Source organism: Lissotriton helveticus, chromosome 1_1, assembly GCF_964261635.1.
Source record: "Lissotriton helveticus chromosome 1_1, aLisHel1.1, whole genome shotgun sequence".
In the NCBI taxonomy this organism is placed as follows: Eukaryota; Metazoa; Chordata; class Amphibia; order Caudata; family Salamandridae; genus Lissotriton; species Lissotriton helveticus.
In genome coordinates this window covers 946,672,302-946,744,390 of record NC_136057.1, presented here as the reverse complement: position 1 = coordinate 946,744,390, position 72,089 = coordinate 946,672,302, and positions in this window count along the sequence as shown.

Genomic DNA, 72,089 nt, shown 5'->3' with positions numbered 1-72,089 from the left:
TTTTAACCATTTTCTATGCTACGCTAAAAATGTTATATATGTTTATTTAATAATATGTTTTTATATATATATATATATATATATGTATTATTTTTGGTGATATAATTTTTTTAATTATATAAATTATTTATTAAAATTACATGTTTTAATAATTATTTCTACGTTTATATTAAATATATTTATTACTATATTAGTTTTAACTTAATTTTAAGACATTTAAAAAAATCGATATTTTGACAGTCTATATTTTTGTAAGTCGATATTTTGGAGTCGATATTTTGGTACTTACCTGTTTGAAGATAGGGAGTCGATATTTTGTCAATCGATATTTTTGACTCGATATTTTTGTATCTCGATATTTGTGAGGTCGATATTATGTCAGTGATCCCTTTTGGGTACTAAGGCCTAATTAGGGGTGACCTATTAATATTCAAATGAAAGGTTTAGGCCTGTCAAATGAGGTATTTCGACAAGCCAGATTTGCAGTTAAACTTGCAACAGGAAGTCTACAAATAGTAAGCATCCAGTCCTGTTTGAATTATCAGTGTACTGGATGGCACAATGGGTGCTGGAGTCCACTAGTGACATTTAACTTATAGTCCCTGGGTATACTCTCTACCATATACAAGGTACATATCTGTATATTAAATATGACAATTAGAGGTATACCAGTATCACCATGCTTAAAGGACACGCAAGTGCACTTGATTCCTGGTTATCAGGGATAAGATGCACAAAGTTTTAGAGCCAAACATTGAATAGGACAAAAACACCTACCCAATTCATTTAACTTATCCATGGAAGGTTGCTCTCAAGTTTACATTAGTAATGGAGGGTGTACCTTCAGTCTGAATCTCAAGCAAGGCAGAGCTTACTCAACTTTATGCATGTATGACGTTACTTACTCTCAGACTCCGTTTCGGTAGCCACAGTTCACAGGGTTGCTACCAGTCCATAACTATGGTGTTTGGGATCATTTGCTTCTGTTGTCCTTTGGTCTTTACTATTAAGGCTCTGCAAATTGGTCCAAGTATATTGTTTTCCACTTGGCTATGAGGGTAACAAGTGCAAGCAGTCAAAGGCTTCTCAGGAAGGTAGTGTGGGTAGCAGAGACTCAGAACTCAAACAATTAAACAGACACTCTACATCAATGTTCAGCCCAGTGCTTGTCTTAGAAAATTAAAATACTTTAATGCCACAGGAGATTCAAATGCTACACACATAAATTGTGGCTCAGATAAATGGTTCTATGATCCCGCCTACAGTTTTTAGACAAGCTTCATACCAACAAAATTGACTAATTGCAATTCCCTGGAAGCCCAGAATATCGTTAGTGACATAGCAGAGATAAAGGTTATAACTGTATTGGGTAATCCATATGTTAGCTTATTTAGTTGAGTTAAAGACATCATGCTGGCAAACCATACATACTTAATAGCTGGCATACCATTGCGCAATGAAGAGCCCGTCTCTTTGTATTTTAATGTGTGGCCCAGTGTTATTTTGATCACTGGACATGTGACTTGGTGTGGCATATGATGGTGTCAAGTTTGCACCTACAGCTTTTTTGCCAGTGGAATAGGACTGCAGCTTCTCCTATCACTCTGGCCACTAGAAAGGCACAGATGGCAGATGTTTGTCTTAGAAAGTTGTCATCTCTAAGATATGGGGAAAGTCATTTGCAATGGCTGAAATTTAAATCTTGGCAGTGGATAAGCACATTTAAAGGCAGCAGTAGTACAAGTCACTGTGAGCCATGGGGCTGGTCCTCCAATATGGCTGCAACATTGATCCTGGCCGTGGTGCACCTCGTTTCAAGGTAGTGGTGATACCAATCTCTTCAGGCATGCTACAGAGCTGCTGGACAGTGAACTGTTGTTTGGACTTGTGTTTACTTCATGCAGTTCACCACATGCACCATGCAGGGAGACTGGGTGACCCCTCATAATATGAGTTGGGCTGGTTGCACTCATGATATCATTTAACTCTTTTGGGTGCTCCAAATGTTGGGAACAGGACTAGACCACTCCTCTCTCAGGACCACACACTCTCCGTCCGTCTCTGAACACTTAGGTGGGCCTCTAGACTCTAGGCAGTCTTACAGCTTCTCCAGCAAAGTACACATAATTCAAATGCTGTTTACTCACCGCTGGGAGACTAGCTATCATGCGGACACCTGCTCTTGTGTAAAAGTAGCTCTTCAATTATTCTGTGGAGCATTTGACAAGAATATTAAAAAAACACTTTTGGGTGGTTTGGGTGCACTTTTATATACATTTTCCACACAGGAGATGTTGATTCATTCCCTAGGGTCACTGGAGACACATCTGATCATTTTCCTTTTGTCTAGGTTGACGCTACATCTTCCTGGTCTTATTTAAGCCCAATCAGCAGAGAGGTGATGGTTTCTCTGCTCAAGTTCATGATGTCAGGCTAGCCTGTAGATCATTGCCCTGCCAATATAGCCAAGGCAGTTGTCCCCTCACTTGCCCCTTTCCTCACAGCACTCTTCAACTCTTCCCTCAGTGCTTTATAGTCCTGGGAATTTTGAAAAAAGACCCTCATAGTCCCTCTTCTGGAAAATCCTAAGGCTGAATGGTCAGCTATGTCATACTATTGCTCCATTTCCTCTCTGCCCTCGGCTGGCACAATCATGGAAAAATGTGTCATTCAACTGTCTGCCTACATTGAAGAACACAGTTTCCTAAACTCTTTTCAGTCTGGCTTCGGTCTCAGTTTAATCACTAAAATTATTTCATTTTACAATGACCTCGCATGACCCTCGGTTCTGGAAGAGTGGCTGCTCTGATCCTGCAAAACCTCTGTGCTGCCTTTGATATGGTATTCGTAGCCTTTGATATGGTATGTCAAAGGTACACTTAATGCATGGTTTATGTCTTTCATTAACCCGTTTGCCGCGGCCGCGATTTCGCAACAGTGCGGCACTTCCGCAAAACAGCGGGGCCGTGTCGGCTGTTGGACGTGCGCAGCACTACGAAGGTAGTGCTCACGACTTCCAACGGCCGCGACAGCACTTAAGGGGTTAAGGATCATATAAAGGTTGTATCTTTCCACCCATCCTGTTTGGTTTTCAAAGAGAACCCATTTGGAATTCCGCAGGACGTCTCCCTCCTCAGTGACCAAAATATTGGATTAAAAATATTTTGTGACATGAATGTTGTGTCAAAAATATTGTGGCTACCAAAATATCATGGAACATAATATTCTAGGTAAGAATATTATTTGTTTTGGTAGATAATATTTGTAAACATATTGTTTACTTTAATATTGTTGCAATAAATATTAATTTAATTAAATGTATATATTAGTTAGAATATTATTTTTAACTGCTAGTATTATTAGTATAATTGTTAGTTATTTTTAAAACTATAGTTTGTAATTTTAAATGTGCTTTTGTAAATTTGATCATAAATTCATAATGTAATATCAGTCCCTTCCTAATACCGGATCACGTCGGTTTGCATGAATGTTTTGTGACCGAAATGCGGTTGCAAAACATTCACATTTTACCACTCACTTCAAGTAGGTGTTAACCAATTAGTAATGGGAAAAGGTCCCCAAGGGAAGCCTTCCCCTTTGTGAATGTCTGTAACTGCATTTTCTAAGAGCAGGCAGTGGTCCCACTGACCACTGCCTGTTCTTCGAAAATGAAAGGAAAAGTTTTCATTTTCTCTTTTGTAAAACATACCGTATTCCTTTAAGGAAAACGGGCTGCTTTACAAAAAAAAAAAGATTGCTTTATTAAAAAGCAATCACGGACATCGTGGACATGCGACCCCAGCAGGCCACCATCCCCGTGATTTTTGCGATTCCTAGGGGGGGTCGCAAGTTGTAACCTACCTCCTTAATATTTAGGAGGTAGGTCGTTTGTGATCCCCTCGGAATCCTAGAAAGTTTTAAACACACTTACATGCATTCCGTTTTGAGATTTTCCAAGTGCGAATCACAAGGATTCGCAATTAGGAAATTGCAAATTGGTTTGTTAGTGCATCTGGCCCTATGTTTTTTATAAACTAATTATGTGTTGAAATGGTGTATAATTCCTACCAAGTTCAACTCTTTCTGTACTATTCCATACATTGGAGAAGGAATACGAAATGCAACTCCTCCAAATTCCAACACTTTCCCTACTGTTGCTTTGACTGCAAGTGAAATTGCCTTCCATGGGGAGGTGGGATGAAAGAGTGTGAGCTTCCAACCTTGGGAGGTAGACAAACATTTATTGATTTATATAATTATCAGAAGGGTATCTGGGAGACACCTTTACATTAGGGGGTCGATTCCGATCCGGTAAAATCCCCGTCCGTACGATTCGTATCCGGAGCCGTTTCCGTACGACTATTACGGACGCCGTACGACCGGACGATTCCGATCCCGATCGTCCGACCCGGGCGCGATTCGTACGGTACACGTCGATTCGTACGGAAAAGCACACGATCACCTACACACCGTACGGCGCGTACCCCCCATGATCGCAGGGGTACGCGCCGTACCCCTGTGATCATGCGGGGTACGTGCCGTACACCCAGCGTACATGGGGTACGTGCCGTACACCCACCGTACATGGGGTACGGTGCGTACCCCATGTACGCTGGGTGTAGGGCACGTACCCCGCATGATCACAGGGGTACGGCGCGTACCCCTGCGATCATGGGGGGTACGTGCCGTACCCGGGGGGGGCGTTCCGTACCTGTTTCGGCGCGAACTATGCGTTTACGACTGTTTTCGGCTCCCGTAGGAAAAGGGTCGTACGGTGCGTACCCGACACGAATTGTACTTGCTGGGTCGTAAAAACCAGCCGCGAACAGTAGTGATGTCGTGTACAGCGGGTTCCGAGTGAGACTCGTACGGAGATTTGAGTCGTACGGAGTCCTGTACGACTCGTACGGAGTTCGGCTCCTGGTACGGATCGTACTTCGTCGTATGTACGGGACGTTTACGGGTACGATTCGTACGGGGAAAAAACGCTCCGTACGACGATTCGGAGCGCATTTTACCGGATCGGAATCGACCCCTAAGTATGTTAAGGTCACTAGGGCCCTGAAAACGTTAGGCTGAAAAGATAGGTGTTGAGAAATCCAGTAATGGTGCAAAAAAATGTTGCCATTGCAGTTTAATTGTATATATTTTAAACTGTGTTACATTATATCTTTGGAAGATAGGGCTTGATTATGATGGTGGTCAGACGAGCATCCGATCGCCATCCTGTCAGGAATGGGACCGGCTGACAGGGAGTCAGTGGTCCCACCAGACAGATTATGATCTGACTGCCGTGGAGACGCTCACGTTGCCACTGGATTCAAGCTAGCCTGGCTGATGAAGGGTGTCACCCAGAAACCGGTCCCAGGATGCTTGTTTCCGGTTCAGGGACTGTTCCAATGAGGCACAAGGCCCAGACTGATTTGCATATAGCGGGGTCCGAACTGAGGTGGCAAAGTGTGCTAAAGAATGATGATGGATTCAACCCAGATCTGTGACTCGGGGCGAGTGTCTGAATGGTTTCAGCACTCCATCCATCATCTCCTTGTGTTTGCTTTGTTCGCCTTTTGTTGGCTGGGTATGCCCAGACATGGGTCCCTTGCTTACTTTGCCACTGGATTCAAGCTAGTCTGGCTGATGAAGGGTGTTACCCAGGAACTGGTCCCGGGATGCTTGTTTCCGGTTCAGTAAAGACCTGGATTGGCAGTTAGGACTGGACTGTTCCCATGAGGCTCAGGGCCAAGATTGATTTGCATATAGCTGGGTATGAACTGAGGTGGTAAAGTGAGCTAGGGAATGATGATGGGTTCAACCCAGATCTGTGACTGGGGGTGAGAGTCTGAAAAGTTCCAGCTCTCCATCCATCATCTCCTTGTGTTTGCGACAGTCAGAAAAATGCCTCTTCGCATACAGGCTTGTTCTGCTTGTTTTAATCTTAAGAACTTAGTAGTAGTCTTATTTATTTGAAGCTGGACACAAAATATTCCTTGTTGAGGGACGGAGAGGGTAAGAGTAGCAGGCAGTAATTGCCATGGTGATATCCCACATTGACTACTCCAATTCTTTATACTTTGGCATCCTGGCTTACCTCAACCACCTTCTCCAACTGGTACAAAATCAGGCGGCCAGATTGATTCTCCAGAAAACAGACGCCAAAACGTCACTCCTCTCCTGAAGAAGCTACAATGGTTACCTATATGTCAGAGATGCACCTTCAAGGTGGGATGCATTATCTTTAAATCTCTGAATGGCAGAAACCCCAAATTCATCAATAGCTTGATCAACAGGTACACTCCGACCCGCAACCTGAGATCCTCCCATATGCACCTCCTGATAACACCGCCCTTTAAACAGAAACGCTTTGGTGGAACAAGGTTTTCCACACTAGGTCCCAGCTATTGGAACTCAATGCCTCTAGAGATCAGATCCTGCCCAGACCTCATGACCTTCCTCAAACTTTTAAAACCATGGCTATTTAGACAGGGCTACGAGTAATGTATCACTCTAACACCTCCGAGAGCAGTGCCAAGCAACCAATCTGGTGTACGTGCACTATATAAATTACGTATAACATAACATAACATAACAGCATTCTTCCCATTCCCACAAGGCCCTTTGAAAAAGGAGAAGCAAGCCTTCTGGGGATAAACCTTGGTGTTAGGTATATAATTTTTCTGAGGTGTCTCTAGGTTTTTGATCTCTTTTTTGTGCAATATTATGACATTCTTTAGATTAAATTGCACTTAGCAAATACACGCATGTGAGGGTACTGTCCTGCATACTACTATGCAGTGGACTGAGTGGAATTTGTTTGCAATGGATGGAATTGAACCATCACAATTGTATTTCTTTGTAGACGCCTTGGTTTAAATTTCAGAAGGTGCCTGGTTCCTACCCGAGTGTCATATTGTAAGGTTGATGTCCCTTTCATTTTACATTTATGATTTTACCTTTCTTATATTTTTATTTAGATCACACTTTTATGTCCACGGTATTCCTGGCAAAGAGGAGCCTGTCGGAGGAGCAGGAGTCGCAGGACTCCAGTTTGTGACTTTATTTTGCCCACCTGTTTTCTTTCCATGCTGAATCGCATTCAGATTTTAATCACACGCCCCAGCCACGCCCCTTAAACGTTAGCATTTATAAACAACTGCAGAGTGCATATGTTTACAGCGGGTGTGCCGCTGATGTGCCGAAGGAATACCAAAGGCAAGCCTGTCTGGGTCCATCCAGGCACAGACAGCACGTAGCGCCGAATCCCCTGGTCAAAATTCTCAGCCTTACCCAACATTCAAGTGCTCGAGGTAGGAGCTCCCTTCCATTAATAACCCAGGCTAGGAAACACTCTGCACCACTTTGAATTTAATTCTGCCATTAATGTATAGCCTAAATCTGCAACGACTGCATTTACTCATTAGATAATAATAAAAGATCAGAAGAGTGCTCATTAGGCACACTAAAGGAGAATGCAGTCAGTCACATAAGGTTAGGAACAAGAGGGAACATATTGTGTGCTTATTAATGCACGTTCTTTCATAAAAAACAAACACAAATTTGCTGGAGTGAATGAAGTATGAATGAGCAAGTTTGTTTGTGTGAAATTGTAATATTTGTTGAGTCTTAGATTGTTCTTCTGCATGGATTGGTTATGTCTTTTATTGTGTTAAATTAATTACTACATGTTTACAAAATGAATTATGAAAATGTATGTTACAAAAAATAAATTGATGAATGATATTTTGTACTTATAAAAAAAACAATAAAAAATACAAATGAAAAAAAGCTAATGTCGCCACTCTGTGTTAAACAATAGTTTCTAAAGTATAGAGGTTGTCATTTCCAAATATGTTTAGGTCATAGGGGAATATTGTTATTTGTTATGTCTTTGTTGTTCCCCTCTTTTCCCTGACCTGTAAAGTAAATATAGAGGGGGTCCCATATTCATATCACTATGTGAGGGAAACATCCTTTACGATGCAACTTTTACCACGCAGTGCCTTTACAACGCAGATTTTTCAACGCAAGTCATTACAATGAATTGCGCTGGGGGGCGCTCTAGGATAGGTAATAGTTTAATTTACTCTCCACCACCTTCCCTACTGTCCACGGGGACTGGAGTTGGAATAGTAAATTAAACTATTCACTATCCAGCACCCCCAACGCAAGTCGTTGTAACGACTTGCGTTGAAAAACCTGCGTTGTAAAAGCATGCACGGTAAAAGCATGTGTTGTAACAACATACATTCCCTATGTGATGCGCTATCTGGCCAAGTTGCATGTGGAATATCAGGGCAGAACAAAAATCGTCGCAACGCCACAATGGGCACTGGAATAAGTCAATAATCTACTGGTTAATTTAAAAATCCCCTCAAGACCACGTCACTGCTACGGAGGAAGACTGAATATAATGTACCGGGGATGCGTCTTCACACTTGACAGTGCTCAGATGGAGATAATGAGGCATGTGCCCTCACAGCTGTTGAGGAAGCTGTATGTCACATCCTATCAGTATGACTAATCCGGCTGAGAGATGGGAGCGAGACCCAACAGGAATGCCACCATGAACGTTTTCGGTCACATAACTGACAAATCAGGATGCAGCTGACCTTTGGCTTAGCTGGAGTCGAGTACAGCACACCAGAATCCACAGACTGTTACAGCCTCGCTCTGGAAAACGGAGGGAAACCGAGTCCTTGTCGATCCCCACTAGGGTGCACCCCTTAGGGCAGTTCAAGGCCAACATGTTGCTGTCTCCACTAAACAGGTGTCACAGGCTGAAGTTTCTCTTAGCATGGTTTGCTATGCATGGGTTATCCTTTTGCATGATTGGGATGCTGAAGTGAAGGGGGGAGAAATGTTATTGATTGTTAGCACCTTCACTGTTCACACTGAATGATGCCTGGCAAGGGCAGAACTACAATACAGACACATAGGACCCGGAACCACACACGGGGAAGACGGGGCAGAACCAGAGAGGCTGAATATAACATCTTGCATGACTTGGAACGTGCGTGGACTTAACACTCCCTGTAAGACATGGCAAGTGATGGCCTACCTAGACAGGCACAACATACACATTGCGATGCTTCAGAAAACACACCTTACCAAACGCTCCGAGTCTACAGTGGGAGCTTGATGAGCTGAGAGCCACTTGACCTCATCATACTGCTTCTACTCTGGGGGGATGCTCAACCTGGTTAATAAAGGGGTGCCGTTTGAGGTAATCAGGTCCATCATAGATGAACAGGGTAGATAAAAGCGATTTTACAGGGTGTGCTGTTGGGCACCCTGGTAACACTAGTCAATACATGAGGGCCTAATAAAGAGGACCCTAGTTTTTGTAGCCCCATGTCCAATGAGCTACAGCTCCTTGCTCCAGAAATGGTAATTTGGGGGGGGATTTTAACACTGTCTTAAATCCACTGGAGGATAGATCTTCACATGCACTGCCACAAGATAAGAATGCAGCAAAGTTGTTGACTGAGGGCATGGAGGAATTTGATATAGTGGATGTGTGGCGACTAAGAAATCCGAGGGCTAAGGAGGGCACCCATACATCTTCAGAACATGCCTCATGGTCCCGAATTGAGTATTGATTGACGTCCGCCCAACTGAGCACGTGGTCACCGAGAGTTCATCATCTTACCAAAACATTGTAGGACCATAGTCCTGTTAAACTTGCCATGGTAAAACCAACACAGAAACCAGTGCAATAACTCTTGAGGTTCAATGCTAATACCTTAATTGATCCCATATACAAAGACACTATTAGACAGGTCATTATGGTATACTTTGACCTTAATGTGGGCTCGGTCGGCAGAGCAGACGCTTTAGCGGAAGGCGTTAAAACTTAAATATGTTGTGTTTGGATTGATACACAGGCCGGAATACTCAGAGTTATACGTGGACAACTAAGAAAAATAGAGAAAAAGTTACAGGTGCTAGAAAGGGAGCTAGAGGCAGAATGGAGAGCAGACATGCTCGCAGAGATCAGGGAACACATCACACACTACAATGACATGGCACTGAGGAAAACAGGTTTTATATCCCGACGCCACGTATCCAGGACATACAGGATGGTGGGAGGTCTGGTCATGCCCTGGCAGCTAAGGTGCACCCGGCTGGCATGCACAAACACATAACAAAAATAATGGATGATGTAGGGATGTAGTAATATGACACACCAGGGATCCTTGGGACATGTTCAACATATTATGATAAGCTATATGAATCCACTATGTCCACCTCTGAAACAAACATCAGCGCCTATCTAGTGGACAAAGGTCTAGCGTTGCTGTCCGACGGTCAAATGGGAATGCGCCGGGCCCTGATGGTTTAAGTGGTGAATTCTATAAAGAGTTTGCAGACATGCAGGCATCACATTTATTGGGGCTATAGATGGAAGCGTATTAGAGACAGACCTTGCCCCTCACACAGAGAGAGGTCCTTCTGATAGTTTTACTAAAATCTGACTAACAACTTGGCAAATGCAAATCATTCTGCCCCCTGTCCCTTATAAATATAGACACTAAAATACTGGCGCACAAATTAGCCACCAGACTTAGATCACTGATGCCCAACATTGTCCACCGGGACCAGTCCAGGTTCATTACAGAAAGGTCAACGTCGCAAAATCTAAGCACCATATTTGCGTTACTACACCAACTGAACCCTGAGCTTGAGGTGGCAGCGGTACTCTGAGATGCCGCCAAAGCCTGTGACTCTATTGAATGGACCTATATGTTTAGGTTCTTGGGACACATGCGTATACTAGAGACTTTCCTCAGAGGGGTATGGCTCCTATAATGCACCGGTTAAATGAGTAGGAATCAATGGGCACACCTCCAACCAAATATGCATACGATGAGGCACGCACCAAGGCCGTCACCAATCCTGTTCACCCTGGTTCTGGAACCCCTGGCTTGCAAAATCCATCCATATTATAAAGAAGCATCTTTGAGGTTTCAGCAGAGGCCTATAGGTATCTCAGTATATGCGGACGACAGGGTCCTATATGTTCAGAACCCACGCAGCAACTAGCAGCACTACTCAGCGAATATATTAAATTTGAGGGATTTTCTGGTTTGTGTATTAACTGGGCCAAATTGATAATAATACCACTAACCCAGATCACAGTGCTGTATATGCTGGACTATCCACTGAAATGGAGTACGGACCCGATGAAATATTTGGGGGTGTGGATTCACAAGGACCCCGAAATAGTGATGCGGGAAAATTATGGGTGCGCACTAGACAAACTGAGTAGTCAAGTAGCTAGATGAGTTAAAATGCCGCTCTCCCTAGCTGATAGAGTGGCTGTTATGAAAATGATTGTAGTCCCTAGCTTCTTATATTAATCCAATAACCTTCCGATTGCCTTGCCCGATCCTTTAAAATGCTCCTTTAAAATGCTCCGTTCACAGCTGATTACATTGACCTGGGTAGGCAAACAACATTTGGGACAATCATTAAATGGAACAACATGACACTTCCATATGCGCAAGGTGGGTTAGAAGCACCAGACCTACACTTATAGTACCTATGTGCTCTAGCACAATTGGCATACTATTGGTATTTTCCACAACCATATGTACCACAGCTGGCAGTGGAGGAAGGGGCGACTCACCTGACATCACTTAGGTATATTCTAATGTGGCAGGCTGACCGGAAATCAACACAATACACTGCACTGTTAGCACCTGAATGGCCCTAGCGGCAAGAGCACACAAACTGTCACTATATGCCCCTGCACTGCTGCTTGGGCAAAACCCTAAACTCACGGTCTTCACCAGGTGGGACTGGAAACAATGCGAGATATGTTCTCGGAGGGGTGGTTCTTAAATCAGTCAGATCTTATATATATTAGCAACAAAGCACGGATATTTGCGTTTACATATCATCGCCTTAAAGCTGCAAAGAAAACGTTATACTCCATCTTCCCAACAGAGCTTCCTGTATTAAGTGCCCTACAGACATTATTTACCTCAACTTCTTGCAGGCAGTTGGTCACAAGACTTTATAACATGGCACAAAGGGACAGACCAATGCCAACACCAGTGGTGATGCCCGGTGGAACACATCTCTGTGCACACCAGTATCACTAGAAGAGTGGAGCTTTAGCTGCACACTAACAGGATGGCTGACCTCGAACTGCAACTTACGCATTATACATTTCAAATTCTTACAACAAACGTATTATACTCCCCATTAGGTCTTCCAATATGGGCTACAGAACGACATGTGCTGTGTTCAATGTGGGACGTCAAAGGCAGATTTCTTGCATTTAGCTTGGGATTGCAGAAAAGTACATGATTACTGGGAGGCTGTTATACAAACTGTTAGTGATATGACATCTGACCAGCACCAGTGCACTCCCCAGATGTGCCTACTGGGATTAGTTAAACACATATCCGCAACACAATGTAAATTTGTAGAAGTGGCGTTTCTACTAGCTAAAAGGCGGGTGGCAATGAGCTGGGGTAAATGTACAGTACCAAAAGTGCGTGACTGGATAAAAGATATGTTGTTTGAAAAAGTAATAAATTCTTGTTGATACACATCGTATAACCTATGAGAAGGTTCCTATAAGTATTGTGTGAATAAAAACATGGTACTTTGAATTTGTTTTTCCTTTCTAAATCTGTGCTTGAAATTCTTGTATTGTCCATATCTTGTTCTTTCAAGTCCAGAACCTCCTTTCTATAACACATGGATAAAAGATATGGCCTATTGCAAGACAACATTGGAGACGTATACAGAAGAGTTGCCTACATCCTTGCGGCCTCGCTACATTTGGAGTCCGCTCATGTCATTTCTGAGGAATAACCCTGACATGGAACTAAGTGATGTGTAGATGGTTTATGAGTCCTGGAAACTGGGGTAGAATTTGCTCGTCAATTAACTGGTCTTTGATAATACAAGTGTTGGAATGGTGAAGAGTTGTTGTTTGTGTGCTGTACTTAAAATCTGATAACTGAATAAAATAATTAACCATAAAAAAAGTTTAAAGAAATTCTTTTAGATACCTAGAAACCTCAAACGATACCAATTGGATAAATAACACAGTTGATCATCTGGCCACTTTAAAATGTCAGAATGCCATAGAAGTAAACCATCAGCCCCTTGGTATTCGGTCAACGTGAGATCATAAAGACACATTTGTAGAAGACAGGAGCAGAAGTGGAAAAGAAAATATTGCCCTGGCGAAAGAGACAATTAATAACAGTGAATTAAAGAATATAAAGCTATATTTCTGTCTGAAAAATCTACCTACTATACTGAAAACATCAAAAACGCTAATAAATTTGCTAAAGAACTCTTTAAGACGATCGACACTCATAGATTTAAAAAAAAATATATGTGGACAAAACCAATCATTCTGTCACAAACTGGCCGACTATTTTAAATTTAAAGTTAATGAAGTTTATAAGAAGTTCTTCTCCAATATGCAAGTTAATCTATCTGGTATCCAGGGCTCGTAATGATTTTACTCCTTCGACAGTAGAGTTGTTAAAAAAGCATATCAAATTAACTGAATCTGGTGCCCCCTCAGATCACTGCCCTCCTAGAATCCTAAACCTTGTTCCGTAAATAACAGCCTTGCAACTCACCAAGCTTTAAAACAGTATGCTTAAATTAGGATGATTTCCAAGACTTTGGAAAAAGGCTTCTGTTTTACCGTTACTAAAGAATCCTTCGCTCAATCCACACAAAGTAGTAGCTACTGTCCTATTTTTCTCACTTCCAATTTCAACTAAAACTGTGGATAAGGATTTGAATATTGAACTCTACTCATCACTTAATAGTAATCATCTGTTAGGTTCTTCCCAGTTTAGCTTTAGAGGCAAACACTGTATTTAATATGCCCTGATTGTAGCAATGGAAGAAGTCAGAGTGATAGTACAGAACAGTGGTAAGGCTGCTCTTATGTTCATAGATCTGTCAGTGGTGTTTAACACTGTCAATCACCAAGTGCTTCTAGCCCATCTTGAGAGCATAGGAATTCGGGATACTGTCTTGGCCCTTCTAAGTTTCTTTTCAGCCAAAGATCAATTGGTTTTGGTTGGTGATTATGTATCCAAGCCTTTCTCCCTCCTTGTGGAGTTCCGCAGAGGTCATCATTAAGCCCTACAGTATTCAATGTGCATGTCACACCTTTGGCAAAGCTGATTTGTTCGTTTGGCTTCTCCTTAGTTTCTTATGTCGATGACACCTAAATGATGGTCTCCATTTCAAAGTGACCTTCTCGAGGTATCACAACGTTCCCACAATTGCATGTTAGAGGTTGGTAGATGGATGAAAAACAACATGGATGAAAAACAACAAACTTAACTCAGGTGAAACAGAGGTTCTTCTGCTCAGGAATGAAACCTCTTTTTGGTCCCCCCCCCACATCTTGCAACCGTAGGATTTTGGAACTCTTCCATCTCTTGCTTGAAAAGTCAAGAATCTGGGAGTACTGTTTGACGATAAGTGGACTTACTCAGACCAAATTAATCAAGTCACTTTGATCTTGTCCAACGAAAAATTGTGGGACAGGTTTCCTTTGCATCTAAAATCTCAGACCAACTTGACTCATTTCAGGAAATCGCTTACAACCTGGCTGTTTTCAAACTAGTTCCAGCAGTATCATAATATGAACCCAGTCAGATCACTAGCACCAACATGCCTATGGGTATATGCATGCTTTATACAATATTCATTCATTCATCTTGATTACACTGAAGTGTAAATTTCCATGATCAAGTATTTTTTTGTGCTCCAGTATTTGAATATCTTTGTGAATACTGCGGTCTTGTAGGATGGCACTGGCGTGTTGAAGCAACTCGACAAACAACAATTTGCAAAGCCAATTGATATTTTCCTTTAAACAGAATTTCAATCACCTGAAGCATTATACCACCCCCAAAAATTCAAGCGGTCCTTTTAATTAATCCAATCATTTTTTTTATTTTTGAGCATTTCAATCAGCATGCCCTTCTGATCATTTTTATAGTAATCTAATGTGCTTTAACTAAGAATGTTTGACAGGAATGTTCCTGTAGGAAAAGTCGCTATGATAGAAAGATTTTTCTATGCTTTACATAGCTGATTTAAAATAAAGAAACGAGACCGTTTACTCTATGTATTATTACAAGCAATGCATTTGCATCTGTAATGTTTTGAAAATAGATGTGTTTAACTGCAGATCGAAGAGGTGTTTTTGGGAAAAGATATCTACCATGAAATATTTTGGCTAGTGGATGTGAAAATATATTCAGAGATGCAACGAACTTGAGGCAAACACATTAGGAGTACAATATGCAAATCTCTCAGAAGCAATTATGATTTTGACAGGATGCCAGACTTGTCTCTGTGGCAAGACGCTGATCTTCAAGTTACCATTCTCGCTACACAAGTTGGAGCCTTTGTCACGGACGATCACAAGAAGCTGCTCACGTGGCAACGCACTAATCCACCTTTGATTCTATAAAAGTATGATTCAAGAGCAACCTACTGAGAAAAACATGATCTTAACCTCACTAAATGCTTGAAGTTGTAAGACTGCAGCCTTAGTAAAGTGGCTTAAGTTAACACACTTTAGCCTCATTTCTGGCTTTTTGGCGTAAGGCTGCGCAGCAAGGCACCCTGCTGTGCTTCCCTACGCCAAAGTGAAAGGGAAGAAATGCACCCTAATCATTCATGCACCATGTGGCAGGCATAATGAGGTGCCCGCCACACAGTGCACAAATGTTTAAAAAGTGTATTTTTCCTATTGCGGCTTGTGCTGCGGCCCACAGCATGAGCCGCAATAGGAACAATGCACATTCGACCGCCATGAAGGCGTTTGCATCATAATTTGGGAAGCACGACTGCCGACTTCTTGTCAAGCGGTTCCGTTTCTGGCATGATGACATCATAATGAGGCTCTTAGGTAGAGAAAACTAGTTTTATTACTTCATATATTTTTTAAAGTTTACAGAGCACCTCTGTAGTAACTAGAAAGTACTGTGGTACTTACGAAAAGAGCATGTGTATCAAGTAATGTTTTTACCTCTTTCCTGTATTACAAGTCAGAAAACTACGTGGAGCTCCAAATCAATAGATGCTACATATCTAATCATGTGGAATAGCTAGAAGTAGATAGTTGTTTAGCTATGCATGTTTGGTAGATATCTTCTTTATAGATCTTTACTTTGTCGAAATATTTTACTCACCTTTAGGGGAATATTTACAAGAACGTGTGCTAAACATCACCAAAATATGCTGACGCAACTTTAAACATCGCAGCCTATCATGGGAAAATAACCCCATGTCAACGTGGAATTTTCAACAAGGTGGTACCATGAGATAGTCTGCCGAAACCGCAGCCAATGTCCGCGATACAACCACCACGACGGAGATAAAAACACAAACCACAACACAAAAAAAGTGCGATAAACCTATTTGCGATGAAGAAAGTTGGGATAAGCATCACATGGCCCGGGACACACATGGCAGGCGGGAATAAGAACAACAAAAGCCTGAAAAAGAAGCACAAACCAAAGAGAAAACTACAGCCATGCACAATGGAGGCAACCCGAGCCACCAGACAATCCCACAAGCCCCACTGGCACTTGTGGGTTGGATGGTACCAGAGGCCTGCATCTGCTGCGCATCCGGCAGCTTTGCCTGCAGAAGGATGTTGGTTGTCCGCTGGGTTTGGTATTGTCAGCAGGTTGGGATGTGGGTCAGGATGAGGGGGATGGTTGTCCTTTTGGGCCTGTAGTGGGCAATGTCCTCCTCTGGCGTTGGGTCTGGGTGGCAGGGGCGTTTCATGTGAATCCGCTGTCTTTGTGTACACTGCCTCTGTGGTGTTCCGGGGGGAGGTGGGACGGGTCCTGTGGGTGGTGGCGGGCCCGGGGTGGTTGTGGTGGGTGTTGTGGCCCTCATGGTTATCAGCATTGCATGATCATTGTCTCCATGGCATCTGTGGGTCTTCCGGTGCAGCTCTTGGCTGGGCTCTCTTTCCTGCTGCAGGTAGTCGTCCTGCTTAACACCAGCAAAAGGCAGGTGTTAATTCCCTGCTGCCACTGTGGCTTATTGCCTGTTTTTGGTTCGAATTGCAGATCTGGCAGTTCGTTGTGAAAGTGATGTGGGTTTTTCATGTGTTTTTGCACAGGAACGCCTACTCTGCATCTCATTAGGGTTAGTTGGTGGTGTCCACCGTCGAGATACAATTTGGGGCAGTTATCGCGGGAATACTGGTGAGGTTCCGTGGATTCTGGACCCGTGTCATAAACATCGTCGTATCATAATGACTTTGGTATCAGCAGACCGAGAATGACGAGTATACTATATACGAGTATTTTTGTCGTGTTCGAATGACGAGATCACCATGAAATCAGGGATTCCGTTCTGAACCCTCGGGTTCCATTTTGTGCACTGCAGCCATTTTGTGGTTGCCCTCACATAGGCCGATGATTAAGGCCGAACGAGTCTTTTGGGACACGTACACCTTCAGCTGACTTCTGTGTGACCTGGGCAAGCTGACTCCGTTGCCCGAGGCCGGACTTGTTAGACCAGTTCCTTTCACGGTAGCTGGTCGAGATTGAGGATCAAAGCACAGGACACCATAAAGTCTTTATTGCACACAACTATGCCCTATCTTACTCACACCTGTCTCTGCTCCTTTATTTATGGCCTGTTTTACGATGAGGAGGTGCCCGATTTTATTAGGGTCCGTTCGACTTATCTGATGAAGAGTGTTGGGCCTTCCCGAGATATCAATGGTGGGCTGGACAATGAAATGTGGGTTTGTCATGCAATGCTTTTGTCGTGTACACATGGGATTGGTCTACCGTAAATAAGGAATGTTTGCCTGAAGCATAATATTTTGTATAAAAAGGGATGGCTGGCTTTGTAAGATTGATCAGTCTCCTACGAATATACATCACTGTACTTCGTGGACCTCTGTTACTGGTTGCAGCCAATAAATCTGTTCTTTGACGACACCAAGAAGATTCCACGTTTCTGTAGATTCTGAGACAGGTGAATCCGGAGACTTCGGGTGTGTCCCCTGGCACCGCTGGGTTCTAAATAACCCGGTTCTTCACTGGCGATGTCTGCAGTTTGCATCAGCTTGTGAATGGGGTGTTAAGTCTATCTCCACTTTTGATGCATTAATGTGGAGATAAATTGGATATACGTCCTTGTGAATATCCCCATGGTATGTTGTTAAAAGTGGAGCTTAGAGATTGCAGATCCTTTTATATTATGCCAGCTCAGTAAGACTACTTAAACCTATTGTAGAAAGATTTATTTTGACGGAAAACGCTTCTACTTCTTTGTTGGAAAACAGTATAATGTTTACCTATTTGCTAAATGAATCTACTCCACTTCCAATCTGAAATCTAATTTCACCCAGCTGCCTATTTACTATCTAGCTTTTCTCTGTTTTACAACATCATAACTGATTTGTTTAATTTTCACTGTTTTCACTTCCTGCCCTATCAGATTCAATTCCGTTTCCTTTTCAGGATCATACCTTCATTAGATCACATGAGAATCACTTGTAGAGTATGAGTCTGGCTGTTCCACAAGTACTAATTGTGTAATTTTATTTGATTTACCTTCCATTTCATTTTTTTCATCAATGTTCATGGCTCAACTTGAGGTCTTTAATCCTAGTACTAATTCTATTCAGTTTTCTTCTTGATTTTCCCACTTAAAATGTTTCATGTTTAATTTCTCCATCTCCTTATTTCAGCTCAGAGATTATCGTGAATGCTTTAGTAACATTTTGTCACACCTGTTTCAGTGCTAAGTATACACTCATAGTTTTGCTGCTTATGGCTGAAAGGAAGAAGTTATGTGTTCCAGTTTTACTCCATCTGGCAGAATTATGATACAAAGGACATAATTCAGGTCTCAATAGGAGTTCCTTAAAATACATTTCCGTTATGACTACAAAGAAACCTTGACCATCTTATGCTACTTCTCACTCCTTTAGTACTAGTGGCCTGCAAAGTAGCTCTGCTCGCCCCATTGTTGAAAAAGCCTAAAACCTTCCTCTGAAATAGTAGCTGATTTTCCTACTCCCTTTGTTTGATGAATATTCAGAATTGATAGCTTTCAGAAATTGAGTCTCTAGTTGGCAGAGTTATGCACTCAGTCCAAGTTTGTATCACAATCGACCTTTGACCCTGTTCTCAGGTAGGTCGCCCCCCAGCCGCCGCACGGTCCTCCTGTGACGCTGCTCCTGTGCCCCCGCTGTCGCCTTGCCCCTGCCGCTGGCTGGTGCGGCGTGTGCCTCCTGTTTCCTGCCTTGGTTTGTGTCCTTTGCTCTCATTTGTGATTTGTGTACTTGCCTTATTTTATTCTGTGCCTTGATTGTGTCCTCTTTTCACCTTCCGTGCCTTATATTATTCTGTGCCTTGATTCTGTCCTTTTTTGCCTTCTGTGCCCCCGGTGCCCCGCAGTGCCCCCGGGCCTCTCCCGGCCCTCCCCCAGGCATCACTCGCCACCACTCCCTGCCGCTGCATCCCTGCGGCCCGCCCCCGCTGCTCCCATTCGCCGCCCCGCTCCCGCCTCCCAGCTGCTCCGCCCTCCCTCTTCCCCTCATATGGAGGCTGGGCAGCGGTGAAGGGAGCCACCTTTGACCCTGTTCTCAGGTAGGTCGCACCCCTGCCGCCGCTCGGTCCTCCTGGGACGCTGCTCCTGTGCCCCCGCTGTTGCCTTGCCCCTACCACTGCCTGGTGCTGTGTGTGCCTCCTATTACCTGCCTTGGTTTGTGTCCTTTGCTCTCATCTATGATTTGTGCCCTTGCCTTATTTTATTCTGTGCCTTGATTGTGTCCTTTTTTCGCCTTCCATGCCTTATTTTAATCTGTGCCTTGATTGTGTCCTTTTTCGCCTTCCGTGCCCCCGGTGCCCCGCAGCGCCCCCGGGCCTCTCCCCACCCTCCCCCGTCTTCCCTCGCCACCATTCCCCGCCGCTGTGTCCTTGCGGCCCACCCCCGCTGCTCCCATTCACTGCCCCGCTCCCGCCTCCCAGCTGTTCCACCCTCCCTCTTTCCATCATATGGCGGCTGCGCTGCTGGCGCGCCGAAGGCAAGCCCGTCTGCGCCCGTCCGCACCTGGACCGCGCCCAGTGCCAGAACCCCTGGACCCCGCGCCCCCGCAACGCCAGACTGCTCTACGACTCCAGCACCCTCCACGCACTGAACACCGGACAAGACCACCCCTGCTACCGGGCCACCCCGAAGCGCAACCAAGGGCCCTTCATATGCCGGAACAGCAAATTCACAAGCATCCAGCCAACCACACCACCAACCAGAGAACCCAACCACCTCCGCTGCATCCTCCTCAACACCCGTTCTGCTCGCAAGCACGGCATTGAACTCTGGGACCTCCTAGACTCTAACGCCCCGATGTCGCCTTACTGACAGAGACCTAGCTGAACGCCACCTCAGCACCAGACATCGTCGTAGCCATCCAACAGGGCTACAAGAACTCCCGCAGAGACCGCACTAACAGAGTTGGAGGGGGAATCGCCATCATCAACAAGGACACCCTCAGAGTCTCGACCAACACCGACAACACCCTCACGACCGCCGAGCACATGCACTTCCAGATCCACACTGACCCCAACACCACCCTCAGAGGAACACTCGTCTACAGACCACCTGGACTACGACCACAGTTCAGTGACACCATCGCCGACCTCGTCAGCACCCACGCTCTCGCCTCCATGGACTACATCCTCCTCGGGGACCTGAACTTCCACCTCGAGAACAACAACGACGCAAACTCCACCGCCCTGATCGACAACCGCGCCAACCTCGGACTCAAACAGCTCGTGACGACACCCACCCACGCCGCTGGACGCACGCTGGACCCCATCTTCTCCACAAGCCCCCAAGTCTCCTTCAACCACATCACCGAATCCCACTGGACCGACCACAGATGCGTCCACTTCACCTCCAGGAAACCCACCACACACCACCGCACCCAACAGTTGCCACGCCGTTGCTGGGGCAAGGTCAACAAGGGACAACTGACTACCACCCTCGCCCTTAGACCACCCGCCGACCCCACCCCGAAACCGCCGCAACCAACCTCAAATAGTGGATCAACGACTGCGCCAACACCCTCGCCCGTCTCAAGACCTCCACAACCAACCACACCAACAAGAAAGCCGCCTGGTTCACAAAAGACCTCCAGATCTCCATGAGCACCTGTCGGAAGCTGGAAAAGAAATGGCTCCACGACCGAAACCCAGACAGCCACACAGCCCACAAGAACGCCGCCCCCAGACACCACCAACTCATCAGGACCACCAAAAGGACCGCATTCAAGGACCGCCTAGACAACAACGCACACAACACCAAAGAGCTCTTCAGCATCGTGAAAGAACTCTTCAAACCCAGCTCCAACACCAACGACATCCCACCAGCACAGGACCTGTGCGACTCCCTGGCCACCTTCTTTCACCACAAGATTACGGAAATCCACGACAGCTTCAACTCCGACAACCCCGCACCCACCACCGAGTCCACCACCCCTGCGACCACCACCCGCACCAGTCACCTGACCGCCTGGTCCAACGTCAGCGATGAAGACTCCATCAAAACCATGAACTCCATCCACTCCGGATCCCCATACGACCCCTGCCCTCACCACGTCTTCAACAAAGCCAGCCCAACCATCGCGCCCCACCTCCGGAAAACAATCAACAGTTCCTTCGAGACAGCAACCTTCCCGGAAAGCTGGAAGCACCCCGAGATCAATGCCCTTCTGAAGAAGCCCAAGGCCGACCCCAAGAACCTCAAGAACTTTGGGCCCATCTCCCTGCTCCCGTTCCCGGCAAAAGTGACAGAGAAGATTGTCAACAAACAGCTAACCCGCTACCTCGAAGACAACAACATCCTGGACCCTTCCCAATCCGGTTTCCGCAGCAACCACAGCACCGAGACCGCCCTCATCATCGCCACTGATGACATCAGGATCCTGATGGACAAAGGAGAAACAGCTGCCCTCATCCCCCTGGACCTAACAGCAGCCTTTGACACAGTCTGCCACCGTACCCTATCAGCACGCCTCCACGACGCCGGAATCCAAGAGAAGGCCCTGGCCTGGACCACATCCTTCCTCTCTGGCAGAACCCACCGCCTCCCACCCTTCCACTCAAAAACCACAGAGATCATCTGCGGCGTCCCACAGGGATCCTCCCTCAGCCCAACGCTGTTCAACATCTACATGGCACCGCTCGCCCACGTCGCACGACAACACAACCTCAACATCATCTCCTTTGACGACGACACCCAGCTGATCATATCCCTCACCGAAGATCCCCACAGCGCCAAAGCCAACCTCCACTGAGGAATGAAGGCCGTAGCTGACTGGATGAAGGACAGCAGACTGAAGCTGAATTCAGACAAGACGGAGGTCCTCATCCTCGGACCCACCCCATCAGCCTGGGACGACTCCTGGTGGCCCACATCGCTAGGCACAGCCCCGGAACCCACAGACCACGCACGCAACCTGGGGGTCATCCTCGACTCCACCCTCTCCATAACCAGGCAAGTCAACACCGTCTCTGCATCCTGCTTCAACACCCTCCGAATGCTCTGCAGGATCTTCAAATGGATCCCTCCCGACATGAGAAAAACCGTCACTAAGGCCCTCGTCACCAGCAGGCTCGACTACAGGAATGCCCTCTACTCAGGAACAACAACCAAGCTCCTGAAACGACTACAACGAATCCAGAACGCCTCGGCACGACGGATCTTCGACGTCCCCCGACGCAGCCACATCACACCCCACCTAAGAAGCCTGCACTGGCTCCCCGTCAACAAGAGGATCACCTTCAAGCTCCTCATCCACGCACACAAGGCACTACACAATACCGGACCTACATACCTCAACAACCGACTCAGCTTCCACACCCCCACCCGAAGCCTCTGCTCAGCCAACCTCGCCCTCGCCACAGTTCTCCGTATCTGAAAGACCACCGCCGGCGACAGATCCTTCTCCTACCTCGCCGCCAAGACCTTGAACACTCTCCCCACCAGCCTTTGACAGACTCAGGACATGCTGGCCTTCAGAAGACTCCTCAAGACCCTGCTCTTCAATCAGTAGCGCCCCCCCCCCCCCCGGCGCCTTGAGACGCTCACGGGTATGTAGCACGCTTTAGAAATGCATTGATTGATTGATTGATTGATTACTGAGTGTGCAGTGAATGTGGTGTAAAGGTGAAGTTTAAAAACTGTCGAGTGGTCCTATCACTCGAAGGGTTCGTTTTAATGTTTGGGCCTCTGGCAGTAATAAAAACAAGGTGGTGGATGTGGGTGGAGTGGTAATTAAAAACTCCTGCACCCAAAAAACGGTCTACATGTTTCAGCCAGGCCTTGAATATGTACTGGCTTTCCTCAGGACCTTAATAATGTGTGAAGTGTGAGAGCTATACTAAATTATGTGGTAGGCCTAAAAATGTGTTTCACGCACTAAGGTGCACTATGTGTAAGAGGGGGATCCCCTCTTAGGACATTCACTTGCGATTAGTAGAGATTTCCCCATGAGATTCTGGCAGAAATTCTGGCTGATATTGAAATTTACATCACAGCTCAGGACCCTCTGGAAGGCCAATTAAGCTGCGTTGGATCTCTGTGGATCGCTGTAACACAGGCGTTGTAGCACACTCGGGACATACTCATTGTCAGTGGGTGGGCCAGATGATGAAGCATGTGACCAACTAGGTTGGTGGGTGAGGGCTACATAAAAAGAAATAAGCTTGTTCTTTTTTACAAAAACATACAGGTCTAGACCACAAGATCACATCCACTTAGACTAGTTCCTTTTGATGATACATATTAAGTTTGGGGATAAGAACTAGCTCTCTAAATCCTCTTTCTTCTATTGATACCTAATAATAAATTAGTTGTGCAGCCCAAAATGCATTAACACAATGGAAATACCCAGAAAGACTCCACCCCGGGTTAGAATTTATTTATAAATAAAATAAGACCAAAATGACAAAGATATGAGTAGAAGTCGAGGTAGGAATATTTATTGAATAATAAAGTCTGGAGTGGTTAAAAGCATTAAACACCAATGGGAGTTATCTGGTCGAGTGGGACCAGGACAAAGTCAAGAGTTCCGGCCAACTGTGATGAAGCACAGGCCGAATAAAAGACCCACACAGGCCCACTGAACACAGTACATTGATCCTGGTCCCACAGCAAGAGGCGGGGTGCAGCTGGGCGATGTAACGGTGTTGATTCCGTACTCTAGGAGATGCTCTGATTTCTTCACACAGCGGCAGAGATGTGTCTGTCCTGAAGACGATGCGCCAAGCCTAGAGGCATTGGTTCTGTAGACAATGCTGTGGGTTTCTCCACGCAGTCAAGAGGATGCGTCAATCATCCCACACTGTAGCAGCGGCAATGCTTTGGTTCCGATGAGTCCGTACTTTTGGCTATGCGCTGGTTCCAAGTGTGATGAGCGGATTCTGCTCCTACAACAGCGTTGATGTGTCAGTTCTGCTACATGCAGACAGGAGATGCGTCAGGTCAACAGTAGCAAACACCTTTTTCCACTTACAATGGACCAGGCACCAGAGCACTTGGGAGACTATGATATCCCTGAGTCTCAAGAAATAGGAGCCAAGCCAACAAGACCTTAGCAATCACTCTGTGTTCAATGTAAAGTCCAGCTCTTCCTCAGCAGTGTCACAGAGCAGCAGGAAGCAGGGAAGCACAGCAGAAAAACAGTACTTCCAGAGCAGCAGTTCAGCAGAGTGACAGTGCCTGGAACAGCACAGCAGTTCTTCTTCCTGACAGAGTTTCTTTACAGTTTCAGAAGTGTCTGATCTGGTGGTGTCAGAGACCCAGTGTTTATAAGCAGTTGTGTGTTTTAAGTAGGGGTGACTTCAAAGAAAGGTCTCTCTTCCTAGCCCTGGCTCCAGCCCCACTACAGGGCGGAAATCATTCTTTTGAGTGGGGACTGGACGCTGCTTATTTAGGTGTAAGTGTCAGCTCCTCCCTCCCATCCTGCCCAGGATGAGCCATCTGGATGCAGATGGGCACTCTGACACACCTAACCTTTCTAAGTGCATGACTGTCTAAAAGGAATGCACAAAGACAATCTGTCACCCCCTCCAGACATGTATTGGAGACAGACTGTAGGCGCACAGAGCTTAAAGAGCAGAGAAATACGAACTTTCTAAAGGTGGCATTCTAAAATAGTGATGTTAAATCAAATTTTACCAGAAAATAGGATGTATCATTACTATTCCAGTGATATAAAACATGACACAGCTTGTTAAACAGGAATTGCAGCTTAAAAGTGTAATAAGGAATTCCAAATGTTAACCAATGGGATAAGTAGGCCTCACAGTAGTGAAAAACAAATGTAGATGTTTTACACTCACTCAAAACTAAACGGTACATGTACTTACTTTTACTTATACAGCACCCTGCCGAACTAGCTATCCGAGACTTACCTTAGTGGTGACTGATGTGTAAAAAAGGGGAGTTTAAGGCTTGGTATGGGGTTTTAAAAGCCAAATAAACATGGCAGTAAAACCACACAGAGGCTCTGCAGTGGCAGGCTTGAAACATGTTTAAATGGCTACTTGTGTGGGTGACACAATTAGTGCTGCAGTCCCACTAGTAGCAATTAATTTACAAGCTTTGGACACATGTAGTGTGCTTTTCTAGGGACTCATGAGTAAAATACATATGCCAATTGGGTATCAGCTAATGTTACAATGTTTAGAGGAGGGAGCACATGCACTTCATCACTGGCTGGCAGTGGTAAAGGTTTCACAGTCTTAAGGGCAACAAAAAGAGGTCAGAAAAATAGGAGGAGGAAGGCAAAATGTTTGGCTGTTTTCCAACAATTGTTAATCATCATATCATTAACTAATTTCAAAAGCACCATCTTCTGCACCCTGTACAATCTGGGGTTAACAACAACTTAAGCCCTGATTCTGTTTTTGCAAAGGGCATCAATTGTCTCTGATAAATTTAGAGGATGGAAGAGTTGCAGACTTATTACTACTTGAAATGTCTGCTGCATTCCATATGATTTCCCACTTCATCTTTTTGAATCATATAGAGGACTTGGTCTTAAGGATAAAGTCTATAACTGGTTCCCTTCTTATCTGACAGACAGCTACCAAGCAGTTCATTGGTTAACTTCTGGTTCTCTTCTAAGTTAATCTTCATGGGGGTGCCTTATGGATATGCACTCTGTATAGCGCTATTTAGTCTTTATGCCATACCACCTGCTGAATTGAACTGAAGTTTGATTTTAATGTAAACAATACCCAGATCATACTCACGCTATACAATGACAAACACAATCCTTAGCAAAAATCTATGATCTGCATTAAGGAAGTAGCCCTCAGGATTAAACAAAACTCTATTGTCCTTAATGCTGATAAAACAGAGGTCTTTACCTTTGCTGTTACAGGCAGACTACAGAATGGTGGTCAGATACATTTGTCCCTCTTCCTACCCCTGCCTAATTTGGTAGAAATCTTGGGTTAGTTTTGACTCGTCTTTCCTTTGAGGAGCACATACATTTCTTAACCTCCACTTATTGTTATAGAATTCCAATAGAAGCCCAGGTTAGATGTGCAGGACATCTAACCTGGGCTTCTATTGGAATTCTATACCGCATATCAGCAAGCCCATTATCGGCGTTTTGGCGGCAGTTTCCTGCCGCTAAAACTGCGATAATTTTAACGAGGTTCTTGCTAATATGCTCCTGCTGCCAACTGACTAAGAGAGAGGGTCTTCTCTCAGAGCCTGATTCGCACACTGCACTTTGTAGTATGTGTTTTAGTACTATAAAAGTAGACAAACCACACAGATTTCCCTAGGAACTATAATGTTTAGTAAAAAAAAAATATTTATTAACATAAATCGCCATACAAAATATTGACAAAGGGACAAATATGAAATTCCATTAAATTCACTAAATTAAAATATACATATAAATTTGAGACTCTTTTAATTACATGTCATATGGTATTGAACTTAACTTTTTCTTTGTTATTTCAAGATCCAAACGTAGGGAATGAGCTGTAATGCTTGTGGTTGCATTTCAGTGTGTTAGGATTCTTAACAACCAACTTCATCAAGACATGAACATTTTATAAGATATAGTTTGCTGGGTCTGATGGCTTGGTGGACTAATGCATCCACTGTAGGGGTATATGTTTGACCTCCTGGTCACAGGTTCAAATCCCAATGTAGCCACTCAGCCTTTCACTCTTCTGAGGTATATAATGAGCGCCATTTATTTCGGTAACAATAAATACCTATAATTCAGCACCAAAATGCATGTAGGTGAACGTGTGCTTTACCAGTACATGATATCTTAGTTCCAAATCACACAGTTAGGGTTTGCCAATATTGTTGCCTTTTACAACTAATTCAGAAGGACACAGGCGTTTAAAAGGGACCTCTGGTATCTTTAAAGAAACACTCTAGCATAGTCACACCCCTTATAACTATCCGTGCTCAGTGGTCCTAGCACTCATTTGTCCTACGCATAAAACTACCGAAGGTTGTTTGCCAGGCTAGGACATCAGCCTATTTTCACAAAAAATCAAATTTTTTTCACAAACTGCGTGCCACAAAAAAAGCTCCTGCATATTAGTAAAAATCAATGCCTGAAAAAGACAAAGCCTATGGAACGCAATACTTCAAGTCTAAACAACAAGCTCAAGTTTGGGTTGAATACATTGTTTGGCTTTTTATGTGTAGGACAAATAAGTGCTAGTGTTAGGTTTTTCGAAGTAGGTGTGGAATTTACTTCAAAAATCAAAGTTACACATTACTGCAATTCCTACTGATTTTCAAAAAACACTTTAGCATCACTACTTTTTCGGTGTCTCCAATCCATTCAAGGTGACCAAATCTAGACTTTCACTATCTCCCATCATTAAATATACCTAGTTACATCTGCTCAATACTTTTCATTTGTCAACTAATTTGAGTCAGAATTTACATTATTCGTTTACATGGTGCCTTTCTCACTGATATATCTTTGAGAGATATATGCGTCTACTTTGGCAACCATGATGAGATTTTAAATAGAGCCAGATAACAAAGTGGTAGTCACAGCACTGTGTTGATTATGTAGATAAACACTCAAACAGGAAGTGTTTTGTGAACTTACCCTAATTAACAGATTGGAGCCACTTGAAGTACCCACCTCAACAATCATTTGACATGGCGGCTGGTTCTGGGCTCTTTCCACACTCCACTTAAGAACATGTCAGCAGATTCCAGTACAAATCATCCCCATTCGAGGGGACATGATAGAACAGTAATCTATTGATCATCTCCCCATATAATCACCTTTTCACACATCTGGCACACCAGGATGCCCGCATGTATTTATATCCTTTCGTACATTTGGATTTTTTGGTGTGTGCATGTGTTTATATTTTTGTGTAATGAAGATTTTACGTTTCATATTAGGTCTATCTGACAGAGTTAATGCATCTACAATAAAATAACAAGGCTACTGGGGCCAGATGTACACATCATTTCTCTGGTTGCAAACGTCCCCAATTTGCAGAATCAGGCCGTTTGTGACTGGAAAAATGCTTTTTAATATGTACAAAATGAAAAATGCGATCCAGTAACTTGTTACAGAATCGTATTTTGCGTATGATATTTGTTGTTTGAAGAGGCATGTTGAGGGCAGCCCTTCCAAATACTGAATTTATATGGTATGTGTTACTGTTTTGCTACCGAATTTCGATTGCAAAACAGTAATACTTTACAACCAGTTTAAAATTGGTGGTAATCTGTTCACAAAGGGGAAGGGGTCCCAAAGGATCCCTTCCCCTTTGAGACTGTAAATAAACATATTATTAAATCGCAGGCAATGTTTGCATGGACCACATCCTACTCTTGAAAAATGAAAGTTTAAAGTATCACTTTTTCTTTTCAAATGCATTCCATTGTCCCTCTATGAAAATGGGCTCCATTTAAAAAAAAAGATTGCTTTATCAAAAAGCAATTGCAGACATGGTGGTGACTGACTTCAGCAGGCCATCATCCCTGTGATGGCTGTGATTCCTAATGAGTCACAAATTGCGACCTACCTCATTAATATGCATGAGGTAGGTCTATTTGCCAACCACTAGGAATCGCTAATGAACCTGAAAAGAGCTTCAGACGTTATGAATATTGATTTCCTAATTGCAATTTAGGGAGAATCGCAATTAGGAAATTAGTATTTCTAATGATAGTACATTTAGACCCTGATGCTCAGTGAAGTGTATTAGTCTTTTTTTGGTCTATTGCATTTGTTCAATGCTTTTCACCTGTCAATTAAATTAAATTTGTACAGGAATTCACATTATTGCTGCTTGAATATGAACTTACCTCAGAAAAACTAGGTGTTTTGCAAAACAGGAACAGTTAGTTTAATCAAACACTACAGCTGGAAGTGCAGCATTCATAAATGGGTCTGAAGACCCACTCAAAGTACAATCATTTTGAATGTCTTTTTAAACATTTCCTGAAGCATCATAAAACAATCCATAGATCCTGTTTTGAGAGTAGAATATGGGCCTTGTCATGAAGCCATAAATTACTCCCACCTGATGACAAATGCAGGTGGATCTCGACCTTGCATAGACACAATGAGGGCCAGTGGCTAATATGTCGAGATGTCCGGCAAGGTGCGCGTGTGATCATTGCATATGTGATGTGCGTTGAGTCCTGATTGGCTGAGTGTTCCTAACTTTATGTGGCATCTAACTTTATGGTTTTTTGGAAACACATGCCCCTCCGGCCACATGTGTTTTATTGGGGCCAATCTCCCAGGACCACTGTGGTGTCACTGCCTATCTGTGGGACTCATTTGGGTTTTTCCTGTTTGCGTGTTTGTCCTACTGGTTATGTGCCACCCCCCTTGTGATCTGTCAATAAGTAGCCTCAAGACTAGGGTGCGGAGCTGCCTGATCATGCATTTCTGACAATGGCTGTGATGTACGTCATGGTGAGGAGGATGAGGATAGAAGCATATCAGCAGCACAGAGAAGAAGAAGGATACAGGAACTCATTCATAGAGTGCACGTTACATTGTTGGGGCAGACAGAGGAAGAGATTTATGAGAAATATTGATGGATTGAGACATGATCTATGATTTGATAGCTGAACTAGATCCACTACTGCAGCGTTAAACATGCAGGACACAGGCCATCCCCACTCATGTGCAGGTCCTATGTTCACTGCACCTCCTAGCTACAGGTAGCTTCCAGGGTGTAATAGCTGCAGCATGAGAGGTTTCCCAAAGTGCACTATCGTACTTTTCAATTCATTCCTGGACGCCATGTTGCAGAGGATACACCACCACATAGAATTTCTTACAGCACCACAGGAATTGCATCAAACTAAATTTGACTTTTATCAGATAGCCCAATTTCCCCATATAATCGGTTGCATTGATGAGACGCATGTAGCTATAGTAGTTGTGAATAACTTTATTCGGTTAAATAACCATCAAAGTACACACAACACATAAAAGCAAATTTAAACAGACAATCAATTCACAGGAATACATACTGGGTCCAATATACACCAATATAGCCTCACTATAATTTTCAAAAAACATTTCAATCAGTTCATTAAGATATTCAGAATAACGATAATGTACATAATTTCAACATTTCCCTCTCGACATTTTAAATACATTATAAAAACACAATAAAATATCCCATAAAAAGAACAACAAACTAAAATATATATTACTTCAAATATCGACCACTCTGACCATCAGGTTCACTTTATAGTTATTTGTTTGAACCAGCAACAATTCCCCTCCTGTGCATAAGCAACTCTATCTTCACATACCATATAAGGGCTGTGCAAATATACAAAAAAGTGACTGTGCATAGTGTGTAAAATACATATAATTAACTTTAATACATAATGGAAAAAGATCAATCAACGAAACTCATTATTCAAAAGCCTTTAGGATTTTTGCTCTCCTATACCACATTGCTTCTAAAAATTTACTTGCAGCAAATACTGTTTTTTGTGATGTATCACTTTTCAGGATCTGAAAGGCTTCAAGGTGACTGCCTGTGGCCATGTTATGACAGATGGGAACTAGCCATTTACTGCGTATGTAAAAGTACTCCTTAAAAAAAAACAGTACATGCTTTTCATCTTCAGGTGCCAGGTCGCAAATAGGCCAGATTTCAGTTTCTTGGTTTGCCGACCATTTGCTTGTAAGGATTCTCAGGGGTAAAATTCCATGACGAAATCTTATATACAAGTTTCTGGTTGGAGATGGGAAAATTCAATCTAAAAATTCTTCAAATAGTGATTTATATTGCACTGTGATTAGTACTTCAGCTATCTAATTATGTCACCTGGTCCCAGGGATATGTTGACACAAGCTAAAAATTGCTGTGTCTCAAAACTATGGGGGCATTCTCCCAAACTAAATACATTTCTTAAACAGCAGGATTATATCCTGGATATTTAGATACATATTTTACTCTTTTTTTTAACTACAGAATACGGACCTTTAATCTTAAGCCAGTCTATTGGTCCCTCCTAATTCGGACCCGCACTGTAAGATAGACGGACTAAATACACCACAGGTAATCCAGTTAACATTTTACTACATCCCCTCCTGCCCTTTAAGGTAGCCTTCTTAGGTATTTTTGAAACAAAAGAAGGAGTATCCCCTACAGAAAATAAGAAGAATAGTCTGGAGGGTAGACCTTTTGGCAAAAAGGAAAAGTGTATCCTTTTATTTAAAACCCCTCACTCACCAGCCTAGCGGTGACATGCTTCATCATCGGGGTCCACCCTGGTGGCCTAGCATCACCAGGGTGTGCTTCGACACCTGAATTACAGTGGAGCGGGTTGTGACTGTAAGTGCAAAAGAAAGTATGTTAAAAATTGTCCTGGTTTAACTCAAAAATATAATTTTATTGTGGAGCAACTGAACAATGTTAAAAAATAAATAGTGGCGCGATGCTGGTAGGCAAGTTACGACCGAGTCATCTCTATATGTGTTGGTGTGTAATGGTCGACATGTTTCTACCAATGGGCGAGTGCCCGGTATTCCTCAGGACCCAAAGACAGGTAGACGGAAGGTGTGGGCCCCCTAAAAGGCACACCCTGTCCTGATCCCCTGTTAACCCACAGGCAAGTTGCTAGGGGTGTATGTGCTCAACTGAATATGTGAGCAAGCAGAAAAAGTTGAAAAAGAGACCTGTGGAGAAAAAGGAGGAAAGCAAATTTCAATTATGATCACTTATACTCTCCTGTAACGTCGTGGAGTGTCTCTATGTAGTGAAATACCATGCCATAGAGGTTCATATCAAGCCCTCCGGGTGAAGACCGTAACATCCGAAGATGCTGAGCATTTGTATTGATCAATAGGTGCGTGCATAGCTGCATGCATTATGCTTATCGTATTTTTTTACCAGCTAAGTGACGCACTCATAGGGTGCGTGCAAAATAACATGCGTGCTTGTTGGGCGACGGTATGTCTATATAATCACCTTAGTGCGCAGAACTTATTGATTGTAGTGGCTATAGGAAAGTTGTGCTATAGTTGCGTGCGCATAAGTCTTAGGTGACGTTCATGATCGTGAACATAATCGTGAAAATGACGTACATGACTGACACACATATAACACTTAGGAGTACACATGGGTTTAATGGCATGAGTCGAGGCTTACTTAAATAAGAGCTCTTGGGTGCTTCATCGGGCAGGGCGTAGGCTCTTCACATCAGGGAAACATATTCTGCAATGGCGGAATATAGGGAGAATGAGCCGTACGCTTTACAGGGAGGGCCGGTACAGCGGAGTGAGAAGCGCCGTAATGAGCCGATCCGAGTAGGATTCTCGGAAGGGCAAGCGCGTCCGCTTGGATAAGGAGAAGCGCGTCTACTTACAGTTTGCCGGTGAAGCGGTTAAGATGTAACCTACTGCCATGGTTCCCTGCTCGGCTAGTGCTGCCGTTCCCTGCAGGCTGTGATAAGAGGCGTCGGCCTCTTCCGGGGTGGGCGTGGCTGGAGGCCCGCTGGGGGCGTGGTTACGTACTACACGTTTAGTGGTGACGCTTCGGTATGCCCGAGTGCGGGGCAAAACCGAATAAATTAAGAGAATAGTGCTAGCGTATAGAAGTATAAAAAACGCATCACACAAGGGGAAATTAGGATTTCAAAGGGACAATTACTGAAGGAGTTACCATTTGAAATGTCGACAGAATCTCTGTCAAGGAAGGAACATATGAAATAGTGGTACATTCATATTTGTTGGAGTTGCATTAGCAAGATGGCATAACAGGGGTGACTGGGAGTATTGTACATTGGGAGAGCGAGTTGCGCATCTCCCTAATGGGTTTTGGAAACATGGGACATGCTATGGACATCAGAATAAGGAGCCCATGACGTGGTGCTTACATATAGAAAAAATGATGAAAAGAATCAATTTATTTTAGTACTGTGGCCCATGGAATATTATCATTAAGACCCGTCTTGTGGGTGGAAAGTCTGTAGATCCAACGCTGTTCCTTTTCAAACAGGCGTGCTTGGGCATTGGGACCTGGTTGGATTTGTTCGATGACAGTCCATCGCATATCATTCGGGGTATGGTGTACTGTCAGGAAATGCTCTGTAAGTCTGGTGTTATTCTTTTTGCATCTCACTGTGCTTCGATGTTCTGATATTCGCAATTTTACTTTGCGTGTTGTCATTCCTATGTAGGGTATTCCACAGGTACATCTGATCAAGTATATGACGTTGGAACTATTACAGTTTGTATGTGATCTCTGTTCCCAGGTTTTTCCTTGTTCAAGATCCAAGGTCTTCGTGTTGTCAGTGAGGTGGCAGACACTGCAGTCCCCACATCTGGAGTGTCCAGTCACTGGTGGGAGTCCCCATATGGCTGTGATGGTTGGGTTGGTATTCATTACAGTTATCTTGGGCCGGGTGTTGACCAAGCTGTCTTTCAGGCTGCGTGCCTTTTTGTAGGAAAAAAGTGGTTTCTCCCATTTGTATTTGCCAGTGCAAAGTATGGACCAATGTTTTCTTATGCTTTTGCTCACCTGATTAGAAACTGCATTATATGTTGTGACACATGTGAGCGGAATGTTTTCTTTGTTTTTGGGTGTGTCCTCAAGTAGGGCTTGTCGGGGTTGGTTCCTTGCTCGCTTCTGGCATTTCTTGATGATTTTCTGGGGGTAACCTCGATTGGTGAGTTTTGTTGTGAGGTCTTGCGCCTGATGTTTGTAGTCAGATATTTTACTACAGTTCCTTCTTAGTCGTAGGTACTGTCCGTACTGTAAGTTTTCCCTGAGGGGGCGGGGATGGAAGCTGTCATATCTCAGTAAGTTGTTTTTGGCAGTTGGCTTAAAGTGTGTTTTAGTTATCAAGCTATCGTTTTCTCTTTGGATTTCAATGTCCAGGAAGACCATCTTGTTTTTGTCTATGCTGTGTGTGAATCGTAGGTTTGGATCACAGTTGTTAAGCCAAGTGATGAATGACATTAATGTCTCTTGCGGTCCTTGCCAAATGGTAAAGACATCGTCTATGTATCGCCGCCAGAATTTTATGTGGGAACCATAGGGATTGTCAGCTGCCAAGATGAATTTCTTCTCAAAGTCGTAGACGTAGAGTCCCGCTACACTAGGGGCAAAAACACTGCCCATGGAAGTCCCCCATACTTGGAGGTACAGGGAGCCATCATATTCGAAAAAGTTCCTTTTGAGGGCAAGGATTGCGCAATTTACAATGAATTCTTTGGGGGTGCGATGGTTCCACTCAGAATTGTCAAGTGTTTGCCTCAATACCTCGATTGTAGCATCTTGTGGTATGTTGGTGTAGAGGCTTTCTATGTCAAAGCTTACAAGGATGTAGTCTTCTTCTACTTTGATGTTTTCCAGGAGAGTTAGTAAGCTTTTGGTGTCCCTCAGGTATGTACATGTGCCCTGTACGATGGTTTTCAAGAAGAAATCACAAAATCTAGACAGAGGTTCTAGAAGTGATCCTATGCCTGATACGATTGGCCTGCCCGGTGGAGGAAGTTTGCCTTTGTGCATCTTGGGCACCACATAAAAGTATGGGATCTTGCCCTCAGTTATGGTAAGATAGTCAGCTTCCTGTTTGGAGATGTCACCTGCGGTCTCTGCTGTTTCTACCATATTGATAATTTCAATACGTAGGTCTTCGGTTGGGTCCGCTGGTAGTGTTTGGTAATTGTTTGTGTCACCCAGTAGGCGTTTGCACTCTGCATCATAGTCATTTTTGTTCATGACCACTAGGCCTCCGCCTTTGTCAGCTGGTTTGATTATTATGTTGTTATCGTTTTTCAAATCAGACAGTGCTTTGTTCTCAGCTCTACTGTTGTTCTTGTACTGCGTATTGTGTGTTAGGGCTTCTATATCATTGAATACAGCCTGTTCAAAGGTGCTGATTTCCACCGGGACACAGTGTGGTGGTGGTATGAAGGTTGATCGTGGTCTAAGACCTGTTTCGTTGATGATTTCATTAGGCTCATCCATAGTGTTTTTCTCAAAAAATGCTTTTAGCTTGAGTTTGCGGAAGAAGCTGGCTAATTCACAGTGTAATTTGAACTTGTCAAGAGCTGCTGTGGGCACAAATCCTAGTCCTTTGTTAAGCACCTTGGTTTCTGTAGTAGTAAGTGTGCGTGAGGATAAGTTTGTTACTAGCTCCTCACATTGCTGGGGCCTGCATTGTTTGCTGCCGACTTGCTCCTGGTGATGCTGCCCATTGTGTCTTCCTCCTCCCAGTGGACGTTGTTCCCTCGTTTGTTGCGTCCTCTTCCGCGCCTGCCTCTGTTCTGAAAAGGAGGACGGAATTGATTTTGTGGAAAAGGAAACTGTTGGAAGGGTGGTTGCCATCCATACATGGGAAAATGCGGTGGTTGTTGAAAAGGGTTCATTGGTGGGTGTTGAAAAGGATGTTGCAGAGGGTGATTATACTGTGGCCGCTGGTAGTGTCCTCTGTGTGTGCCTTGCTGTCTTTGTCTTGGTGTCCCGTTATTGGATCCAGCAAAGCTGTTAGAACTGTTAGAGGTATTGCTTGATGCATCGGAGTCTTGATCTGGTGCTCCAGTTGTTTTGTACTCTGGATCAGAATAGGGGTAGACTTTCACAAACGAGAATTTCTTAAGGTCTTTTTGAAATTTTTGGACCTTCTGTTGCGTGAGATTTTCCCGATATTCATTTATTTCTTTGTTCAGATCATCCAGTTTTTTCTTATAGCCGGTGATGCTGGCTTTGATTTGGCTTTCTGTTACCTGAATCTCTATCTGGATCTTTTCTGAGAGACGCATGGCTGTTTTGAGGATTAGTATAATCCAGTCGTGCGTGCAGTGCCACGCAATGTGGGCCCAGTCTTTTCTAAATTCAGCATCATCCAGAAAGATGCGTGGAGCGTTAGTAACTAGTAAGCCCTTAGGGGCTATACTATTTGCGAAGTACTCTTTCAGTATCGTGCCATGTAAGATGGTTCTTATTCGGTTCCGCTTCATCTCTGTCAGCTTTTCCCATTCTGATGTTTGGGAGATGGTGTTGCTGATGTTGGCATCAGCAAATACGCTGAGGTCACTCATGATAGAGTCTATTTCTTCCGTGGAATAGGTAAGGCCAGGGTTCTCAGCCATGTTGGCCGTAGTGTGTACTCTGTGGTGTTCTCTGGTGTAAAATACACTCTCGCAGCTGTGCGCTGCCAGGAATATTGTAATCAAAAGAGAGAGTAAGGGATTGTCCACTGACACGTGAGACCAGGATTACTCCTATTCCCCTGGGGCGAATATTTTTGAAACAAAAGAAGGAGTATCCCCTACAGAAAATAAGAAGAATAGTCTGGAGGGTAGACCTTTTGGCAAAAAGGAAAAGTGTATCCTTTTATTTAAAACCCCTCACTCACCAGCCTAGCGGTGACATGCTTTATCATCGGGGTCCACCCTGGTGGCCTAGCGTCACCAGGGTGTGCTTCGACACCTGAATTACAGTGGAGCGGGTTGTGACTGTAAGTGCAAAAGAAAGTATGTTAAAAATTGTCCTGGTTTAACTCAAAAATATAATTTTATTGTGGAGCAACTGAACAATGTTAAAAAATAAATAGTGGCGAGATGCTGGTAGGCAAGTTACGACCGAGTCATCTCTATATGTGTTGGTGTGTAATGGTCGACATGTTTCTACCAATGGGCGAGTGCCCGGTATTCCTCAGGACCAAAAGACAGGTAGACGGAAGGTGTGGGCCCCCTAAAAGGCACACCCTATCCTGATCCCCTGTTAACCCACAGGCAAGTTGCTAGGGGTGTATGTGCTCAACTGAATATGTGAGCAAGCAGAAAAAGTTGAAAAAGAGACCTGTGGAGAAAAAGGAGGAAAGCAAATTTCAATTATGATCACGTATACTCTCCTGTAACGTCGTGGAGTGTCTCTATGTAGTGAAATACCATGCCATAGTGGTTCATATCAAGCCCTCCTGGTGAAGACCGTAACATCCGAAGATGCTGAGCATTTGTATTGATCAATAGGTGCGTGCATAGCTGCATGCATTATGCTTATCGTATTTTTTTTACCAGCTAAGTGACGCACTCATAGGGTGCGTGCAAAATAACATGCGTGCTTGTTGGGCGACGGTATGTCTATATAATCACCTTAGTGCGCAGAACTTATTGATTGTAGTGGCTATAGGAAAGTTGTGCTATAGTTGCGTGCGCATAAGTCTTAGGTGACGTTCATGATCGTGAACATTATCGTGAAAATGACGTACATGACTGACACACATATAACACTTAGGAGTACACATGGGTTTAATGGCATGAGTCGAGGCTTACTTAAATAAGAGCTCTTGGGTGCTTCATCGGGCAGGGCGTAGGCTCTTCACATCAGGGAAACATATTCTGCAATGGCGGAATATAGGGAGAATGAGCCGTACGCTTTACAGGGAGGGCCGGTACAGCGGAGTGAGAAGCGCCGTAGTGAGCCGATCCGAGTAGGATTCTCGGAAGGGCAAGCGCGTCCGCTTGGATAAGGAGAAGCGCGTCTACTTACAGTTTGCCGGTGAAGCGGTTAAGATGTAACCTACTGCCATGGTTCCCTGCTCGGCTAGTGCTGCCGTTCCCTGCAGGCTGTGATAAGAGGCGTCGGCCACTTCCGGGGTGGGCGTGGCTGGAGGCCCGCCGGGGGCGTGGTTACGTACTTCACGTTTAGTGGTGACGCTTCGGTATGCCCGAGTGCGGGGCAAAACCGAATAAATTAAGAGAATAGTGCTAGCGTATAGAAGTATAAAAAACGCATCACACAAGGGGAAATTAGGATTTCAAAGGGACAATTACTGAAGGAGTTACCATTTGAAATGTCGACAGAATCTCTGTCAAGGAAGGAACATATGAAATAGTGGTACATTCATATTTGTTGGAGTTGCATTAGCAAGATGGCATAACAGGGGTGACTGGGAGTATTGTACATTGGGAGAGCGAGTTGCGCATCTCCCTAATGGGTTTTGGAAACGTGGGACATGCTATGGATGTCAGGTTAAGGAGCCCATGACGTGGTGCTTACATATAGAAAAAATGATGAAAAGAATCAATTTATTTTAGTACTGTGGCCCATGGAATATTATCATTAAGACCCGTCTTGTGGGTGGAAAGTCTGTAGATCCAACGCTGTTCCTTTTCAAACAGGCGTGCTTGGGCATTGGGACCTGGTTGGATTTGTTCGTTGACAGTCCATCGAATATCATTCGGGGTATGGTGTACTGTCAGGAAATGCTCTGTAAGTCTGGTGTTATTCTTTTTGCATCTCACTGTGCTTCGATGTTCTAATATTCGCAATTTTACTTTGCGTGTTGTCATTCCTATGTAGGGTATTCCACAGGTACATCTGATCAAGTATATGACGTTGTAACTATTACAGTTTGTATGTGATCTCTGTTCCCAGGTTTTTCCTTGTTCAAGATCCAAGGTCTTCGTGTTGTCAGTGAGGTGGCAGACACTGCAGTCCCCACGTCTGGAGTGTCCAGTCACTGGTGGGAGTCCCCATATGGCTGTGATGGTTGGGTTGGTATTCATTACAGTTATCTTGGGCCGGGTGTTGACCAAGCTGTCTTTCAGGCTGCGTGCCTTTTTGTAGGAAAAAAGTGGTTTCTCCCATTTGTATTTGCCAGTGCAAAGTATGGACCAGTGTTTTCTTATGCTTTTGCTCACCTGATTAGAAACTGCATTATATGTTGTGACACATGTGAGCGGAATGTTTTCGTTGTTTTTGGGTGTGTCCTCAAGTAGGGCTTGTCGGGGTTGGTTCCTTGCTCGCTTCTGGCATTTCTTGAAGCCACGCAGGCCCCCTGATCCTCTGCAGCCGTGACGGAACCATACCGTGCACGTGCAGATATTTCTGCTTCAAGTATCCCTCAGGCCCACGGAGGAGACGGAGGTTGCGGTCCAGCGTCCAGACGAGGCGGTGGAGGAACGCGGCGAGTCCCGACCAGAGCCCAAGCCGAGAGTCCAAGGTCCGAGGTATCCGGAGGCCCACCTGTAATGTAACTGAAGTCCGAAGTTCGTAGTCCGTCGTCGTAGCAGTCCAGTCCAGTCCGAGGCCTTCCGTTCTTGCTGCCCGGTGAGTACCGTTGCTGGGGTAGTATCTAGACAGGGTCAATTAATTTGTCTCTGGTCCGTGGGTTTGGGTACACAGATCCAACACGAAGTGTCCACCTAGGTGGATGCGGGTCCTGACGTGTCTCTTTATGGGACCGGTAAGTTTCGTACTGTTTTAGCAGTGCATCTAGTCATTCCAGTAAGTTCTGTTCTCGAGAAAATTCATGTGTTCTGTTCTCAGTATTCCAGGTAGTATTTTGTCCGAACTGTTATTTTAAATGTTATTTCATGTGTTTTCAATGTCGTGGTATGAGTGATTTGTTTTTCAAGTTATTATTGTGTTTATTGTGTATTGTATTTGTGTCCAGATTCCAGTCTAAGTCATGCCTCTATTCTCGAGGTTACGTCAGTTAAAAACCAGAAAAGGTCTGCTCGAGGAAGCAGTTCCTGTCCCGCCTAGGGACAGTCCAGGACATTTTATGTATCATAAGCATGGCTTAAGTGCCATATTGTACTTAGACTTATGGGTCGAGTATACTAAAGATCTAGAAGAGAAATATAGATGGCCCGTATCAGGTATATGGGATGCCGAGTGCATCATGCGAGTAGAAGAAGTATTATGGAAAAAGAAATCCAGACAGTCCCAGAAAGATGCCATCGAGTTATGGCGCAAAGAATCTCATAAAAGAACAGAAAAAGAAATCAGGAAAACAGAGTTAAGTAGGGAATCCTCAGAAAGAGCCCAAGAAAGGGAATTAATCGAAGTAGGTGAACAAGTTAAAGCCGAACAGTCAGACAGACAGAGAAATGCCCTTATTAAGGGTATGTATCCTCTTCTTGCCGAGGGCTTGCCAAAAGCAACCCCGGAAGCATCCAGTAATTTTCCGCCATCATTAGTTCCGATTAAGCTACGTCACAAACCGACCGCAGCTGATATTTTTCTCTCGTCCTATTTGGACGATACAGTCCCAGAATATGCCAATCCTGTTCCGCCAGCTCCCGTAAATAATGTAATTCCTGTTCCTCCAGCCACCGGGGCACCTGTTACGGCACCCCCGGTCCAGCCTACAGTACATGTGCCCGCTACATCAGTCACTCTTCCAGCCCACACAATACCCGTCGACGATTCTAGTCAAGGGGCCTCGGGGGGAAGTCCTCCTGGAACCCCGCCTCAGCACAGACGTGTGACATTAATCGAGCTACATGCCCGAGCGTTACAGCGTTCGCCCAAGCATCAGTCCGTTGCCGATATCAAATGAGCCCTTACCGAATGCCGTTATGATCCAGTCCCAGGCGATGATAATATGGTTATATATTCACTGCGTGTAAGACGGGTGACCGAATATTTGGACACCCTGCCGAATATGAAAGGTTATCTAGACAGAATATATCGTTTCATCCGTACAGGAGCAGATCCAGGAAGTATTGGCGAGGCCATAACTCAACGAAAAGTCGAGACCCAGCTCATGCTTTTAAAGTTTTTAATTAATTGTTTGATAAGAGAACAAGATTATCCGGAAAAAGATCCGGAAGAAATGAAAGTCCTGACCAGGTGGAGTGACCATATAGCCGAGGGAAGACACAAGACCCAGAATTGTATAGAGAGTATGTACAAGAAAATACGTAGGGAAATAATAAAGTTACACGAGAAACGAGAAGCATTACAAGCAACCGAGAAGGAAAATGACTCTTCTACTGAAGAGGTAGACAGCGAGAATCCCTCCAGAATAGCGTATGTAGGTAGAACTAGACTTCCCGACCGACATTCACGCCCAGAACACAAGAAAGTTTTCCCTCCTCCAGCACCAGAACAAGGTTCTCTTGAGCAAGTATTTCAAGCTACCGATCACATTCTGAAATCACGAATCGGTTATAGTGAACTTAGTACCATGCATGAACAAGAACTAGCCCGATCAGCAGTCCGATGGACTACTGACTCTACCACTTTTCCAGACGAAATAGTGGCACAAATGTTTCTGAAACTGCCCCCAGCCGAGCAGCGACTGGTGGGTATGTATATGATCCAGCACCTCATTACACTGTATGAGGGACAACATTCTGATCCAGGTCCGCTACATGATGTTCTGAACGAGTTACTCCAGTATAGATGGAAAGGTCTTGGTACCGATCTAATTAGTATCATTCTAGAACAGCGTCACAAATATAGAATGTTTCTGAACCCGCATTTTATTCATGTCTCACCACCAGAAAGTAAAACATTGTACATAGATAGACAGCATCCGTTACGAGAAGTACACCCAGTTAGGACGACGGGTGGTGATCTAGAACGAGTATTTGTTTACACCCCTATCACCAAGATGGAACTCTTAGAGATGAAAAAGTTAATTCCCTGTCACGACAAAGATCCAGCAGGGTTCCATCGAGAATTAAAGGACATGCTCCGTATGGGAGAATACACGTATCCTGATATCATCAAAATGTTAAAGGTCCTGTTGCCCGCAGGGGTATATGAAAAACTCAAGGAAAAAGAATGGGAGGTGGGAGAGAAAAAGATAGATTGGACAGCTCTAGAAGCTGAAGATAATTCACGAGTACCAGGTACCGGTCTAGGGGGTAAAGTTAGAGAATTGCCCGAGTTATTGATTCAGGTTTTGCCAAGATTACTAACCACGAAAAAGGAAGATTGGGATGCAATCTCAGCTTGTAAACAGAAACAGGATGAAGACACTAGTGATTTTTATTCTAGATTTGAAAAATGTTTTATTATTAACAGTGGTCTGAAGACAAGTAGTGAATCGTACCCTCATCTTTTTGTTACCAAATTAGTCGAGAATTCAAGTACACAAGTTAAAAATCGAGTTTTGAAAGTCGAAAGTAGTTGGCAAGCTAATACTCCGTCCCAGATGTTACAGATGCTCCAGTATCACCAGAACAGAATCAGGGAAGAGCAAGAACACGAAAGGAGACGTATGAAAGACACGAAAATGAAAGTATTAGTTGCACAATCTGTTCCGCAAGACAGTCAGAAGAGGGGTCCGAATCAAGCCAGTCATCCTGCAGCTCCCGTTAAAGGGACTTGCAATTACTGTAAACAGCCAGGTCATTTTATAAACGAGTGTGCAGTTCTGAAACACAACATAGCTACTGGTAAAACTAAAGAAAGACCACGTCCGCCTAGACAAGAACAAGTTTCACAGACTTCTCAGTCACCACAGAATGCACAACAGACAGTTACAGCACCGCAGCCTATCGCTGCAACACAGCATGTTACACAGCAGATGTACCAGTATGCACAGGCAGAGTATCCAGAGTATCAACAGTATTCATGAAATAGCCTAGAGAGGGAGGTAGGCTTGCCTCTCATCGAGATACCTGTAGATCAAGAGGGTCCCTATGTACACAGTCAAGTATTAGGGAAAGACAGAAAGTTTCTGATTGATACAGGGGCAAGTAGGACTACTATCAGTCATGACGAAGTTCCAGGGGCTCCGCTCTCAGGCTCTAGAAATGGTTCCCTTGGATTTTCAGGAAAGCCTATTGTTAACGAAATTTCAAAACCAGTTACTCTAGAAGTTGGTCCATTGTCCCGAACTACTGATTTGTTACTCACGAAATCGTGTCCAGAAAATTTGTTAGGCATTAAAACGTTAAAAGAATTAGGAGCAGTTATATGCTGTTCCCCAGAAGGAGTCCGTTTGTTTCTCAGAGACTTTAAAGGTCATTATGTATTACGTGATTTTGATCCAAGATTATCGAATGTACCGCAGCATTTATGGGCGCAAGGTCCAACTGATGTAGGTTATATGCAAATCACACCCCATCGTGTGACTCTCAAGCAAGGTATAGTTTTGCCACGAATCAGACAGTACAGACTGCCACCTGAGGCTGTAGCAGCCTTATCCAAAATTATTGACGAGCTTATTGCTCAAGGAGTGGTTGTAGAAACTGACTCCAATGTATGTAATTCTCCTATCATTCCAGTCATGAAACGTACTGATCCAAATGCACCTCCAGTATATCGATTAGTGATTGACCTTCGAGAACTTAATAAATGTATTATACCTCAGTACCCAGTAGTCCCAGATATTTCTTCCCTATTGACAGCCATTGATTCTGAAGCTACGTTCTTCACTGTTATCGATCTCAAGAACGCATTTTTCAGTGTCCCCATTCATCCACACAGCCAGTACCTTTTCGGATTCTGTTTAAATGGAAGGAGCTATAAATTCACACGAGCTCCTCAAGGTTTCACAGAAAGTCCTAGCATTTACAGTCAAGCACTTAAGAGACAACTAGACAATATTCACATGCCAACTGACACTGCCCTGCTCCAGTATGTCGATGATCTACTGATCACAGCCCGTTCTGAACGTGACTGCGAGCGAGCGTCACTTACAGTTCTGTATTTTCTGGCTGAGCAGGGGCACAAGGTGTCCCCTTCCAAATTACAATTCTGTGTCCAGCAAGTGGTATACTTAGGACACTTACTGTCCAAGTGGGGTAGGCAGTTGACACCAGACCGTATCCAGTTAATAGCGAGTCTTCCACAGCCCAAGACACAGAAGGAGGTACGAGCTTTTATCGGCCTCACCTCTTACTGCAGACAATGGATTCCTCAGTATGCATTTCTAACCAAGCCACTGATACAGTTAACGACACAGGAGGCAGCCGTATCGACTGTCCTCCCTTGGACCCAGGAACATACACTTGTTTTTAATGAGTTAAAGAAAGCCTTATGTCAAGCACCAGTTCTAGCAACACCGAACTACAGTAAGCCTTTTACACTTTTTGTCACAGAACGTGATGGTACTGCATTATCTGTTCTTACACAAGATCAAGCAGGACAATACAAGCCTTGTGCTTATTTTTCGAGCACATTAGATCCAGTAGCCCAGGCTTTGCCTGCGTGCCTCAAGTCAGTTGCAGCCACAGCTCTAGCTATTAGACAAAGTGATTCCATAGTGTTAGGACACTCCCTGACAGTACAAGTTCCACACTCCGTGGAAGTTCTTTTAAACCGAACACAGACTCAGCACTTGACAATTGCACGTTTAACAGGTTATGAACTGACACTGTTCCAGCCACACATAGAAATCAGACGCTGCAACATTCTAAATCCTGCTACACTGTTACCGTCAGTTACTTCAAATCCTGCCACACATGACTGTGTGGAAGTAGTTAACACTATGACCAAGCCAAGACAAGACCTGACAGACATTGCATTACCTAATCCCGACCTGACACTTTATGTGGATGGTTCATGTATGAGAACAAGTGCAGGAGAACTAGTAGCCGCGTATGCAGTGACTACTGAAACAGAAGTTATAGAAACACATCGTATTGACACCCTGTCTGCTCAAGCAGCAGAGCTAGTCGCTCTGACCCAAGCCTGCATACGTGCCAAGAACCTGAAAGTAAACATATATACAGATTCACGTTATGCATTCGGAGTCGTACACGACTTTGGAGTGCTCTGGCAAGAAAGAGTTTTTATGACTTCTCATGGAACCAAGATTCAGCATGGTCTCCTCATTCAAGCTCTGTTAGATGCAATACATTTACCGACAGCTATCGCTATCATGAAGTGCAAGGCACATACGAAAGTCACTGATATCATTTCCCAAGGAAACGATCTAGCAGATCGAACAGCCAAGCTTACAGCTCAGATTCCAGACATTCCAGTCAACACGACACAGACACTCACTCCAGATCAGACTACTTGTATGACAGTTAAGGACCCTACACAAGATGTCATAGATATACAGTTACATGCTACTCCCGAAGAAATCAAGAAATGGTCCGAACAAGGAGGGGTCCAGACAGATCAAGGATGGTTGACGAAGGGAAAAGCCACATGGTTTCTCCCCGACTCTATGGTCCAAGTCATTATCAATACCGCACATAGTCCAGCACATCTAGGAGAAAAAGCTATGTTAGACAGTATCCAGAACCTTTGGTTCAACAAGCACTTACGAGCTGCAGCTAAGCAGAAAGTCCGTACCTGTATGATATGTTGTCAGTTAAATCCAGGTAAAAGTGTCCCGGTGGAACAAGGTGGATTCCAGCCTCCTGACCACCCTTTTGAAGTCCTCCAGATGGATTATATTCAGATGGAGCGATGTCGAGGTTTCAAGTATGTCCTCGTAGTTGTATGCGCTTTGTCCAGGTGGACAGAAGCATACCCAGTTCCAGATTACACAGCCGCGACCACTGCCAGGCAGTTGGTTCGTGAATTCTTTCCCCGCTATGGACTCCCTAGGGTCGTGTATTCAGATAACGGCCAGCACTTCTCATGCGAGCTTATGAAACATGTTTCCCTTCTGTTAGGGTACCAGTGGAAGTTCCATTGTGTGCGCCATCCTGAAGCAGCCGGTCTCGTAGAGAGACATAATCAAACTCTGAAAATCCGCCTTGCAAAAATATGTAAAGAGAAAGGTGTAGACTGGCTAGTCGCCCTGCCAGTTGCTCTATTTTATATGCGCATGGTTGCACATTCCAGATCAGGTCTGTCCCCGTATGAGGTCGTATTCGGCCGCCCCCCAAACATGTGGGGTACACCTAGACCCCACAGTATTACAGATGTTTCCAGTAATATGCTGACAGATTACCTAGCTTCCTTGATGTCTGCCCTACACTCTTGTCGTTCACAGGTTGCCGCTGCATTTCCAGACAACACCGAGGTGAAACCGCATGAAGTCGTTCCCGGTGACCTCGTATTTGTCCGGAACTTTGATCGTTCAAGTCCGCTGGAGCCCCGCTGGAAGGAGCCCCGCATGATCTTACTAACAACAAGGACCGCAGTCAAGCTAGAGGGAAGAAAAGGATGGGTCCATCTGAGCCATATAAAGAAATTTCACGGACTTAAAGACTGCCCTATTCTCAAGGACTGCCCAGATACAGACTCTGAACTTAAAGTTCCCCTGTTAGAGAAAACTCCGCAGCAGGAGTATAAACTAAAACTCAGGTCTAGTAAAATAAGTCAGCCAGTTTAATTGTCTAAATCCCTCTCGGGTGAAACGGTTAGACAGGTTTCTGACATGTATGAGATAGACCCCCACAGTGAGAGAGTTAGTCAAAACTCTAAAAGATGTATCATTATTTTATGTTTCCTGTTACTTTTGAGTCTAATGGTTACCTGCACAAGTTATGCTTTATATTTATGTTTTCCAATTTCACATGTAAATATGTTTTCTAATACTACAGTAGAGCACACATTTAGTGATCTGCCTCCTCACGAGCTATCCTATCGTCTTGCTATGCGAAACAATACATTCATCCGAATGTTACACTATTCACACCAGACCAGCAATGCCACTAATTGTTGGGTGTGTGGTCGACTCCCCCCTTTCCAGACACCGAAGGGAGTTCTGCCACTCTTTCCTTATCCGTTTTCACATAATGGTTCGTGTGGAGCATGGTCCACGTTAACGTCATCCTCAACTGATATGTCCCTTCTGAATAGAACATGTTTCCCAGACAAGCAAGGTCTTTCCCATAGAACAGGGTTAGATCTAGAAAATGAAGTATATGATTTAGGTAATTATTCCTCGAACTTCATGGTCCTGAATGTTCAGTCCGATACTACTCCAGATTTGCCTGCTATTTCAGTACTACCAGTCAAAGGCGAATTATGTGTCAGAAAGAATGGTTCCGCACATGTAGGACATAGTGATTGTACTACTACTGTCAAGTATAGTGACAGTGGGAAATCTATTTTCAAAGCCTCACGTCATTCTTATTTTGTTTGTGGTCAGACCGCATATGTCCGTCTGCCCCTCGATTGGGATGGAACATGTTACATTGCCTTCCTACTGCCACCAGTTTTTCTAGCCCCATCTGATTATCATAGAAACACACATCTAGTACACGTTAGACATAAAAGGGAGATCGAGTCACCGATTGTCGATCAAACTGAAACTACTCTAGAACAATATCAAGACTTCAATAAAGGTTTCTTCTACTTTATAGGACCTATCCAGAATAGTAAGCTAATACGTAGGTTAACCAGAACCCTTGAAGCAGTAGTGAATGAGACTACTTCTGCTCTAGGTAATCTAACTGAAGAGCAATCTGCTATGAGATTTGTCATGCTCCAAAATCGTCTCGTTCTTGACGTCATACTGGCCGATAGAGGAGGAGCATGTAGAGTCATCGGATCTAGTTGCTGCATTTTCATTCCTAATAACGCGCCGTCTGTTTATTCAGCTATAACCAGACTTCATAAAATTGCCCATCAGTTACACCAGAATCCAGGCACCTGGACATGGTCCGGTTGGCTCTGGAGTATAATTTCTGCCTGGGGATGGAAAGTATTGTCATTCCTAGGTATAGCAGTAATGATCATATTCAGTTGCTGCCTCTGTTTACAATGTGGCCCTATGATTTGCGGCATTTGTGCTACATCCTGTATTCCTAGTCCTAGTCCTAGTCCTAAGTCCCGTTCCAAGACAATTCGGGACGAGCAAATGATGCTATATGAAATGATAGATGGTATCATGAATATTGATGTTTCCTGATGCAAACGTAGGGCACAAGGAGGGAATGTGGAAAAGTAAATTTTGCCATGTTGTATGTGCCTACGTGTTCCACATCCTATGTTATGTGTGCATGATCGATATGCATATGTATTCCCCTCTGATCGATTAAAGATGCAATTACAGTTGTGTCCATCTCTAGTATGCCAGTTTCCAGTCCTCGTGAAAATAACGAATATTAGGCCTATGTAAACCTGCGTTGCCACATTTCACAGTGTGCACGATTAATTCATTGAATTGTCCCCGTTTCTAGGCCTCAAAAGGGCCCGGACTCAGATTCAGCTTCCGTCTCCTGAACCCTCTCCGAGGAGCGATACAGCCCCCACCTGTATCCCTGACCCTTCGCTTACTTCCTGCCTCACAGTGCCCGGCCCGGCCTGGCTCTGCCTCCCAGTCTGCCAAGAGTATGTTATGCTTCTAGTTATCAGTCCAGCCCTCCTTCTCTGCATTCCTAAGCTACTGAACCGCATCAATAGTTTCCGTCATGGTCTAGCCTTTATGTCTCCATGTAAGAGAAATACTGTATTAATATTCATACAATATTCCTAGCACACGCAACATCTGTAGAATTATGCATGCATCAGTCTTAGTATCAAGTAGCCTTTGCCCTGATAACTTTTGGATTCTATCAATATGTTCTCCAAACACCAGATACCAGATATGCCCTAGGTACATGTCGCTCTGACACTCCAGACTTTAGTCTCCTCTTCTAGCGCAGAAGTCGTAGCCCCCAGTTCTCCCTGGTAACACGTCATTGCCCGTTTGCGCGCACCACTAGGTTAGAGGTCCCAGCTGCTCAGGTAGCCCCCTCCATGTTTCCGCCCCGTTTATGACACTTCTGTTACGTTTACATCACATGTCTATGTATACGCCCTGTACACGCCTCTTGTTACACCCATTTTGCTCTTATCTTTCGCGACTGCTACGAACCACGCCTACTGCTACGCCTACTGTATTGAATGTAATGCATTTGTTTTGATATATATACTGTGCACCCATATTAAAAGTTATCCCTTATGCTCCCAGATCCTGTCCCCGGCAGCTGCCATCCTATTCCCATGCAGGCTGTCCTGTTCCTTTCCCTTATGCCTGATTAAAGCCTGAAGACTCAAGATACCTCGAATCCTGACTCTTATTTATTGAGCTATCTGTTTATATGAGTATCCTGAAAAATAGAACCGGTAATTAATTATTTATTTACCACAAAGGGCTTACTAGTTACTAACGCTCCACGCATCTTTCTGGATGATGCTGAATTTAGAAAAGACTGGGCCCACATTGCGTGGCACTGCACGAACGACTGGATTATACTAATCCTCAAAACAGCCATGCGTCTCTCAGAAAAGATCCAGATAGAGATTCAGGTAACAGAAAGCCAAATCAAAGCCAGCATCACCGGCTATAAGAAAAAACTGGATGATCTGAACAAAGAAATAAATGAATATCGGGAAAATCTCACGCAACAGAAGGTCCAAAAATTTCAAAAAGACCTTAAGAAATTCTCGTTTGTGAAAGTCTACCCCTATTCTGATCCAGAGTACAAAACAAACGGAACACCAGATCAAGACTCCGATGCATCAAGCAATACCTCTAACAGTTCTAACAGCAGTGCTGGATCCAATAACGGGACACCAAGACAAAGACAGCAAGGCACACACAGAGGACACTACCAGTGGCCACAGTATAATCACCCTCTGCAACATCCTTTTCAACACCCACCAATGAACCCTTTTCAACAACCACCGCATTTTCCCATGTATGGATGGCAACCACCCTTCCAACAGTTTCCTTTTCCACAAAATTAATTCCGTCCTCCTTTTCAGAACAGAGGCAGGCGCGGAAGAGGACGCAACAAACGAGGGAACAACATCCACTGGGAGGAGGAAGACACAATGGGCAGCATCACCAGGAGCAAGTCGGCAGCAAACAATGCAGGCCCCAGCAATGTGAGGAGCTAGTAACAAACTTATCCTCACGCACACTTACTACTACAGAAACCAAGGTCCTTAACAAAGGACTAGGATTTGTGCCCACAGCAGCTCTTGACAAGTTCAAATTACACTGTGAATTAGCCAGCTTCTTCCGCAAACTCAAGCTAAAAGCATTTTTTGAGAAAAACACTATGGATGAGTCTAATGAAATCATCAACGAAACAGGTCTTAGACCACGATCAACCTTCATACCACCACCACACTGTGTCCCGGTGGAAATCAGAACCTTTGAACAGGCTGTATTCAATGATATAGAAGCCCTAACACACAATACGCAGTACAAGAACAACAGTAGAGCTGAGAACAAAGCACTGTCTGATTTGAAAAACGATAACAACATAATAATCAAACCAGCCGACAAAGGCGGAGGCCTAGTGGTCATGAACAAAAGTGACTATGATGCAGAGTGCAAACGCCTACTGGGTGACACAAACAATTACCAAACACTACCAGCGGACCCAACCGAAGACCTACGTATTGAAATTATCAATATGGTAGAAACAGCAGAGACCGCAGGTGACATCTCCAAACAGGAAGCTGACTATCTTACCATAACTGAGGGCAAGATCCCATACTTTTATGTGGTGCCCAAGATGCACAAAGGCAAACTTCCTCCACCGGGCAGGCCAATCGTATCAGGCATAGGATCACTTCTAGAACCTCTGTCTAGATTTTGTGATTTCTTCTTGAAAACCATCGTACAGGGCACATGTACATACCTGAGGGACACCAAAAGCTTACTAACTCTCCTGGAAAACATCAAAGTAGAAGAAGACTACATCCTTGTAAGCTTTGACATAGAAAGCCTCTACACCAACATACCACAAGATGCTACAATCGAGGTATTGAGGCAAACACTTGACAATTCTGAGTGGAACCATCGCACCCCCAAAGAATTCATTGTAAATTGCGCAATCCTTGCCCTCAAAAGGAACTTTTTCGAATATGATGGCTCCCTGTACCTCAAAGTAGGGGGGACTTCCATGGGCAGTGTTTTTGCCCCTAGTGTAGCGGGACTCTACGTCTACGACTTTGAGAAGAAATTCATCTTGGCAGCTGACAATCCCTATGGTTCCCACATAAAATTCTGGCGGCGATACATAGACGATGTCTTTACCATTTGGCAAGGACCGCAAGAGACATTAATGTCATTCATCACTTGGCTTAACAACTGTGATCCAAACCTACGATTCACACACAGCATAGACAAAAACAAGATGGACTTCCTGGACATTGAAATCCAAAGAGAAAACGATAGCTTGATAACTAAAACACACTTTAAGCCAACTGCCAAAAACAACTTACTGAGATATGACAGCTTCCATCCCCGCCCCCTCAGGGAAAACTTACCGTACGGACAGTACCTACGACTAAGAAGGAACTGTAGTAAAATATTTGACTACAAACATCAGGCGCAAGACCTCACAACAAAACTCACCAATCGAGGTTACCCCCAGAAAATCATCAAGAAATGCCGGAAGCGAGCAAGGAACCAACCCCGACAAGCCCTACTTGAGGACACACCCAAAAACAAAGAAAACATTCCGCTCACATGTGTCACAACATATAATGCAGTTTCTAATCAGGTGAGCAAAAGCATAAGAAAACACTGGTCCATACTTTGCACTGGCAAATACAAATGGGAGAAACCACTTTTTTCCTACAAAAAGGCACGCAGCATGAAAGACAGCTTGGTCAACACCCGGCCCAAGATAACTGTAATGAATACCAACCCAACCATCACAGCCATATGGGGACTCCCACCAGTGACTGGACACTCCAGATGTGGGGACTGCAGTGTCTGCCACCTCACTGACAACACGAAGACCTTGGATCTTGAACAAGGAAAAACCTGGGAACAGAGATCACATACAAACTGTAATAGTTCCAACGTCATATACTTGATCAGATGTACCTGTGGAATACCCTACATAGGAATGACAACACACAAAGTAAAATTGCGAATATCAGAACATCGAAGCACAGTGAGATGCAAAAAGAATAACACCAGACTTACAGAGCATTTCCTGACAGTACACCATACCCCGAATGATATGCGATGGACTGTCATCGAACAAATCCAACCAGGTCCCAATGCCCAAGCACGCCTGTTTGAAAAGGAACAGCGTTGGATCTACAGACTTTCCACCCACAAGACGGGTCTTAATGATAATATTCCATGGGCCACAGTACTAAAATAAATTGATTCTTTTCATCATTTTTTCTATATGTAAGCACCACGTCATGGGCTCCTTAACCTGACATCCATAGCATGTCCCACGTTTCCAAAACCCATTAGGGAGATGCGCAACTCGCTCTCCCAATGTACAATACTCCCAGTCACCCCTGTTATGCCATCTTGCTAATGCAACTCCAACAAATATGAATGTACCACTATTTCATATGTTCCTTCCTTGACAGAGATTCTGTCGACATTTCAAATGGTAACTCCTTCAGTAATTGTCCCTTTGAAATCCTAATTTCCCCTTGTGTGATGCGTTTTTTATACTTCTATACGCTAGCACTATTCTCTTAATTTATTCGGTTTTGCCCCGCACTCGGGCATACCGAAGCGTCACCACTAAACGTGAAGTACGTAACCACGCCCCCGGCGGGCCTCCAGCCACGCCCACCCCGGAAGTGGCCGACGCCTCTTATCACAGCCTGCAGGGAACGGCAGCACTAGCCGAGCAGGGAACCATGGCAGTAGGTTACATCTTAACCGCTTCACCGGCAAACTGTAAGTAGACGCGCTTCTCCTTATCCAAGCGGACGCGCTTGCCCTTCCGAGAATCCTACTCGGATCGGCTCACTACGGCGCTTCTCACTCCGCTGTACCGGCCCTCCCTGTAAAGCGTACGGCTCATTCTCCCTATATTCCGCCATTGCAGAATATGTTTCCCTGATGTGAAGAGCCTACGCCCTGCCCGATGAAGCACCCAAGAGCTCTTATTTAAGTAAGCCTCGACTCATGCCATTAAACCCATGTGTACTCCTAAGTGTTATATGTGTGTCAGTCATGTATGTCATTTTCACGATAATGTTCACGATCATGAACGTCACCTAAGACTTATGCGCACGCAACTATAGCACAACTTTCCTATAGCCACTACAATCAATAAGTTCTGCGCACTAAGGTGATTATATAGACATACCGTCGCCCAACAAGCACGCATGTTATTTTGCACGCACCCTATGAGTGCGTCACTTAGCTGGTAAAAAAAATACGATAAGCATAATGCATGCAGCTATGCACGCACCTATTGATCAATACAAATGCTCAGCATCTTCGGATGTTACGGTCTTCACCCGGAGGGCTTGATATGAACCTCTATGGCATGGTATTTCACTACATAGAGACACTCCACGACGTTACAGGAGAGTATACGTGATCATAATTGAAATTTGCTTTCCTCCTTTTTCTCCACAGGTCTCTTTTTCAACTTTTTCTGCTTGCTCACATATTCAGTTGAGCACATACACCCCTAGCAACTTGCCTGTGGGTTAACAGGGGATCAGGATAGGGTGTGCCTTTTAGGGGGCCCACACCTTCCGTCTACCTGTCTTTTGGTCCTGAGGAATACCGGGCACTCGCCCATTGGTAGAAACATGTCGACCATTACACACCAACACATATAGAGATGACTCGGTCGTAACTTGCCTACCAGCATCTCGCCACTATTTATTTTTTAACATTGTTCAGTTGCTCCACAATAAAATTATATTTTTGAGTTAAACCAGGACAATTTTTAACATACTTTCTTTTGCACTTACAGTCACAACCCGCTCCACTGTAATTCAGGTGTCGAAGCACACCCTGGTGACGCTAGGCCACCAGGGTGGACCCCGATGATGAAGCATGTCACCGCTAGGCTGGTGAGTGAGGGGTTTTAAATAAAAGGATACACTTTTCCTTTTTGCCAAAAGGTCTACCCTCCAGACTATTCTTCTTATTTTCTGTAGGGGATACTCCTTCTTTTGTTTCAAAAATATTCGCCCCAGGGGAATAGGAGTAATCCTGGTCTCACGTGTCAGTGGACAATCCCTTACTCTCTCTTTTGATTACAATATAGCCTTCTTAGGTAAACACATATAAACATGAACCAGGCACATATTCCTTAAAAGGAACAGCATCCCCAATTCAGACTCCATTTCAACATGATTGGAGTTCTGTTAGGATTTTGAAGTCAATCATAACATCATTTACTATATGTCGATATAATCCAGCTAGGACATATGGATTGAAGATACCAAAGGTAAGGAACTAATTCAAAGAGGTACCCGTATATACTTTTAAATTGTAAGACAGGAATGTAGAGTAGACCATTGCCCCAGCGGCACTGTCCGTATAAAATCAGAGAGATAACCTATAGTTTCCACATATTAATTGCAGAACAGGGGATGAATTTTGCAATGATGGGTTGTACCATCTATGAACGGACGGTCCATTAAATAGCAATAAGATCGTCAAGATGAAAAGAGTTATTTAAACAGACTCTCACATTTCTTATAGTGTGTTTACAATCTTCATTTTATCACCTTATCCTTAGGGTTATGAGTTCGGGGGAAACCTATAAATGTTGTTCCCCTTGAGTTCCTTGTTGGAGAAAAATCTTGCTGCTGTATCAAAAGAGTCCCAATAGATACCCTCCATTTATATTATACCAAATTGTTTATACAGATGGGTAAGAGCATACTAAACTTATATGGACTTTGTAACATCACTATTGAAAAAAAAAGTAGATGCTGTCACAAATCCTGTAGATAAACATTAATTTGTAATCTATTTAGTAAAATGAATATACAGTTTGCATGTTTCCTTTACTTCCATTGCACAAAAAGATGATGGAAGCTTGAGTACACATATTTGGGCGAATTTTCGTTGGGAATTTATTTGGTTATCTACTGATACTCTTTCACAAGCGTCAATAGCTTTGCACACAATGGATTTTCCGTAATCATTCCCGTGCTAACTGAGATCTTGTTTGGATCCTGTACCTATCAATTTAACTTACAGGCAACCAATTCTATAAAATTATACAATGCGACTATATGTTTTTATCCAGTGACTTGCTGAGACGAACTCCTGATGAAGGCTATGTCGAAACGCGTGTAGTTCAAGTATACACCATCAGTTCCAGATCATTGCCTCTATCTGCTGTCAATGTATTCTACAATTAAGACTGTATATTTATCAATTCATTGTTTATGAAACCGGCTCATATGTTCACTCACTGAATGTTTTGTCCCCAAAAACGTTTTTCTTATATCTAAAATGAAACAAAATATATATATTTATCTATTTATAAAAACATTACATTTGTATGAAGGAAAAATAGTGATTTACATGTTTATTTATCAATAATGATCTATTTTTTAATATAATATGAGATGAGTGAAAGTCAATGATTTAGTCGCACTGAAATTGGGTTGCCTGTAAATTCATGTGATAAACCTTGCCCAGGTTCTCCTTTTTCACATTTGTCTTTTCACTGTCAGGGCAGTATTATCCTGCATACAGGGGCCCCAGCTCTTTTCTAAATAAAGAATAGGAACTACATCCATAGTCAGTGCTACATATGCTTCAAAGTATGTAACATAAAGTTTGTAAATCTGTGAGAACAGTTTCTGATTAGACATAACATTTGGCCATGAAACAAACCGGCGATCATTAGTTCCCACAGGAGCAGGTGCAATAGTTATGTGGTTGTTTTTATCTTGGTTTAAAGAGTCACCCGTCAAAGTTACTTCAAGGGAATTATGATCACTATCAAAGCGCACCACCACTTCCATTTCATACATTACATGGTCAGCGACTAGCTGCCGCCTCCCCCCCAATCCGGCACCCAACACCCAGGAACGTGGACACGAGACGTGTTTTACTTTTTGGAAGGCGGGCGCTAGTCGCCCGGCCGTATTTATTAAAGTATGAAATTAAAAAGGTTTTAATTGCATAATCAACAATGAATACAAAAATCAGCAGGACATTTAATTTATACAATTCTTATCAACAAGTTTGAGAGCCTGACCTTAACAAAACTCTAATACATGTTGTTCCTAGCTTAAACTAAACATCCTCAACTTGATTTTTGTACATTTCTGGCCATATGGCAGGGTCACTACCGGTGTCAGGTCCTACAAGCTGCGCCTCCCCCCTAGAAGTGCGCATGCGCAGTGTTACCCCGGGAGTTGCCCGGTCTACGCCCTAAACTCCATTTACCCACTAAAGGAGGGCCCTTACTCTGCGCCGGTGGCGTCATGAGTCCACGCGCGCGGGGTGGCTACCAGCCTAAGGAAAGCGTGAACTACTCCTACCCGCGCTCCTTTGCCTATTACCTTGCCCCTGGAGTTCTGGGAGTGGCCCGCAGGCCCCTCCCCCTGGGCGGGAACCTCCATAGGATGATGCCCGCCCCCTCAGACCTCAAATATGTGCTCACCGATAATGACCTTACCGCATGCCCCATACCTAATAAATACGACGACCTATGGGAAAAAATTCTAAAGGACAGCTACACTGGCTAATAAATAACAGTATCAACGTATAGCTAAAAGGGAAAAAAGGCCTAACGACACATGGCATTAAAATACAATTCGCTTCACACATGTTTCGCCAAATAACAATATCAACGTATAGCTACAAAGGGAAAAGGGGCCTAAAGACACATAGCTTCAAATACAATTCACTTCACACATATTTTGCTAAAAAGGGGAAAAAATTCCTAAACAAACGCATCACAAAATACACCAACAGCCCCCTCTCTTCTGTGGTCCGTACCTTCGAAACTTACCATTAAACCTGACATAACAGTGCTCAAAGCTTTGATCCAAGGGATGGTGGGTGGGAAAACAAAGAAGCCCCGAACGCGGGGCACAACGTTCAGCGAGGGAGCGTCCAGGGACAAGGGGGTCTCCTGGGCGCTCCCTACCTCTTATTCCCGAGGGGCCGGTCGGCCCCTCCTATCGCCCGCCCCCCCTGACCCGGACCCACTAAATTGAATCCGGGTCAGGAGGGCCGCCAGCCAATCGGCGGTGGGCCGCACCCCCTCAGGGCACGCCCCCACCGCCGAATGACCTCAAGGAGGAAGGGGGGGGCAACGGTCGCCGCGCCGCCATGCGTGCGGGGGGGCCGAGGGCCCCCCCTTTTCACATGGTCAGCGACTAGCTGCCGCCTCCCCCCCAATCCGGCACCCAACACCCAGGAACGTGGACACGAGACGTGTTTTACTTTTTGGAAGGCGGGCGCTAGTCGCCCGGCCGTATTTATTAAAGTATGAAATTAAAAAGGTTTTAATTGCATAATCAACAATGAATACAAAAATCAGCAGGACATTTAGTTTATACAATTCTTATCAACAAGTTTGAGAGCCTGACCTTAACAAAACTCTAATACATGTTGTTCCTAGCTTAAACTAAACATCCTCAACTTGATTTTTGTACATTTCTGGCCATATGGCAGGGTCACTACCGGTGTCAGGTCCTACAAGCTGCGCCTCCCCCCTAGAAGTGCGCATGCGCAGTGTTACCCCGGGAGTTGCCCGGTCTACGCCCTAAACTCCATTTACCCACTAAAGGAGGGCCCTTACTCTGCGCCGGTGGCGTCATGAGTCCACGCGCGCGGGGTGGCTACCAGCCTAAGGAAAGCGTGAACTACTCCTACCCGCGCTCCTTTGCCTATTACCTTGCCCCTGGAGTTCTGGGAGTGGCCCGCAGGCCCCTCCCCCTGGGCGGGAACCTCCATAGGATGATGCCCGCCCCCTCAGACCTCAAATATGTGCTCACCGATAATGACCTTACCGCCACAGGCCAGCATTGTTAACCGACGATCTGGCCTCCCCCTCTAGCCCCTGCCTAAGGACACCCTCCTCCTGTCAAAACCCTCTAGCCAGGCCCAGATATTGTCAGACCAAAGGACATTACCCTCCTCTGTCAAATGCACCCCGTCCTTCAAATAATACTTGTGACCCCAGATGCACCCATGAGGTATTGACTGTAATAAGGGGGACCGAAACAACCTATCCAACCGTGTGTTGATCCTCTTTACCGAGTGATTCAACGCCCTGACCGAATGTCCCCCCCCGCCACTGTAGTCGAGGTATGAGTTGTGACCATACTAGTGTGCACCCGGGGCAGGTCCGAGCCATCCAACCCGCCGTTGAGATAATCTCCTCAATGAGAGTGCGCCTGCCCAGTGTTGCCAAATCATTCTCCCCAAGGTGAAGTATCACCACTGACGGTGGAGACTGCTGGCGTGCTAACAGCCCTTGGAAGAATCCCCTAAACTCGTGAAGACATAACCCCCCTCTGCCAAAGAACGTGATGTCCAACCCTAGTTGTGCCGCCCTTTTCTTCTTGTCACCTGACAGGAAGACACATTCTGCTCGCTTCACATATGAATGACCAACAATCCAGACATTGTTCTTCATTATTTCCTGGTCGCCGCTCCGTGCTGATGAATGTTGCCGGTGCCCGACGACAAATTCCTCCCCTGCGTAACAGGTCTGAGAAACTGTAAGAGAGCGGAAAGAGACCAGGCGTGAGTGACAAGTAATCATAGCATGTCAATCCGAACATAACGTTTATAGCATTCTGAAGACCATCTCCCAATTGTCTTCACTCTTTCCACCGAGAGGCCCCCCGCCACCGCCTCAGTTGCTGCCCCAATCCTGAAGGAATGAGAGCCAAACTCTTTTGGGTCAAGACCTGCTTTCCTAACCCCCATCTCCAACACTTTCCTGAATTGATACCTGGTCAAGGGGCTCCCGTCGGCGTGACAGAGCAATGCCCTGCTCGCTGAACCTACCGATAGTCCGTGGAATAATTCTACGTGCCTCACCGGGCAGCACGGGTTGGCGGGGGCCCGTTGCAGAACTATGGTGTGACCCCTAGCTTCTTGGTCAGTTTTTGATTTTTGGACATTCACCCACATGGTGTCCCCCATTATCGTCACACCAGCCTTTTGCAAGCCGCCCAGTAGGTCTGACTTGGAACCCGTCACAAGTTCGCTAATTCTCAGCGCCCCATAGAATGCCAGGGAGAATGCCGCCTTAAAAAGAAGCACCTCCCACTCCGAGCTACAAACAGTCTCCAGCATGCCCAGTAAGGCTGTTAGCCGGGCCAATCCAATGGGCTTTCTCTTATCCTTCTGGTGTCCCTGAATACGGCGCCATCCCCTTAAAGCCTTACGTATCATAAAGGTATTAGTGGGATCCCGGAAGCCCCTAGCTTGAGCGAAGAATGACACCGCTGCCCTATGTCTGGTCGCAGCTGCCACCGAGCGCCCCTCCTTATGCATCCATTCTAAATAGGCTGCAAAGCCATCCTCCTCCGCCCAAAGCGCTTCCCACTGTGGCCCCAAGAAAGAACAATAAGACAGAAACGCCCCTTCGTAAGCCGTCTTGGTCCTGGGGGCTAGGCTAGCGACCACGAGGTCCTGTAATCTGGGGCACCAATCTGCCAAAGTACTGCTGGGAAGTGTGCTGGCGAGGGGTCTGCTGTGGGAAGATGCTCCCTGAAAACCTGCATTTTGAAGCGAGAAAGGGAGTCAGCCGCATTGTTTAGAATACCAGGGACATGTTTGGCTCTAAAATTAGCATTCAGTTTAAGGCACCGCAGAACAATTTTTTGATCAGACGAAGTATGAAAGGACACCGCGCCCCCTGCTGGTTGATACATTCCACCACCGTCATGTTATCTGACCAAAACACCACTGATTGGTTACATAGGTGCTCGGGCCAGACCATCAGTGCCACCCATATTGGGAAGAGTTCAAGGAAGCCAATGTTGCTGATCAGACCCCATGTCTTCCATTCTTCTGGCCACTGTTGAGCGACCCACCTGTTCCCTAGGATGGCGCCAAAGCCCACACTACCGGCCGCATCAGTCCATAGGCCCAACTCCGCTGATGTTGTGAGCGGGCCGGGCCAGACCACCCTACCGTTAAAATCCTCCAGGAATGCCATCCAAATAAGCATATCCTGGCGAATTTCAGACGATAGGCGCGTGCGGTGGTGCTTTTCCCTCAGCCCCCTCATCGCGTGGGCGATTGAGCGAGAGAAAGGGCGAGCCATGGGGATGATTCTCAGTGCGAAATTCAATTGCCCTACCACCTCCTGTAATTGCTGCAAAGTGACCTTCTCCTTCCGGAGGCATACCTGTAGCGATGTCTTGAATTTGCACACCTTGTCCTTAGGTAATCTAAAACATCCCTCCATTGAGTCAATCTCGATGCCAAGGAATTCTAAGCAGGTGGTCGGGCCAACAGTCTTCCCGGGCGCAAGAGGGACCCCAAAAGCCCGCATGAGCACGCAAAATTCCTGCAATACCAGTGCACACTCCTGAGATCCCGCTGTACCCAGGAAGAGGAAATCATCTAAATAATGCATGACCCGCTGATGGTTCGTCACTTGTCTCATGGCCCATTCCAGAAAGGAGCTAAACATCTCAAAGTAAGCGCAAGATATAGAACAACCCATAGGCATGCATTTGTCCATGTAGAACCTATCCCCAAAGGTGAAACCTAAAAGATGTTGGTCCGCCGGGTGGACTGGGAGGAGGCGAAAGGCTGATTCTATGTCTGATTTCGCCATCAGCGCCCCGGGTCCCGTGGCCTGTAATAAGTTAACAGCCTGATCAAAAGAGGCGTACTTAACACTACAGATACCCTCGTCAATGGCATCATTCAGTGACGTCCCCCTAGGTGCTGACAGGTTATGAATCAATCTGAATTGCCCCTTCTCTTTTTTGGGGACAACTCCTAGTGGGGAACACACAAAATTGGGTACTGGCACTTCAGAAAAAGGGCCAGCTATCCTGCCTAATGAAAGCTCCTTGTCAATTTTAGCGGCCACAACCGCCGGATTGTGCTTGACTGACAATTGATTTCTACAGTGCGCACTGCCTGTGTATCCCCCGGCTGGGATCCTAAAACCCTTAGAAAAACCTTCTTGGAGTAGGGTGGCCGATTTGTGGTCTGGGTATCTGTTCAACCATGGAGTCATTGCCACCACATCCACTGGAGTGGGGGGGCCTAACCTGTCTGACTTATAGCGGCTTTCCCCTACCCCTCTGGCCTGTGTTACCTTGCTTGGACCTACAGGTAGTTTCTGGATGAGAGGGGTGCCCACAGGAGGAACATGCATGTCTAAACTTACACGCGGCCCTTGTGCAGGTGCGCCTATTAAAATCCCAGCACACCCCTTTTTTCTCTGGCCCACCTGCCCTAAACTTCCCAGGTACCTCACTCGTTTGGGGGGGCCGAAAGGGCTGATGCGGTCTAGTGAACACCTTGACCGCCCCGAACTGAGGGGGAGGTGCAGTATCAGAGAACTGTTTGTGCCAAGCCATGGAATCTACCGTGTCCCATGGCAATGATCTATTGAATTCCAATGCCTTCCTGAAATTGACATCATAACCCTTCCATGCTTCCCCAGAATACTGTTGACTCCACCCCACAATCCTGCTCGAGTAGCATGCCAATGCTGCCTGTAGATCTGGAGGACGCTCAGCTTTAATTGCAGTGAATACAGCCCATGCTTGCATCCAATTGTTGAGATTTTCCTCAACCCTAAATCTAGTACACTGCGCCCTCCATTCACTTGGGAGCATCCACTCCTTTAGTGCTTTTGCCTGCTCCATTTCCCTATTATCTAACAACAAAGAATAAATGTACACATATTTATCCGCCCAAATCATCTCTTTCACAGCTAATGACACATGCTGAGCCAGATTTTCGCTCCTGGAAGGTATAACACCGTCCCCCAAGAGCGGCAATGCCACTTCCTTACCAAGTGCGGGCACCGGGGGCGGCTGCCCTTTAACTCCGTCCGGCTGGGGAACACTTGGACCTGCAAGGGGAGAAGAAATTGGCAATGCAACACTGTCGGCGACCGGTGCCGATCTGATTTTTTATACAAACCTTGCCGCCTCTGCCGCATGGTCTGCAGAATTCGGGAAGGCTCCCCCTTTTTGAAGCCATGGCATCATGGCCGTTAACTGAGATAACAATTCGGGTGGCATTGAATCTACATTACCCCCCGGGACAACAGGTACCACTGGGGTTATGCCCAGTGGTCCTGGCACAGCTGGCAGGGCGGGCGCCGGGTGTGGCCAGCCTGTACCCGGGATTGTGGGCACCGGTGCGGGAGCAGACCCAGCGTCTACTGGTTGACCTGCCGGCACCGGCACCACGGGGGCAATGGGTGTAGGCACATGCGGGGGTGGGACCACCGCCGGCGGCGCGGCAGGTAACGGATCTACTGGGCCTGGGGTGGGGGCCGCATCCCTGGGTCTTTTGGACCTAGATTTCCCTTGCGGGGTGACAAATTCCCCCCTTAGCACTGGTGCCACCCTCTTGCGGATCGGCCTCCCGGATGGGCCCGGGGCATCACCATCTCTCTCATTAAACCGTGCTTCCAGCTCCTTAACTTTCCCTAGCTGTTGCTTAATGTCACTCATCTCCCGCATCATAGCCCGCATCATAGCCTCCATGTTGGACCCCCTTTTTCCACCCCTTGGACCTGGCATGATGCTTACCCCAAAAACACCCGCTGCCTACTCTCTTAATTTCCCAACAGGCCAACTGTGTGTACCTTTCAGATGGAGGGTCACCAGGGGGCTTTCAGCACCATGCAACAGCGACCGCAACACTAGCGGCTTGTCCGCTTATGTAAGGGGTGAGTAAACCTAATGTAGACCCACCCGGCGGCCACCAGGAGCGATGAGTGCTAGCCCCCGTACCCCTCTTACCGATCAGTCCCGTGTCCTCGCCGGCGATAATGGTCTGCGTTCACGCCCCTCACCACGTTGCGTGCTAAATGCCACCACGTCCTGTCTGCGAGTGACTTATACCGACAATGTTGTAAAATAGCCTGGAATTGAGAAATGTATTAACACCGTGTACAGAAAGTAGGAGCAAATTAGGAGAAAACCTAGTTTAATACAGAGGAATATTTGACTCTCCCTGTTAGACCTCACTGCAGCTGTGCGCCACCAAAAACACACTATATGAGTAATATTCACACCTAATTACAAGATTAATAAATCTTACTCTTAATTACAGATTAGGCAATTACAACGTTAACTCAGGCAATGCCAATACACCTACAACACAGTTAAGAATGTTACTTCTCCCCTTTCTTCCACAATATTCATAAAAAACGGGTTATGAATCCTTAAACAACACTTTAAGAAAAGCCACTTCGTTTTGAATACAATTGAACCCTCTGTGCAATTTTATGAACAATCAATTAGCTCATTACATACTATGCAGTATTGAAAAAACGGTTACATCCATTCCCCAGGAGTCTCCCATCCAGGTGCTGCCCTGGTCGACCCTGCTTCGCTTCACTCAGTTACACGAGTAGCCTACCGCTCTCGGTTTAATTTGGAAAACACCCCACACTGGCCTCGTTTGCCGCTTGCTCGAATGCGTGCCAATTTGCCGGCCCCAAATATAAACGGGCAGTTTCTCTCTGCGTTATAAAATTCGGGGCAAGCTTAACTAAATCGCGTAGCGATTTCGATGCGCGTCCCCGTGTTTCGTGCCCCCACACTGTCCTCGTGTCCAGGGCCCCCCCGGTCCCAAGGCAAATGCCACTCTACCGGGCCCTACCCCAGACCTTCGCGTACTCCTCGGCGGGGGCCCGCCCGCTCTACCGCACACACACGATACCTGACGAAGCCTCAGGCGGCTGCTCCACGCTCTCTCAGCGACCACGCGACGCGGCTGGCGGCTGGCGGCTGGCTCAACGCGGCTATGCCGTTGCCCTCACGACGTGGATTTCAATTCCCCAGTTGGAAGACAAAATAAACAGTATATGCTGCTGCTCCACGCTCTCTTGTCGCTTCGCGTCCTTGGTGCTCCTCCTTGGTGCTCCGCGCTGCTAGTCTCTGGATCCGCTTCCCCAACCTGCAAAAGAAAGGGAAAAAATTACAAAACAAAGAAGTCCCGAACGCGGGGCACAACGTTCAGCGAGGGAGCGTCCAGGGACAAGGGGGTCTCCTGGGCGCTCCCTACCTCTTATTCCCGAGGGGCCGGTCGGCCCCTCCTATCGCCCGCCCCCCCTGACCCGGACCCACTAAATTGAATCCGGGTCAGGAGGGCTACCAGCCAATCGGCGGTGGGCCGCACCCCCTCAGGGCACGCCCCCACCGCCGAATGACCTCAAGGAGGAAGGGGGGGCGACGGTCACCGCGCCGCCATGCGTGCGGGGGGGCCGAGGGCCCCCCCTTTTCAGAAGCCATACACTTACTTCGACCAAGACATAATCAATTCAATTTCAAAACTTTATTTCGATTTCGTATAGAAACCATAAAAGTAAACATAACAAAATTTGTAAAATCAAATAAAATTAATCAAACATTATACATATTTACATACTTTTCTGAAAAACCGAATGTCATCAATATCTATTTCGAATCACCAGAGCTGATCTGATAAAATTTAAGACGGCATTACAAATATGTACAGTTGACAGGGACAACAAACAATCATACGCTTCTTTATAATAACGTGTATGAAATGATGCCAATAAAGGTTTAAGAAAAACATTTCTTGGAACTTTATACAAAGTACAAAAAAACAAAAGATGGAGAGTATTTTGAGAAACCTTGTTGTTACAGGGGCAGTTGGGTAGCTTTTCCCACCATCCCCCCTGTTTAGGAAAAGCGAACAAAAAATGTAGGGTACCAAGGCGGAATCTTGTTAAATAAAAGCGCCATTGTGTGTTCATGATATATGACAAGTAAAACTGGCGAGGTGGTTTTCCTTGTACGCTCAGTAGATGGTCATTTGTCCTAAGAGAACCCAAGCTAGATTTAAAGGCTTTCTTAATAATCTCCTTGGTATAAGTAGTTCTGGGTTTGTATACATTTTTCCTAGACCTATCTTAAAAAAGGTCTCTTTAACATATCGTAGCCACGGGATTTGGGTATAATAATCAAGTTTTTGACAATCTTGGATAATATCTTTTGTTAATTTCAAATTTTCTGATTGCCAAACCTTTGCCCATAATATCAGTGGGGCGACGTGAATAATGTCACTTATGAACTCAATACCAACTTCCTCATGGCAAAATATATTAGACGTACTCAATGGCACACATAACAAACGCTTAACAAACTAATTCTCCACAATTTGTATTTTTTCGCATTTATCCGAACCCCACACCGCTGAACCATAGGTCAAAACGGAAACACACTTGGCCTTATATAATGATATAATTTCCGCAACACGCCGCTGGCCCAATTTACTAGAAAAGCGGAAAAGAGCTTCGATTAACTGGGCAACCTTCTGATCCCGTGCTGTTAATAATGGTTCCCAACTTAATTTTTTATTAAAGAGGTTACCCAGATAACAGAAGTTATCCACCTTCTCAATGTTGGCATTCTTTACCATATATTTCCGTGTCTTCACATTTTTTGGACCACAAGTCATGGCAAAAGATTTAGTAAAATTAACACCTAAATCTAAATTGCCCATGAAGGTATCAAAAGCATTCAGAGAAATCTGCATGCTATTTGGGGTAAGTGTCATTAAAACAGTGTCATCAGCATAAGACAACATTGGGATTCTTTTTCCGTTTATTTTTGGAAAATCAGCAGATGTCTCTAACAAAAAACCCTCCAAACCATTTGTATAAATCAAGAATAAAAAAGGTGCTAAAATGCATCCTTGTCGGACGCCTTCAGTAGATAAAATTGGTTGTGATTTTTCCCCACCACGGCCATATCTGACCCTTACCATTGTAGCGGTGTGCAGCCTGCGGAGCAGGGTGACCAAAGGTTCTTCAAAACCCATGGAGGCCATCATGCGCCATAATTTTTCCCTGCACACTGTATCGAAGGCGCTGGACAAGTCCATGAATGCCAAGTGTATAGAGCCATTCTTGGCACCCATGTACTTGCCCATGATCAAAGCAAGGTTCAGACACTGCTCGGTGGTTCCCTTCCCTTTCCTAAAACCATATTGTGATTCTACAATCACCCCTGAAGACTCCGCCCATGTTTCCAACCGTGCCAGTATCACCCGACCCATCAACTTACATGTTGAGTCTATTAGTGATATCGGCCGATAGCATCTTCGATCATACTTGTCGCCTTTTTTAAAAATTGGGACCAAAACGGCCTCTTTCCATGAAGTCGGAATGGGGCCAGTTATTATTGCCTTGAATACATTCATGAGTAAGGGAGACCAAAACTCTTGGTTAGATTTAAAAAGATCTAGAGGTACTGAATCAGGGCCTGGGGCCTTTGAAGCTGCCCCCAAAGTCAGGGTTAACTTTACTTCAGCAAGCGTTATTGATTCGCTAAGCTTCTTAGCTGAGTCCATATTAAAATAACGGGAATCATCCTCCTCCAGGGCAATATTATATAATTTCTCTTTGGGATTAAAGATTTTGTTATAATGAGTTACCCAAGTTTCTTCTAGTAGGTGAACTCGCATAGTATTTTCTTCCCCTGATTTTAAAAAGGGCCTATTTATAACTTCCCAAAAGAGTCTATTGTCCCTTAAGTCAGATGCCTTGTCTAAATCTTCCCATGCTTTGGACTTCAATTCATTTTTCCTTTTTTTAATTGCCTGCCTATATTGTTTCCTAGCTAATATGACCATACTTCCATCTCTAGGTTTTATACGCAGTGCTTTAGCCAAAGTAGTTTGGGCAGCAGAACATTCTACGTTAAACCATTTAGGTCCAAGATCATGCTTCTTCCCCCCTTCCTTTACTAGTAAATGTGTAGCTACATTTTCCATTAGTTTCTCGAAGCTCCTGATTACATGAACTGGGTCGGGATTGGATGATAGACATATGTCTATCTGAGCCACATTTTCTTTAAAAATATTCTTTTCCAATTCCTCCACGGCTACTTTATTCCATTTTACAGTAATACCCTGGTTCTTACTATATGCTACTGGTTGTTCCTGATACGATTTTAATTCAGCAGCAATAGTGAGACTCAGGGTTAGGGGATTATGATCACTAGCCGGGTTTACCTCAATTTGAAAGTCATTTAGGTAACTAAAGAAACCCATGGATACTATAGCAAAATCAATTGTGCTAGTTCTGCCCCTTGTGCCCTGAAAAGAGGGTATGTTCGTATTCATAATCATATTACCCATAAAATTATTCATATCAAGGATAAATAGATTATTATTTACTAAAATACTGTTTAGGGCCTCGCCTTGTTTTGTATGTGAAAAATGGACCATAGGATGATTATCTAAGTCCATCAACCCACATGCTTTAGACCCACTAAATTTACACAGCTCACAGTTAAAATCACCTAACCACATAATGAGTAGGGGAAAGACTTTATTTCTTACTTTAACAATCTCTTCATACAAATTTTCAATAATTTCTGTTTTGTTTGGGTCAAATATATTATAGTACCAGTTGATAAGAAGAACAGTTTCTCTAATAAGGTTTTTAATAATAAACAACTGGTACCAAGTACTTTCCACCACAAGATTAACGGTTATTGAATTATGTTTTACAGAGATTGCTGTCATCATTCCACCCTTGGCTCGCCCTGAGTTTGATGGTATCGCTAAGGTGTTAAAAGCCTAAAAGCCATCCAAACTTGGATCCACTATACTCCAGGTCTCCTGGAAACAGACTAGGTCAAAAGAGTCCACAAAATCTGCCCATACCAGATCCTCCTCCCTATGGGCAAAACCTGCTATATTCCATGAGAGTACACGAAAATTACCAATCCTTTCACAAGGTTTTGGAGCCTTTTCACAATCACCCTCTTTTTCCACTAGCGATCTATCCAAAGATTGATCTTGGCCACATTGGCCTGCCTCAATTTCTTCGGTATTAGCCCCTGGATTGGTGACCTCATATACCCCATTTTGGTAGGTGTCCTTATCATCACTACTCATTTCCAGATTCTCACTGATATTTGTACCTCTAAAAGGGGACATGCTATCCCCTCCTATTGTCCCAGAATCATTTATTGGATATTTAATTACAGGGAGTCAATCATTCAAATTTAGAGGGGTCAAGCAATAGAACATATTAGACAATGGAATATTCCAATGTTCCCTTGGATCAATCCGATATTGGCTATTTGAATCAAAATACGAATTTCGATAATTGGCTGTGGTATGGAATCTGGGATTTCTATTTTTATAGTCGAAGGCTGGGTATTCTATAAGTGGTTTTTGATAATGGTTGATATTTAAACCATATCTCTGCCGTTCTTTTTTTGATGAGAACATCATATTCTCCGGGTAAAAATATGTCAAACTACGTGTAGAAACTCCGCCTTCAGTACTACCAACAAACCAATCGTTTATGTAGGATACCACCTTGTGTTCCTTAAAATTCACTATGATCAGATCACCATCTATATCCTTGGGGTGTATGCCTATCCATTGACACCTCCTAACGGATACAATGTCCCCATTCAAGTATGCTGGTAGTGGTCTATTCACGGACAGCCAATGAATCACTTTATTTTTTAAACTTCTGTTTGATTCAGTTTCCTCTTCCCCAACAATTGGAACTCCAGTTAATACAATAACAAAACCATACGAATCTGGAGGTAATTGTACCGTATTTTTATATTGTAATTTAGCCTTACCAGTATGTGACATTTCCAGATTAGTCGCTTTCTTAGATTCTGTGGGCTTTAAAACAACCGCGGGTACTTTCCCTTTTTCTATGTTTTTGGATGGTGGAATTACTTGCGTATTTGTCGCGGGTAAACTATTTTTATCAGCAACTGGTTTCTTTAATTTGTTGGGGGAATTATGCTGACTAAGAGGTTTACTAGTATTTTGATCTCCAGGTCCAGCAACCAAGATAGGTAACACTACATTATCTCGGGATGTTGATTTAGGAAGGAGGCAGTCCAGTTTTTTTTCTATGATCTTTAACCTTTCTACAAGCGGTAAAACAAAGGATTGTAACATTTTTTGAAGTACTTCCAAAAGCTCAGCACTATAGCTTTTATTACTCTCCCCATCTGCAATTATTTGTGTTGTTATTTTTCCCTCCGACGCCATATTCCCCATTTCTACTGGCATCGATGGTCTTGGAGATGCCATCTCAGAGGGTTTCCATAGGTTAAGAGACCTATTTTTATTTTTGTTTCCCCGCCTCCTCCTCTTCCTTGCTGGAGAAGAGACACCATTTTTACGCTTCTGACCATGGTGTGTCTCAGTTGTTTCTGGAGAAGGAGGGGAAGGCAACAAACTAACAACCTCTGTTTGTAACTTCAAAGGGGGCGGAATAGCATTAACATTAATAGGGCAGTGAGTATTAGTTTCCTGGGGTAATGGGGTATTAAGATCTATAAGATTATCAGTGGTAGCCATAGACGATTCACTCAAAATGGTCACCGTCATACCTTGGTCCCCCTGGAATAGCGGATTTTCCTGAAAGATTTGCGGAATCCCATCAGTATTAAAAAGTTCAGCATCTATATCCGGCTGTTCTACTATGGATACAGAAAGTACGCCTTTGTTAGCAGAAGAAACTTGTCTTTTAACTGCCTCTACTGATAAGCGCCGTTCGGCCCTTTTTTCTGCCAATAATAGTTCACGATCAATATCTTTAGTAGCTTTGGTAAAGAATCTATCCAAAGGGCCGAGTATAGAAACACCCACATGATCAGGTTGGGTATTTGGAGTAGAAGCAGACATTCTTTAACAAACTATGGGGTCAGGTGAGAGTTATCAATAAATAACAGGCTAAGAACAACTAAAACCAAAAAGGGTAACAGATATGAAATACAAAAAATGTACCCAAAAGAACATTCTAGTCCATTTGTTAGAGACCTAGCCCAGCCCGGCCTCCTGCGGCCCCGGATGGCCACAGACGGTCCCGCCCTTGTCCCGGGCTTCTCCCGCGCGCTCTCCCGCGCTGCGGGAGTACTATTAACTGTTATAGGACCTGCACAGAAGAGGTGGAAGGGGTGGGAGGGGTCGGGGAGAGCGGCCCAGGTGTTGCTCCTTCGGGCTGGCGGGCGCTCCTGGGATTTGGAGTCCCTCCGTGAGCGCACGCACTCGCTCGCAGCCCCGGTCAGAAGCTTCCCTCCACTGGCCCTCCAAACCTTAGAGACGGCTGCAGATGACACCAACGCGATGCGGGACCCGCGGAGCGGGTTCCGCGAGCTGTAGAGTAGCAGGCAGGTCAGTCCCAAAAAGAAATGCTTTCAAATCAGCAGAGCGTCCCACTTTCTACACCAGGAAGTGCCTTTTTAAAATAATCGGTGGAAGGGTGGGAGGGGTCGGGGAGAGCGGCCCAGGTGTTGCTCCTTCGGGCTGGCGGGCGCTCCTGGGATTTGGAGTCCCTCCGTGAGCGCACGCACTCGCTCGCAGCCCCGGTCAGAAGCTTCCCTCCACTGGCCCTCCAAACCTTAGAGACGGCTGCAAATGACACCAACGCGATGCGGGACCCGCGGAGCGGGTTCCGCGAGCTGTAGAGTAGCAGGCAGGTCAGTCCCAAAAAGAAATGCTTTCAAATCAGCAGAGCGTCCCACTTTCTACACCAGGAAGTGCCTTTTTAAAATAATCGGTGGAAGGGTGGGAGGGGTCGGGGAGAGCGGCCCAGGTGTTGCTCCTTCGGGCTGGCGGGCGCTCCTGGGATTTGGAGTCCCTCCGTGAGCGCACGCACTCGCTCGCAGCCCCGGTCAGAAGCTTCCCTCCACTGGCCCTCCAAACCTTAGAGACGGCTGCAGATGACACCAACGCGATGCGGGACCCGCGGAGCGGGTTCCGCGAGCTGTAGAGTAGCAGGCAGGTCAGTCCCAAAAAGAAATGCTTTCAAATCAGCAGAGCGTCCCCAGACGTAATCAATAATGCTGGTACATACACTTCTCTTAAATGTAGCTCCCCTTGTAGGATCAGAGCGAGTATGCCCATTACACGCTCTAAGGCCCTTGCTTAATGTAAACGAGGCCCTGTCAGAGGTGCTATACCCCATACTTCATCTTCCTCTCTAGTTATCTCATTTAAATATAATGAAGGTTCAAACTGTATTAAAATCACCTGCTACTATGACTTTTACACTAGAATCCAGATTGTCTATAAGTTCCTCCAAAAGAAAAAGTGAGGGTGGTTTATCCAATCCCCGAGAACACCTAAGTTAAATATTAGAAATAGTCAAACGGAGACCTGAAGAAAAGGTTACCTTGATCCCCATCAGATCTAAATTATCAATCACCAACAAGGTAGAAGTGCTAACACAGCCATTTCTAATTAAAATCAAAAGCCCACCTATGGCTCTCCCAAAATGGGCTGCAGGTTTGGCCTCCACACTATAACTAGTAAACCCACCAAGAGACACTTTTTCTGTCACCTATTTCTCTTGTAACAAACAAATATCTTGATTGACTATATATGTCAACCAATCTGGATCGACTAGTTTTGGTCCCAAGCCAGCAATATTCCAAGATAATATCTTGAAGAAGGATGAAAATACTATTCTGCTGTATCAAATAATGTCCAGACTTAACGACTAGTAATTCTGCTTGGTCAGGTTTTTCTATGGGATTAGTAGTCTCAACATAAGAATACTTACACCTATTATCAATAGGGTTCTTGTCCAAATCACAAGGGGATGGAATTAATGAGGATACATTAATGTAACCCTCACTCCAAACTTGGTTTGTTGTATCAATAGACCCAACCAAATCATGGGGTATATAAGTGGACACTACCCCCCTTGAGCTCGAATCACAGGGATTACATGGGGCAACAGGAGATAAAACATGGCATTACTACACCCAGTATCGCAAGAAGCTACATAACCCTGGTTCCAAATTGTAACCTGGTTCACCGTGCCTGCCCCAGTTAAATGCTTTAGGGATGAAACAGTCTTTATTAAGGCACCACACACCTCTCTCCCCTTATTCATGTGAGGAACAGGAGTTTGATGTCCAATAAAGGCATCTGGTGTTCTTGGAACCATAGTGGGGATCGTAGAGCTTGGCACCAAATAACCAGGTAAATCCATTAAATGCCTACTCCTACAACCATTTTTTCCTATGTTTCTCTGTAAGACATAAGAC